Raw genomic sequence first — 60,743 nt, 5'->3', positions numbered from 1 at the left:
ACTTTGATTTATTTGTCTTGGTTGTTTTGCTGTGTGTCTGCTGCGCAGGCAAACGTTGACGTTTTCTGTTTTCCCCCGACAGCTATTGAAATGATGAAAGAAGAATTCAATCTTAAATCTTGTAATTTGCTTGGTTCAGCTTCATGCAAAATGCTAAATTCATCTCTAAAATTGCTTCCGGAGGGAGTTGATTGTTTTAGAGCAGTGGTTCTCAGAGTTCTACTTCCGTCCGGGGACCCCCAGGGGACCTTGAGATGGGTTCCATGGGGACCCCCAGGGGACCTTGAGGTGGGTTCCATGGGGACCCCCAGGGGACCTTGAGGTGGGTTCCAGGGGGACCCCCAGGGGACCTTGAGGTGGGTTCCATGGGGACCCCCAGGGGACCTTGAGGTGGGTTCCATGGGGACCCCCAGGGGACCTTGAGGTGGGTTCCAGGGGGACCCCCAGGGGACCTTGAGGTGGGTTCCATGGGGACCCCCAGGGGACCTTGAGGTGGGTTCCAGGGGGTCCCCAACAAAAAATGTACAACACAATTCTTGTCCTTATCCCTGGGCACAACATTCTCTCAAAGCCTAATAAATACATTTTGGTTTGGATGAAAATGTTAAGAGAACCACTGATTTACTGGAAGCTTCTTATCCTCGCCCTCCATCATGTAGGCCTGTCTGTCTGTCTGTCTGTCTGTCTGTCTGTCTGTCTGTCATGTGGTCTGGAAGCCTTTCCCGTTGCGGCCGCATGCGTCTCACCTCGCACGCGGCACGCATCGGCGAACCGTTTTTTTATTATCAACCTCCTGAAAGAGACTCCTCAATTTCTGCAGCCTCTCGTTCACGTCTGAATCATATCAAATCAAAAACGTAACAATGTGTTTATGTGTTTGTGATGAGCATTGTGTGCAACGTCATCATCATAACCCATTCTGGACGGGAACCCCTTTTGGTGTTTTAACTAAGCATTATGTTATACTTTAGCTATTGAAAAATAGCAGATCTACAAGCTCATAGCGCGCCACCGAGTGGCGCGCTACGAGCTTGTAGGTCTGCTATTTTTTTTTATCGTAAAAATGCGGCACAAATCTTTGAATATATATTCTTTCAGAGCGAACGTTTTTTTTTTTTGACGTCGGGCCTAAATGGGATAAATAAGCGGTGCTCCATGAAACGCCATGAAGAGTTGGATGTTCTGCATAATAATAATAATACATTTTATTTATAAGGCGCCTTTCAGGGCACTCAAGGTCGCCGTACAACAGGTTAAAACAGTTTATACAAACATATTTAAAAGCAAAACTAAGGTTATAATAAATAACTAAGGTTCAGCCTGCAGCAGAGGTCAGCCATATGCCTGCCTCAACAGGTGAACATGAGTCCTCCCTCGCTGTGTCTGCCCTGACACATTGACTGCTAATTGGATTATTATTATATTGCAACTATTGATTCTATTGTATTATTTGATTGTTCTTTTTTTGAATAGGCAAGTAATTGAGTAGCACTTTTTGCTGTTTTGTTTAAAGGACCACTTCACCACTTTTCAACTTCTCTTCCTATAATTGGTCCTAACTAATGTTCATGATAAAATACCACAATTTTTTCCTGTGTCTCATAGGAAGGCTGTGGGCAGTTCAGAAACCCGTCCACCAGTGACATCATCGATGGTGAATCCAAGCTAATAGAAACGGCAGGCTTTCTTTTCCTGAAAAGTTGCAATGCAAAAGTTGAAGCCATCGTTCTCACGATAATGAAAATCTAAATATATTTTAAAACAAATCTTGTTGCCTAATGATGATGTCACTGGTGGACGGGTTTCTGAACTGCCCACAGCCTTCCTATGAGACACAGGAAAAAATTGTGGTGTCACTGGTGTCACTGGTGGACGGGTGTCCGAACTGCCCAAAGCCCTCCTATGAGACACAGACTGAGTAGGAAAAAATGGTGGTGTTTTATCATGAACATTAGTGAGGACCAATTATATGAAGAGATGTTGAAAAGTGGTGAAGTGGTCCTTTAATTTGATTAAATCTTCAATCAACAAATCTGCGTGACAAATTCTATATAGACTTTTTAATCAACTACTTAAGCCATATTTTATAAGTTGAATAAAAACAATTAAAAAAAGAGAAAATTGTGTGTTGTCAGATTGTATAGAATATTTTTATTTTTGGGGAATATTTGAAAATGTTCCAAATTGATTATTCTTTCGTAATTGATTGAATCGGTTAGTTCAGTGGAGTCTCAACCTGTTCTGGATCAGGGCCCACTTCGTGGAAGCCTTTGTGGCCGGGCCCACCCATCACGCCACTTAACAGGTCAGATGGGTGGGTTAACAGGTCAGATGGGTGGGCCCACCCACCCATCACGCCACTTAACAGGTCAGATGGGTGGGCCCACCACCCCACCCCCACCCATCACGCCACTTAACAGGTCAGATGGGTGGGCCGCATGCAATTTTCAGAGCTAATAATCAGTCCGATAGATGGTGTTCCTCCTTGGATCAATGGAACTAACATAGTTTGCATTTATCAGTATCACTTTTTAACCCATTTAGGCCTGACCTCGAAATTTAACAAATGTCTTCTAAATCCTGATAGTTTTCTGAAATTCCTATGTTTCTATATCAGTGGTGCTCAATATTTCATGTCAAGGACCCCAACAATTTTATGTAATATGCCCGCCGACCCCCCCCCCCCCCCCCCCCCCCGAAGCAAAGCTTTGAGTTAAAAACGTTTGCTGTGACAGAATATATAAGATTTGCGCCACATTTTCTCGATTTTTCAAAAATAGCAGAGTGCCGCGCTATTAGCTTGTAGATCTGCTATTTGTCAATAGCTAAAGTATAACATAATGCTTAAAACACCAAACAGGGTTCCCGCCCAGAATGGATTAATTCAAATCTTTGTCTTCTGGCAACTATTTGGGAGGCCCACTTGCAATACCCTCGCCGTCCACCAGTGGGGCCCCTGGTACCACAGGTTGAGAACCACTATTTAGTATAGTTCACTGTACCTCTCGCCCCGCACCGTTATAATCTTGACCTTGTGTGTGTTTTTCCGCAGCCCGGCCCGTGAGCTCACCTCCACCCCACCTCCCCAGAGGAACGGGTCGGTCTACCTGACAGCGGGGACCCCCCACTCTCAGGGGGGCTCCCGGGGGCCCAGTCCACACCTGATGCGCAGAGGTGAGTGAGTGAGGGGTTCCCTCTGATCTTTATATCGACGATCGGAGGAGTCCATGGCTGAACTTCAACGTCATGGAAATTAGGGCCAGGATACGTTTGGTAGAGGTTTGGGTTGTGTAGTTACCTTTCCATGATGTAATTGCTCCATTGATTAGAAATTGATACTTTGAAATATGTCATTACCATATATATATATATATATATATATATATATATTAGGGGTGTAACGATGTAGTAACTGCATAAAAAAATCGATTTTAATTTCAATAATCAAAGTATATTGAAATGAAAACGGCAACATTGACTATGTATCGAATCGTTTTGCAATACAAATAATCGGTATCGAATCGTTTTTCTATGCAAATAATCGATTGTATCAATACTATTATACTTTTGTGTGTGGTATTTAGCAATTTTGTGAAGAAAAAATAAAAAGGGGTTTAATCACTTCGTTTAAAATAATGTCAATGTATTTTAAATAGCTACTATCGATTTCAAATCCTTGAATCGTAACGGATCGTATCGCCATAATGAACCAATATCGTCCATGTATCGTATCGTCAACCATGTATCGTGATACGTATCGTATCGCTGTTACAATCGTTCTACACACACATATACAATTTTTCCAGCCCGGGTTTTCTTGCTAATATTTCCCATTTTGGGCGGGAACCCCTTTTGGTGTTTTAAACATTATTATGTTATAATTTAGCTATTGAAAAATAGCAGATCTACAAGCTCGTAGCGCGCCACCGAGTGGCGCGCTACGAGCTTGTAGGTCTGCTATTTTTTGAAAATCGTGAAAATATTTATTTCAGAAATCTGGAGGCTTTAGAAGGATTTTTTTAAATTGAGGTCAGGCCTAAATGGGTGAAATGATAAGGGACAATATCGGTGGCACCCAACTGTAGGTCTAAGGCCTGAGAACTTGTCCTTTTTTTTTTTTTTTTGTATTCGACCACATTCCTTTGTGCGCGTGGAGATGTTTGGATAGAGAGTGGAGATCGCGGCTGTATTTATCTTTGATCCCAACGTTTAGTCCGTTTTTTTAACGTGGCCTTAATTATGTGTCGTCGCTCAGCCCCAAGAAGTGCTTTTTTATATAATTGCTATAATAATGCTGATCTTTATACTCATTGTGTATCTCTATTATGATCAAAAGGACCAAAGAAAAAAAAAAAAAACGAGTTAAATTGAAACGAGTTCAGCCATGAGCTGAGTTACTGTAATGACCAAATATTTTGGCAACGGGTGCAATACAACAAAATGCATTAATTTTTACTAAAGTTCCTTCTACACACTCCCAGCGCATGATGCGATGTGTTCTTTCAACAAGCCTTACCTCGCGTCGCACTGTTAAGCCCCATTTATACCGTAGCGTTATGGCGCGTGCCGAAAATAGCCGATCGACAAGCTCACATAGCATCACATCCGCACCTCGTTGTGAGCTTGTAGATCGGCTGTTTTTGGTGTGCGTGACATCATCATTTGACATCATCACATGACATCGTCACATGACGGAACATGTATCAGGAATTGTGTTTTTGAGTGGTGTAAACCACTCCAACAACTGGCTTTGTTAGTTTACGTGGTCACGTGTCCACGTGTTTGTTCGTACCAAAAAAATGAGCATGGTTGCTATGGTCACTCAGTTCACACGGGTGTGATTTCATTACGTCAGACCACAGCTGATCAGGCTATATAATACCTTACACCACTCAGTTCACACGGGTGTGATTTTGTTTTACCTGCATTTAATTCATTATTACAATCGACGTGATTTGTCGACTAATAATCGCTCTGGTGCTGAGAGAAACGGCCGCTATTTACACCTTAACCCATTCTGGGCGGGAACCCCTTTTGGTGTTTTAAGCATTATGTTATAATTTAGCTATTGAAAAATAGAAGATCTACGTAGCGCGCCACTCGGTGGCGCGCTACGTAGATCTTCTTCGTAGATCTTCTTCGAGCTTGTAGGTCTGCTATTTTTGAAAAATCTTGAAAATGTGGCACAAATCTTTGAATATAATTCTTTCAGAGCGAACGTTTTTAACTCAAATCTTTGCTTCTGGGGGAGTCCCTGGAACAACATATTTTCAGATAGGGGTCGGCGGCCAAATACAGGAAAAAGGTTGAGCACCACTGACATGGAAACACAGGTTTTTTCAGAAAACTGTCATGATTTACATTTTTTAAATGTCGAGGTCGGGCCTAAATGGGTTAAGGGCCCGGGGCGGAGATCTGCGTCCGGGTACTTAGTACGGTCTGATGCCCCTGACGGAGATTGATTAACAAGGCGGAGATTAATGATATCAAAAACGGATCGCTCCACAGCCTATAGGATCGCTTGTTGCGCAATCCTCGATGTTGCGCAACAGTGAGACGTCATCGGAAATGTTCCCCCCCTGTTTAGCCGACGACAACGGAAATCTTAAAACTTGCGATCTAAATCATCCCGTCTAAAGATTATGTGTTAGACGCTGTCCAGTCGCTAGCCACGTTAGATTTAATCTCGCCTCCCGTTGTTGTCGATCGCATCGAGAGTGTTTTGGCTACACTTAGCTGCTACAGCCACATCCGGGACAACATCCGGTCCGTCGGTAAAAGTGCTCCGGGGGGCGCTATAAACGCTGGGCACATTTTATTAATGGATGAAATAACCCCGGGCCCTTAAGGTGTGTTTAACAGAAGGGATTTATTTTGTTTTGTTTTTAAACAAATCATTTTGTGATGGAAGACAAAAAGAATAATGTAATACAGTGCTTTTTTGCAGACGGCTCATGCTCAGGCTCGATTCTAACATGTTTTATTATTGTTTTCGTTCAGCAGATGACAATCTTTACTTATCACTTTGATTGACGGGCACAGACCCAGTTCAAACCTCTCCGAGGACAGAGACTCTCTATGATCACATTCGTACCTTGTTTGCTCATAATTATAAAGATAAGAACGTGGGTTTGGTTTTTGCTGGGTATTATTGTTTCTTGATTATAATTAAACAGAAATTATTATAACTTGTTTATTGAAGGTGATGTTTTGTTATGTCGGTGTCTTTGTGGCCTTTGCTCACATTCATGGTGTTTCGGGCATCTAGTAAGCATGCCTCCCGAGCGTCTCCCTAGCTCATTTTGGGCGGGAACCCCTTTTGGTGTTAGCATTATGTTATGATTTAGCTATTAAAAAATAGCAGATCTACAAGCTCATAGCGCGCCACCGAGTGCCGCGCTACGAGCTTGTTAAATTAAATGAAATTAAATGAAATGATTACTATATTTACCCAGGGTATCTGGGCTAAGCTCAAGAACTTGTTTCCAGCCAGGCCCTGCTCATAGAACATTTCATCGTAGTGGTTCAATGCCTTGTTCAAGGGCACTTCAGCGGTGGTCATTTTAACGTGTCGGACCGCTGATTCGAACTGGCGACCTTCCGGTATCAAGACCGCTCCGCAATCCATTCGGCCACTGCTGCCACTAAGTAAGTCTGCTATTTTTTTTAAATCGAAGAACGACTGACATAGAAACATAGCTTTTTCAGAAAACTGTCAGGATGTAGAAGACATTTTTAGAATCTGATCTCAGGTCAAAATGGGTTTAAGGATGTCTCCCGAGCGTCTCCCTAGGGAGGTCCTCGTTGCATGTCCCACTGAAAGGAGACCCCCGGGGCAGACCAAGGATCAGATGGGAGGATGATATTTCCAAACTGGCCTTGGGACGCCTCGGGATCCCCCAGGATGAAGTTAGCTCTCTTCTGGAGCTGTTTCCCTCGCGACCCGACTCCTGATAATCGGTTGAAGATGGATGGGTGGTTCATCGTCATAGCCGTGCCGTCACTGCCGAAGCTACATGTTGCACATCCATCTAGCCAGCAGGTATACTTTCAGCTCAGCGACTGTGGCTCAAGAGGTAGAGCAGGTCGTCCAATGATCCATGGGTTGGCGGTTCGAATCCCGGCTCCTCCTGTCTACATGTCGATTAAGTGTCCTTGGGCAAGACACTGAACCCCAAATTGCTCCTGATGTGCTGGTTGGTGCCTTGCATGGCTTCCGCCGCAATCGGTGTATGAATGTGTGTGTGTGAAAACTGTGAATGGGTGAATGTAATGCACAATCTATGTAAAGCGCCTTGGATAAAGGCGCTATATAAATGCACCATTTACCATTTGTGTCCCAAACCATATTGGTCGGGACCCATTTTTGGGTCGACGACAGTCTCTCATAGCCACACAACTATTTCACAATATATCTGGATGCTAGAGTCTGGAACTACTCCTCCTGAATGCTATATAGAGTCTGGAACTACACCTGAATGTTATATAGAGTCTGGAACTACATCTCCTGAATGTTATATAGAGTCTGGAACTACTCCTCCTGAATGTTATATAGAGTCTGGAACTACACCTCCTGAATGTTATATAGAGTCTGGAACTACACCTCCTGAATGTTATATAGAGTCTGGAACTCCTCCTCCTGAATGTTATATAGAGTCTGGAACTACACCTCCTGAATGTTATATAGAGTCTGGAACTACACCTCCTGAATGTTATATAGAGTCTGGAACTACTCCTCCTGAATGTTATATAGAGTCTGGAACTACTCCTCCTGAATGTTATATAGAGTCTGGAACTACACCTCCTGAATGTTATATAGAGTCTGGAACTACTCCTCCTGAATGTTATATAGAGTCTGGAACTACACCTCCTGAATGTTATATATAGTCTGGAACTATACACCTCCTGAAAGTCGAGAAAGGAAGCCGTCATCTGTTCCTCATTCGATCAGCTATTTTACCGTGAAGTACGTCCATTATAAAATGGAGATTAATCTTGATTCTGTAGCTGCGGTGCTCTCCCTCCATCCTTGTGCATTTACCACAGGGTGTTCTCAAAGCGGGGTCCAGGGACCCCTCGAGTCCTGAGTCCAGCACGTCTTACCCTCTCGTGTAATATCGCTTAATTGTATTTGTCACAGATAGTTGTAAACTCTGCCTCTGCCATGCACTAGACTTTATATTTGACAGGCTTTTTCTTAGAGGAAGAGGCGATGCCTCTGTTTGTTGTTCAACAGCACACTCTGCAGGTCAGAGGTGTAACAACATGGCTCTGGGTTTATTGTCAGACATGGCTGTCTAATTATGAAGTCAGAATTCACCTTTGTGGCCTGGGCCATGGCTTAATGGTCCAGGCACCTTGGCTGGTAATCCAGTCTGGCAGTGTGCCGCGCGTTCGACTCCCGATCCCGACAGCCTTTACTGCATGTCACTCCCCCATCTCTCTCCCCATTTCCTGTCAGCCTACTGTCTGTCCCTCCATAAAAAATATAAAATAAAGGTGAAAGCCACAAAAAAAAAAACATACAAAAAAAAAAAGAATTCACCTTTGTTCTTGCCCTGTTGGTCAGCATTAGCTTGTATTGTCTATGATCTGACCCTAAATGTCAGAAGATATGGAGTTATGGACCCTGTCTTTGACGAGCAGTAGGCCTACATGGTCAACCCTGTTGTTATTGTTAAAAGGATCCCTGGCTAATAAGCCAAACGTGCCTTCATATGTAATAGTTGCCCTCTATAAAAAATGTTTTTGTTTAAAACACCTTAAATATTTTATTTATTTTAAGAAAAAAATGATGGTGTCATTTGTCCATGTATGGTCTAGCCCTATATGGAATGCATGTGCATAAAAAACACATTTAAAATGTTGATTTGATGCCATTAGAAGTATTAGAACACTATTCCCGGTCGGTGGACTTCAAAATAAGATATTTGTTATTTTTGTATTATTATAAATATTATTCTCTGGTATCGGTATTCAGTATCGATATCGGCTAACACAGAAATGGTGGTATCGGGATTGGATCGGAAACGAAAAAAGTGTATCGGGACATCCCTAGTTAGTTTCCACCAATAGATGAAGACATGATGAGGTCAGGGGTTCAGAGTGGACCCTGTGTGCGCAGGCAGGACGTCATTTCAGGCACGCTTCTTTAAGACCTCGTAAAGATAAAATGGTGTCACACATGTACATGAGGTCAACAACCTACTGTACCATATAACTGTATGAGTCAAAGTATGTTTCTGCTCCATCTCCACACACAGATCATTTTCTACACACACAGCTGGACCATACATGTTCCATCTCCGCACACTCACAGATAGATCAATGATCGTACATGTAGGCCTACTATAGTCCACTGCTTCCCAAACACAGGACCCAGTTTCTCTCTCCTGATTGTAGAACATTGGTGACTCGCCTGGATGCGTTTTCTGTTTCCTAAAGCAGTGGTTCTCAATGTGAGGTCTGAGCATCCCCAGGGGCCCTTGAGGGGGCTCCAGGGGCCCTTGAGGGGGCTCCAGGAGCCCTTGAGGGGGCTCCAGGGGCCCTTGAGGGAGCTCCAGGGGCCCTTGAGGGAGCTCCAGGGGCCCTTGAGGGGGCTCCAGGGGCCCTTGAGGGAGCTCCAGGGGCCCTTGAGGGGGCTCCAGGGGCCCTTGAGGGGGCTCCAGGGGCCCTTGAGGGGGTCCCCAGTAGAATTACAAAAAAAAATCACACGATTGTGAAGTGAGGGGCGCTCTTATCATCATACGTCATCATACATCATCTCATTCTGGCCAATCACAATTTGCGTCCTCACTTTTGTCTTCAATGTTTGTGTTTACACACTGTCGTCTTACACAGACCCTCAAAGCTGCAGGAGGGGCAAATATAGCATCAAATCACTTTAACCCATTTTGGGCAGGAACCCCTTTTGGTGTTAGCATTATGTTATGCTTTAGCTATTGAAAAATAGCAGATCTACAAGCTCATAGCGCGCCACCGAGTGGCGCGCTACGAGCTTGTAGGTCTGCTATTTTTGAAAAATCGAAGAACGACTGACATAGAAACATAGCAGGGCGTTGCTGAAAATGAGCACTTGTGCTCAGCTACTACCCTGGGTAAATAAAGGATTAAAAAAAAAATGTAGGCCTAAATGGGTTAACTACTTTAACCCTGTATATACTATCAGCTATTTGAAAATAGCGTATGTCACAATGTGACATGAGCTTGTAGATATTTTCAAACAAATCTTGAAAAAAAACATTTTAACAACACGACTCATGAATAGGGGTCCCTGGCTCAAAACATTTTCACACTGTACATTAATGTGGGTGTAGTTGACATGGAAAAAGTTTGAGAATCCCTGATCTATATTATCTCAGATTGTCAGGATCGTTACTGTGTAAACTGAATGGCAATAGAGGGTATGCGTGTGACATCATCATCAAACCAGGAACGCCTACTGAGTGGCAAACTACTACTTTCTGGCCTTGACAGCCCATACATCCACACAGAAAAGTCTTATCTGATTGCATTAAACAACGTTAAACAATGTTAAACTCACTTTGCCTGTTGCTTTGCCACTCGATTTGCCACTCGATGTGCCATTCACTTGCGCATGCGCATACTCTCTATTAAGAACTGCCATGTTTTCTGTATATTAGCAGAAACTTGGAGTTAATTGAGGACACGTTTGTTTGACGGTTCAAGATAACTCTGTCTACGAAAACATGGTTTAATGAATATCCAGCTAATAACTCTTTGTTTAATGTGTAATCAAAATCAGCAAATGATTGCAACTGCATAGGTAACAGATTTATAGCTGTGTCATGGAATTCAATGCAGTCTAGTTGTTTTCTTTACTACAAAAAGCATGCAGACTTTGTCACTTTGCATATAAGAAATAAGAAATGTTGGCCATCTGTACCATCTGGGTGATTTTTGGGAAGGTATACACCCCCCAGTACTAGAAAATATGTGATAGTGTAGGGCAGGGGTGGGCAACTGGCGGCCCGGGGGCCACATGTGGCCCCCACCTTCACTTAATGTGGCCCTCAGGTGAATGTCAGAATACTGATATAATATTGGTTTCAGCTGTTACAACATGCAAACATGACCCGCTTTAATTACTTCAGTCTAAATTAGTAGCTCATTGCTCAACACAAGTACAATTAAAGGCATTACATATTCCAATTCATACATTATACATTACATATTCCAATTCAAAAATAGCAAAAGAAATATTCAAGATTTCAATTTGAATATAGCAAAAATAGCCGATCTACAAGCTCAAAACGCTTGTAGATCGGCTATTTTTGCTAAATATAGTTTTTGTGGAAATATAGTGGCCCTCTCCGTCGTCAAAGTTGCCCACCCCTGGTGTAGGCTATAGCAGGGGTTCTCAACGTTTTTGGCCGGGGACCCCCGGAAATGCTTTGGCAATGTCTCGGGACCCCCGCAGCGCCCGACCCCCAATATAAATGGACTGCTACAATAACCTTAATAATAGAGACAATACACCATAAATAAATACTGAAACCAGATATAATCATTATGGAAGGTGTATGCATGTACTATGTGTACTATGTAAACTCTTCATTTCCATTTTCCAGCCATTCAGTTGCAAAAAAAAATAAAAATAAACTTTTTTTTTTGAAAATAATTTGGGGACCCCCCAAAATAATTTGGCGACCCCCCGAGGGGTCGCGACCCACGGGTTGAGAACCCCTGGGCTATAGTACCATCTGGGTGATTTTGGGGAAGGTCTCCTAGTACTAGAAAATATGTGATAGCACTGCAGCGGTGCTAGCTTTCTGTGCAGCGGTTTTGCATCGTCGTCACGATGCAAAAACATATTTTTATTATCCCAGCTTTCTGTGTGTTAATCACTCCATTCAGAACCCCGTGCCAATTATTGCTCCTCTCTCGTTGGAAAATGGTGGGCATACCTCAGAGAAAATTATGTTTTTCGGAAAAGTTGTAAAAAAATCACACCCGTGTGAAGTGAGTGGTGCAACTCCGTGTGGGGGTGGGGCCACCCACAGGAACGCACCCAGGGTGCCGGCCCGATTCCGGCGAGCTGCCCCGCATCAGAAACGGTTGAGAAATGACAGAGTTACCGCGTGGGGGACTGTACTGTACTGTACTGTACTGTACTGTACTGTACTGTACTGTACAGTACTGACCCACAGGAACGCACCCAGGGTGCCGGCCCGATTCCGGCGAGCCGCCCCCACGTCCGGAAAGGGTTGAGAAATGACAGAGTTACCGTGTGGGGGTCCCTCTACTGTACCCTCTACTGTACTGTACTGTCACTGCTGTACTGGCACACCCGGAATCACCATACAGTTAATATGTGTGTGTGTGTGTGTGTGTTAGGTTGCACACAGGTGGTGAAAAACAACCATGCTGTTTTCGTGCTCAGACACACCCAGCCAGCCAGCCACCCACACACATATCTCCTCAAAAAATGTGCAACTACTGGCAGTGGCAACATGTCTTCTATACATTTCACATGGTGAAGATGTTGAGGTCAGGTCCACACGGTTGGAAGAACTTGCAGCTTTTTGGACCGCACTGTTGCAGACTTTGGGCATAATGTTGCTGCAAGTAGATGCAAGTTGTTGCAACTAAGTATTGTGAATCATTGGTGCAGAGTCTGCAGACTGGCCTTGACATTGTATCCGTTGTAAGTAACCTAAAGATTTAATACCGTTATACATAGGAGATTATAAAATTCAATAAACAAAACTGTGTTTGTAAGTAATGCTATGATATGATATGATAACGTAAAAAAAATGGGCATAGCTCAGACTATATGTTCTCTGGCAACAACATAGTGACTACATTACAAAAGATGTACTTCTGTTTTCAAGATGTTACACAGAGGTTTCCTCTGTAAATAACCTTGAAACAAGGAGATTGCCTTCTATATGCCAGGCTCTGGAAACAAGATGTGTTGTCTTAAAATACTTAATAATGTGCTTATTATTTAGACCTACAGTATAGTTTAGTTTGACCCATTTCCCCAAAAAAGAACATTTAGTAAACAACTGCCTGCCATGCATTTAGTTTTATTACGAGACCCTTGCACTGATAAAAAAAAAACCCTTGTCATGGAAAAGTGCCTTCTTTTTCAATAACGGTTATCTAAACTTCTAAGTAAATGATTAAGTTTCATTTAGTGCCAACGACAAGCTAGCAGATTCCCCCCCCCCCCCCTGTTTTATCTCAACCTGTCAGCAGAATATGTTCATTTACCAGATTTCCATGTGATGATGGTCAAACTATCTTAGATTAATAAGAGAGAGAGAGAGGCTAGAAGGTTCATTTCGCAGCAGGTCAGTCATTGGAGTGCTTCTCAATTCGGGGTCCGGTGACCCCCCAGGGGCCCTTGGGGGTTGTCCAGGGGGTCCCCAGTAAACGTAGGCAATGCAACATCACAATGGTTTGAACACGACTAGACAGCAGCGCAGTCTGTTTTCACGTTTAAAATGACATTTATAAAAGCTAACTGAGCATAAATGCTTAGAATGTATGCCAGTGCTTCTCAATTCAGGGTCCGTGGACCACCAGGGGCCCTTGTGGGATTTCCAGGGGGTCCCCAGTAAACGTTTAAAACATCAAAAGGGGACCTTGCAACAGGTGTGTGTAGTTGCTAATAAAATGTCTTGACACACATACGTGCGGCGGAGGTGACATCATACAGTGTTGTGTTTTTGGCAGCAAACTCATTTCAGTCCCTTGAATAGTTTTAATGTAGTCACATTTTAGTCACCTGGAATGTTTGAGTGTTTTAGGCAATGCCTCTGTGTGTGTGTGTGTGTGGTGCTGTCATATTATATGTGTAACTCCCTCTGAGCACAGACAGACACAAGTGGTTTCCTTGAAAGTGATTTATTTGAAGACTTGTGGATCCTCCAAATTCACCGTGAAAACTATAAACAATACAATAAAACAAGCACGTTACAATTAACATAAATACGACATGACATGCACAGCATGTAGATGCAAACATTTTACCAAAGTAAAATAAAGTAAAACAAATACCTCGTTGGCTGCGTGCAAATAACAAAGAAGGGAATCTCTTCAGTCTTAGGTCCTTATAACCTTTCTTATGACAGTCTCTTGTAACTTAGTCTCTTTGTGTGACCAGTGCAAATGGAGCTGCTGCACCCTGCTGCTGCTTGTGGCTTGATTGCTTACACAAAAAACCTGTGTACCCAATTTACATGAGCAGACCAAACGAGACACGGAACATGACTTTGACTCTTCAAAATAAAAGCATACAACAACTTGACACAAATACATGAAAGAATGTTTTAAACGTAAATGTGACTTAACTATGAACTTCTTCATTATGAACTTGGAGCTTTTAGGAATAAAGCAAACTATATCACCTATAGTGGCAACAGTTACAATATGAATGTGTTTAAATGCCAGTGTAGCTGGTTGTAGCTGCACACAATGCAGCAGGCATTAGACAACCTGACAGCCACCAACCTGGCAACCCTGAATGAGCCAATCAGCTGCCAGTCTCTGGTGTGTGTGTGTGTGAGTGTCACAAGTACTGTGTGGTATCAAATCCCTTTGATGTGTGTGTGTCGTCTCGGACGAGGAGCAGGAGAAAAGAACAAACTCTACCCTAACGTCACTAAAAAGTACATTAAAACCCTTTTTCCTTTCCAAAACAAACACAACGTACATTATGACAATATTTCACCCTTTGCATTGGTAAAATAGACTTTATTTTTTTTTGTCTTCCCTTCCAAAAAAACAAAAAGATAAAATTACCCAAAATCCATGGTTAAGAGTATTCCACGATGGCTCAGTGGTTTGGACAGCTTCCTACGGTGCCTGCCAGAGGACGCTGGTTCGAGTCAAGATTCGTGACCTCGGACCAAGGACTAAGGATCCAGAATGAATAAATCAAAATAAATCACTCTTTACCTTTTGGTCAAGTAAATGTACTATTGGAATGTATTTTGGCGGACATAATCCAAGATAATCCACTGTCAATTTGTAACAGTCAGCAGTGCCAGTTGGTGCCACAGGGTGGTGCACTGCTCCCTTTTGTTTTGCTTTGTGTAGAAGATCTGACGTCAATTCCACCTCTTGCTATAGATAGACATGACATGACATGATGTGTGTCAAACAATTGTCACACATGGATGGATGATTAGCCGTGTTTATTTATTTATTTCCGGGGGGAATGAATGAATGAATGACTAACCCTGTAAAACCCGGATTAAAATTTCTACTTGCAAAAAAACGATTTCAACCTTACTACTACTTTTTACTACTAGGACTTATCAGAGGAAATCATGTAAAATAAATTATATATATATTTTTGGCACATTTATAATAATTATTAAAATAATAATAATAAATTAATAATTTACATTTGGGGGACATCTTTCACAATAATAAGGATAAATCCAAATAAATCACACCTTTTAGTCAACAAGTCAAAAGTCAAGACAAGGACTAAGGACTAAGGATAAATCAATCCCGGCCCCTCCATAGGGCCGGGGGTCCGCCGGGGGTCCGCGGAGGGGGTCCGCGGGGGTCCCCGGCCCTATCTCGGCCGTCCCTTGTCCGTTTCGGACGGGGGGAATCTCGTTCGAACCGGGCCGCCGTCCCGGACGCGCTCCCGGGGCTCTCGCGGTGGCAATAGTTGGAAATGACACGTCCACCAAGGGGAAACCTTGACCAGGCTATGGTGAGTATGCCAGTATGGCCACTATATGCGTGTACTATGTTGGCAGCAGTGCTCCGTTCACGTTTGTTTATTATATTAGTGCTGTCTGCCGTGATACCTGGCTTAATATGGTCAATACTGAATCAGTCTAAAATATGCTTTGGCGGACCCCCCCCCCCCCCCCCCCCCACCTCTTGCTATAGACAGACATGACTTGACATGACATGACATGATGTGTGTCAAACAATTGTCACACATGGATGGATGATTAGCCTTGTTTATTTATTTATTTCCGGGGGGAATGAATGAATGAATGAATGAATGAATGAATGAATGAATGAATGAATGAATGAATGAATGAATAAATAAATAAATAAATAAATAAATAAATGGATGGATGGATGGATGAATCATATATTCCCGGGGGCATTTCTCTCCAGGTGAGGACAATGCCATCCAGTCAACCAAATATGGATGTCAGACGATCAGGCATCATCTCGTATGTATTACTTCTAATAATACTACACACACACACCCAAACACGCAAATGAAGGGGCATGGTTCCGGCTACTTTGTGGGATTGCTTTATGCAAATGAAGGGGCGTGGCATGCAAATTAAGGGGAGTGGTATGCAAATGAAGGGGAGTGGTATGCAAATGAAGGGCATGTTTCGGCTACTTTGTGGGATTAGTTTATGCAAATGAAGGGGTGTGGTATGCAAATTAAGGGGCGTGGTATGCAAATGAAGGTGCGTGGTATGCAAATGAAGGGGCATGGTATGCAAATTAAGGGGCAGGGTATGCAAATGAAGGGGAGTGGTATGCAAATGAAGGGAATGTTTCGGCTACTTTGTGGGATTAGTTTATGCAAATGAAGGGGCGTGGCATGCAAATTAAGGGGAGTGGTATGCAAATGAAGGTGCGTGGTATGCAAATGAAGGGGCATGGTATGCAAATTAAGGGGAGTGGTATGCAAATGAAGGGCATGTTTCGGCTACTTTGTGGGATTAGTTTATGCAAATGAAGGTGCGTGGTATGCAAATGAAGGGGAGTGGTATGCAAATGAAGGGGCATGGTATGCAAATGAAGGGGAGTGGTATGCAAATGAAGGGCATGTTTCGGCTACTTTGTGGGATTAGTTTATGCAAATGAAGGGGCGTGGCATGCAAATTAAGGGGAGTGGTATGCAAATGAAGGGCATGTTTCGGCTACTTTGTGGGATTAGTTTATGAAAATGAAGGGGCGTGGCATGCAAATTAAGGGGAGTGGTATGCAAATTAAGGTGCGTGGTATGCAAATGAAGGGGCATGGTATGCAAATTAAGGGGCATGGTATGCAAATGAAGGTGCGTGGTATGCAAATTAAGGGGAGTGGTATGCAAATGAAGGGCATGTTTCGGCTACTTTGTGGGATTCGTTTATGCAAATGAAGGGGCGTGGCATGCAAATTAAGGGGAGTGGTATGCAAATGAAGGTGCGTGGTATGCAAATGAAGGGGCATGGTATGCAAATTAAGGGGCATGGTATGCAAATGAAGGTGCGTGGTATGCAAATGAAGGGGCATGGTATGCAAATTAAGGGGCATGGTATGCAAATGAAGGTGCGTGGTATGCAAATGAAGGTGTGTGGTATGCAAATGAAGGGGAGTGGTATGCAAATGAAGGGGAGTGGTATGCAAATGAAGGGGCATGGTTCCGGCTACTTTGTGGGATTAGTTTATGCAAATGAAGGTGCGTGGTATGCAAATGAAGGGGCATGGTATGCAAATGAAGGTGCGTGGTATGCAAATGAAGGGGAGTGGTATGCAAATGAAGGGGAGTGGTATGCAAATGAAGGGGCATGGTTCCGGCTACTTTGTGGGATTAGTTTATGCAAATGAAGGTGCGTGGCATGCAAATGAAGGTACGTGGTATGCAAATGAAGGGGAGTGGTATGCAAATGAAGGGGCATGGTATGCAAATGAAGGAGCATGGTATGCAAATGAAGGGGAGTGGTATGCAAATGAAGGTGCGTGGTATGCAAATGAAGGGGCATGGTATGCAAATGAAGGGGAGTGGTATGCAAATGAAGGTGCGTGGTATGCAAATGAAGGGGCATGGTATGCAAATGAAGGGGAGTGGTATGCAAATGAAGGGCATGTTTCTGCTACTTTGTGGGATTGGCTTATGCAAATGAAGGTGCGTGGCATGCAAATGAAGGTACGTGGTATGCAAATGAAGGTGCGTGATATGCAAATGAAGGGGCATGGTATGCAAATGAAGGGGAGTGGTATGCAAATGAAGGGGCATGGTATGCAAATGAAGGAGCATGGTGTGCAAATTAAGGTGCGTGGTATGCAAATGAAGGTGCGTGGTATGCAAATGAAGGGGCATGGTATGCAAATTAAGGGGCATGGTATGCAAATGAAGGTGCGTGGTATGCAAATGAAGGTGTGTGGTATGCAAATGAAGGGGAGTGGTATGCAAATGAAGGGGAGTGGTATGCAAATGAAGGGCATGTTTCGGCTACTTTGTGGGATTAGTTTATGCAAATGAAGGGGTGTGGTATGCAAATTAAGGGGCGTGGTATGCAAATGAAGGTGCGTGGTATGCAAATGAAGGGGCATGGTATGCAAATTAAGGGGCAGGGTATGCAAATGAAGGGGAGTGGTATGCAAATGAAGGGAATGTTTCGGCTACTTTGTGGGATTAGTTTATGCAAATGAAGGGGCGTGGCATGCAAATTAAGGGGAGTGGTATGCAAATGAAGGTGCGTGGTATGCAAATGAAGGGGCATGGTATGCAAATTAAGGGGAGTGGTATGCAAATGAAGGGCATGTTTCGGCTACTTTGTGGGATTAGTTTATGCAAATGAAGGTGCGTGGTATGCAAATGAAGGGGAGTGGTATGCAAATGAAGGGGCATGGTATGCAAATGAAGGGGAGTGGTATGCAAATGAAGGGCATGTTTCGGCTACTTTGTGGGATTAGTTTATGCAAATGAAGGGGCGTGGCATGCAAATTAAGGGGAGTGGTATGCAAATGAAGGGCATGTTTCGGCTACTTTGTGGGATTAGTTTATGAAAATGAAGGGGCGTGGCATGCAAATTAAGGGGAGTGGTATGCAAATTAAGGTGCGTGGTATGCAAATGAAGGGGCATGGTATGCAAATTAAGGGGCATGGTATGCAAATGAAGGTGCGTGGTATGCAAATTAAGGGGAGTGGTATGCAAATGAAGGGCATGTTTCGGCTACTTTGTGGGATTCGTTTATGCAAATGAAGGGGCGTGGCATGCAAATTAAGGGGAGTGGTATGCAAATGAAGGTGCGTGGTATGCAAATGAAGGGGCATGGTATGCAAATTAAGGGGCATGGTATGCAAATGAAGGTGCGTGGTATGCAAATGAAGGGGCATGGTATGCAAATTAAGGGGCATGGTATGCAAATGAAGGTGCGTGGTATGCAAATGAAGGTGTGTGGTATGCAAATGAAGGGGAGTGGTATGCAAATGAAGGGGAGTGGTATGCAAATGAAGGGGCATGGTTCCGGCTACTTTGTGGGATTAGTTTATGCAAATGAAGGTGCGTGGTATGCAAATGAAGGTACGTGGTATGCAAATGAAGGTGCGTGGCATGCAAATGAAGGTACGTGGTATGCAAATGAAGGTGCGTGATATGCAAATGAAGGGGCATGGTATGCAAATGAAGGTGCGTGGTATGCAAATGAAGGGACATGGTATGCAAATGAAGGGGAGTGGTATGCAAATGAAGGGGCATGGTTCCGGCTACTTTGTGGGATTAGTTTATGCAAATTAAGGTGCGTGGTATGCAAATGAAGGGGAGTGGTATGCAAATGAAGGGGCATAATATGCAAATGAAGGGGCGTGGTATGCAAATGAAGGGGAGTGGTATGCAAATGAAGGTGCGTGGTATGCAAATGAAGGGGAGTGGTATGCAAATGAAGGGGCATGGTATGCAAATGAAGGGGAGTGGTATGCAAATGAAGGGGCATGGTTCCGGCTACTTTGTGGGATTAGTTTATGCAAATGAAGGTGCGTGGTATGCAAATGAAGGGGCATGGTATGCAAATGAAGGTGCGTGGTATGCAAATGAAGGGGAGTGGTATGCAAATGAAGGGGAGTGGTATGCAAATGAAGGGGCATGGTTCCGGCTACTTTGTGGGATTAGTTTATGCAAATGAAGGTGCGTGGCATGCAAATGAAGGTACGTGGTATGCAAATGAAGGGGAGTGGTATGCAAATGAAGGGGCATGGTATGCAAATGAAGGAGCATGGTATGCAAATGAAGGGGAGTGGTATGCAAATGAAGGTGCGTGGTATGCAAATGAAGGGGCATGGTATGCAAATGAAGGGAAGTGGTATGCAAATGAAGGTGCGTGGTATGCAAATGAAGGGGCATGGTATGCAAATGAAGGGGAGTGGTATGCAAATGAAGGGCATGTTTCTGCTACTTTGTGGGATTGGCTTATGCAAATGAAGGTGCGTGGCATGCAAATGAAGGTACGTGGTATGCAAATGAAGGTGCGTGATATGCAAATGAAGGGGCATGGTATGCAAATGAAGGGGAGTAGTATGCAAATGAAGGGGCATGGTATGCAAATGAAGGAGCATGGTGTGCAAATGAAGGTGCGTGGTATGCAAATGAAGGTGCGTGGTATGCAAATGAAGGGGCGTGGTATGCAAATGAAGGGGAGTGGTATGCAAATGAAGGGGCATGGTATGCAAATGAAGGAGCATGGTATGCAAATGAAGGGGAGTGGTATGCAAATAAAGGTGCGTTGTATGCAAATGAAGGGGCATGGTATGCAAATGAAGGGGAGTGGTATGCAAATGAAGGGCATGTTTCTGCTACTTTGTGGGATTGGCTTATGCAAATGAAGGTGCGTGGCATGCAAATGAAGGTACGTGGTATGCAAATGAAGGTGCGTGATATGCAAATGAAGGGGCATAATATGCAAATGAAGGTGCGTGGTATGCAAATGAAGGGGAGTGGTATGCAAATGAAGGGGCATAATATGCAAATGAAGGGGCGTGGTATGCAAATGAAGGGGCGTGATATGCAAATGAAGGGGAGTGGTATGCACATGAAGGGGCATGGTATGCAAATGAAGGTGCGTGGTATGCAAATGAAGGGGAGTGGTATGCAAACGAAGGGCGTGGCGACACCCACTAATTTGCATAAGCGACACCCACTAATTTGCATAGCCCTCACCCACAAAGTAGCCGAAACAACGCCCTTCACATTTTCATAACCCACTCCCACAAAGTAGCGGGAACATACGTACATGTCCCCCACATGATGACGTACATGTTCCATTCGCGACGACGTACATGGTCCCTCCACGATGACGTACATGTTCCCTCCACGATGACGTACATGTTCCCGCCACGATGGCGTACATGTCCCCTTCACGATGACGTACATGTCCCCTTCACGATGACATACATGTTCCCGTCACGATGACGTACATGTTCCCTACATGATGACGTAAATGTTCCATCTACGACGACGTGCATGTTCCCTCCACGATGACGTACATGCTTCCTCCACGATGACGTACATGTTCCCTCCACGATGACGTACATGTTTCCTCCACGGTGACGTACATGTTCCCTTCACGATGACGTACATGTTCCCGCCACGATGGCGTACATGTTTCCTCCACGATGGCGTACATGTTCCCTCCATGATGACGTACATGTCCCCTCCACGATGACGTACATGTCCCCTTCACGATGACGTACATGTTCCCTACATGATGACGTACATGTCCCCTTCACGATGACGTACATGTTCCCGCCACGATGGCGTACATGTCCCCTTCACGATAACGTACATGTACCCTTCACGATGACGTACATGTTCCCTACATGATGATGTACATGTTCCATCCACGATGACGTACATGTTTCCTCCACGATGACGTACATGTTCCCTACACGATGGCGTACATGTTCAATTCAAGACGACGCGCATGTTCCCTCCACGATGACGTACATGTTTCCTCCACGATGACGTACATGTTCCCTCCACGATGACGTACATGTTCCCTCCACGATGACGTACATGTCCCCTCCACGATGACGTACATGTTCCCTACATGATGACGTAAATGCTCCATCTACGACGACGTGCATGTTCCCTACACGATGACGTTCATGTTTCCTCCACGATGACGTACATGTTTCCGCCACGATGACGTACATGTTCCCTCCACGATGACGTACATGTTCCCGCCACGATGGCGTACATGTCCCCTTCACGATAACGTACATGTCCCCTTCACGATGACGTACATGTTCCCTACATGATGATGTACATGTTCCATTCACGATGACGTACATGTTTCCTCCACGATGACGTACATGCTCCCTCCACGATGACGTACATGTTTCCTCCACGATGACGTACATGTTTCCTCCACGATGACGTACATGTTCCCTACACGATGGCGTACATGTTCAATTCACGACGACGCGCATGTTCCCTCCACGATGACGTACATGTTTCCTCCACGATGACGTACATGTTCCCTCCACGATGACGTACATGTCCCCTCCACGATGACGTGCATGTTCCCTTCACGACGACGTACATGTTCCCTACATGATGACGTAAATGCTCCATCTACGACGACGTGCATGTTCCCTACACGATGACGTTCATGTTTCCTCCACGATGACGTACATGTTTCCGCCACGATGACGTACATGTTCCCTCCACGATGACGTACATGTTCCCGCCACGATGGCGTACATGTCCCCTTCACGATAACGTACATGTCCCCTTCACGATGACGTACATGTTCCCTACATGATGATGTACATGTTCCATTCACGATGACGTACATGTTTCCTCCACGATGACGTACATGCTCCCTCCACGATGACGTACATGTTTCCTCCACGATGACGTACATGTTCCCTACACGATGGCGTACATGTTCAATTCACGACGACGCGCATGTTCCCTCCACGATGACGTACATGTTTCCTCCACGATGACGTACATGTTCCCTCCACGATGACGTACATGTCCCCTCCACGATGACGTGCATGTTCCCTTCACGATGACGTACATGTTCCCTACACGATGGCGTACATGTTCCCTACACGATGACGTACATGTTCCCTCCACGATGACATACATGTTCCCTCCACAATGACGTACATGTTCCCTACACGATGGCGTACATGTTCCCTCCACGATGACGTGCATGTTCCCTACACGACGACGTACATGTTCCCTCCACGACGACGTACATGTTCCCTCCACGGCGACGTACATGTTCCCTACACGACGACGTACATGTTCCCTACACGACGACGTACATGTTCCCTACACGACGACGTACATACCACTCCCCTTCATTTGCATACCACGCCCTTCATTTGCATACCACGCACCTCATTTGCATACCACTCCCCTTAATTTGCATGCCACGCCCCTTCATTTGCATAAACCAATCCCGCAAAGTAGCGGAAACATGCCCTTCATTTGCATACCACTCCCCTTCATTTGCATACCACTCCCCTTCATTTGCATACCACGCACCTTCATTTGCATGCCACGTCCCTTCATTTGCATAAACCAATCCCCTTCATTTGCATGCCACGCCCCTTCATTTGCATACCACGCACCTCATTTGCATACCACTCCCCTTAATTTGCATGCCACGCCCCTTCATTTGCATAAACCAATCCCGCAAAGTAGCGGAAACATGCCCTTCATTTGCATACCACTCCCCTTCATTTGCATACCACTCCCCTTCATTTGCATACCACGCACCTTCATTTGCATGCCACGTCCCTTCATTTCCATAAACCAATCCCCTTCATTTGCATGTCACGCCCCTTCATTTGCATAAACCAATCCCGCAAAGTAGCCGAAACATGCCCTTCATTTGCATACCACTCCCCTTCATTTGCATACCACGCACCTTAATTAGCATACCACTCCCCCTCATTTGCATGCCACGCCCCTTCATTTGCATAAACCAATCCCACAATGTAGCCGAAACATGCCCTTCATTTGCATACCACGCACCTTCATTTGCATGCCACGCCCCTTCATTTGCATAAACCACTCCCACAAAGTAGCTGGAACCATGCCCCTTCATTTGCATACCACTCCCCTTCATTTGCATACCACGCACCTTCATTTGCATACCACTCCCATTCATTTGCATGCCACGCCCCTTCATTTGCATAAACCAATCCCCTTTATTTGCATGCCACGCCCCTTCATTTGCATACCACGCACCTCATTTGCATACCACTCCCCTTCATTTGCATGCCACGCCCCTTCATTTGCATACCACTCCCCTTCATTTGCATACCACTCCCCTTCATTTGCATGCCACGCCCCTTCATTTGCATAAACCAATCCCGCAAAGTAGCGGAAACATGCCCTTCATTTGCATACCACTCCCCTTCATTTGCATACCACTCCCCTTCATTTGCATACCACGCACCTTCATTTGCATGCCACGTCCCTTCATTTGCATACCACGCACCTCATTTGCATACCACTCCCCTTAATTTGCATGCCACGCCCCTTCATTTGCATAAACCAATCCCGCAAAGTAGCGGAAACATGCCCTTCATTTGCATACCACTCCCCTTCATTTGCATACCACGCACCTTAATTTGCATACCACTCCCCCTCATTTGCATGCCACGCCCCTTCATTTGCATAAACCAATCCCACAAAGTAGCCGAAACATGCCCTTCATGTGCGTGGTATGCAAATGAAGGGGAGTGGCCCCTTCATTTGCATACCACGCACCTTCATTTGCATGCCACGCCCCTTCATTTGCATAAACCAATCCCCTTCATTTGCATGCCACGCCCCTTCATTTGCATACCACGCACCCCATTTGCATACCACTCCCCTTCATTTGCATGCCACGCCCCCTTCATTTGCATAAACCAATCCCGCAAAGTAGCGGAAACATGCCCTTCATTTGCATACCACGCACCTTCATTTGCATGCCACGCCCCTTCATTTGCATAAACCAATCCCCTTCATTTGCATGCCACGACCCTTCATTTGCATACCACGCACCTCATTTGCATACCACTCCCCTTAATTTGCATGCCACGCCCCTTCATTTGCATAAACCAATCCCGCAAAGTAGCGGAAACATGCCCTTCATTTGCATACCACTCCCCTTCATTTGCATACCACTCCCCTTCATTTGCATACCACGCACCTTCATTTGCATGCCACGTCCCTTCATTTGCATAAACCAATCCCCTTCATTTGCATGTCACGCCCCTTCATTTGCATAAACCAATCCCGCAAAGTAGCCGAAACATGCCCTTCATTTGCATACCACTCCCCTTCATTTGCATACCACTCCCCTTCATTTGCATACCACGCACCTTCATTTGCATGCCACGTCCCTTCATTTGCATAAACCAATCCCCTTCATTTGCATGCCACGCCCCTTCATTTGCATACCACGCACCTCATTTGCATACCACTCCCCTTAATTTGCATACCACGCACCTTCATTTGCATGCCACGTCCCTTCATTTGCATAAACCAATCCCCTTCATTTGCATGCCACGCCCCTTCATTTGCATACCACGCACCTCATTTGCATACCACTCCCCTTAATTTGCATGCCACGCACCTTCATTTGCATAAACCAATCCCCTTCATTTGCATGTCACGCCCCTTCATTTGCATAAACCAATCCCGCAAAGTAGCCGAAACATGCCCTTCATTTGCATACCACTCCCCTTCATTTGCATACCACTCCCCTTCATTTGCATACCACGCACCTTCATTTGCATGCCACGTCCCTTCATTTGCATAAACCAATCCCCTTCATTTGCATGTCACGCCCCTTCATTTGCATAAACCAATCCCGCAAAGTAGCCGAAACATGCCCTTCATTTGCATACCACTCCCCTTCATTTGCATACCACGCACCTTAATTTGCATACCACTCCCCCTCATTTGCATGCCACGCCCCTTCATTTGCATAAACCAATCCCACAAAGTAGCCGAAACATGCCCTTCATGTGCGTGGTATGCAAATGAAGGGGAGTGGCCCCTTCATTTGCATACCACGCACCTTCATTTGCATGCCACGCCCCTTCATTTGCATAAACCAATCCCCTTCATTTGCATGCCACGCCCCTTCATTTGCATACCACGCACCCCATTTGCATACCACTCCCCTTCATTTGCATGCCACGCCCCCTTCATTTGCATAAACCAATCCCGCAAAGTAGCGGAAACATGCCCTTCATTTGCATACCACTCCCCTTCATTTGCATACCACTCCCCTTCATTTGCATGCCACGCCCCTTCATTTGCATAAACCAATCCCGCAAAGTAGCAGAAACATGCCCTTCATTTGCATACCACTCCCCTTCATTTGCATACCACGCACCTTCATTTGCATGCCACGTCCCTTCATTTGCATAAACCAATCCCCTTCATTTGCATGTCACGCCCCTTAATTTGCATAAACCAATCCCGCAAAGTAGCCGAAACATGCCCTTCATTTGCATACCACTCCCCTTCATTTGCATACCACGCACCTTAATTTGCATAAGCAAATCCCACAAAGTAGCCGAAACATGCCCTTCATTTGCATACCACGCACCTTCATTTGCATGCCACGCCCCTTCATTTGCATAAACCACTCCCACAAAGTAGGCGGGGTGACACCCACAAATTTACATAAGCGACACCCACTAATTTGCATATACCACACCCACAAAGTAGCCGGAACCACGCCCTTCATTAGCATAAACTGCTCCCACAAAGTAAGTTAGCGAGAAAAGTCGCGAAATTCGACAGAACAAATCCGAGACCATTACCGCAACCGGGTCGCGGCCCCGATCGCAGCCGTATAGGGTTTGGGCCAAACGGACATACGGTCGTGACAGTAGCCCTGCACGAAAGCCTCGAAATTTGCGACTTTGACGCGAAAGTCGCAGAACAAATCCGAGACCATCACCGCGGCCGGGTCGCGGCCCCGATCGCAGCCGTATAGGTTTCGGGCCAAACGGACATACGGCCGCGGCGGTAGCCTTGAACGAACGCCTACAAATTGCCGACTTTGACGCGCGACAACGCGCCAACGATAAAACATCACGGTCCGACGTTCGGATATGTCGGAGAGCCAGCCGAGACGAACGGTTAGGTGTCTCGGACGTACGCCTCCGACAGTCGTACAAAACGTCCTTCACTTTGGCTCTGTGCATGCAGACACGTCATAGACCCATAGACTCTAACAGCGTCCTGGCTGAAAAAGTGAAACGAGACCGTGCCTCTTAGAAAGGTCACCCGAGGACGTTCTATAGATCCATGCGTGCGTCTCCGGGAGCTCTATAACATATCCGAAAATCATCCCGGAAGGCCTCACCGTCGTGACGTTCCAGTGAAGCAAAGTTTGACGTTCACGCGCGCCTACGACGACGATCGTAAGTCTGTTCGGGATGGGCCGAACACCTCTGCGATCGCGGCGACGAGCCGATCTTCGTGATGGTCTGAGTTTTTTTTCTGCGACCTCGGGAACCTCAAATCTGACCCGAGGCCTAGCATTGCAGTGTAGTTCCCTTTATCGGACGCTTGTAAGAGTCCCACAAAATCGAGACCAACGCCATTTTATTCGCCATGGCCTGAATATGGATATTCGGGGGTGTTACATATTTAAAAAAATATCTATCACTTATTTGTTAAGGCATTTGGCCCAAAGGTCACCGTGGCAGTCTTTCGGCTGACCTTTGACCTTTGCAAACGTCGTGGAAATTCGAGACCGGTTCCATTGGATTCGACATGTCCTGAATATGGATATTGGAGGTTCTTACATATTTTTAAAAATATATATCACCCCGTTTTTTTAAGAATTTGGCCCAAAGGGTCACCGTTGCAGTCTTTTTGCTGACCATTGACCTTTGCAAACGTCCTGGAAAGTCGAGACCGGCCCCATTGAATTTGGGACGCTCTAAATATGAATAAAATGTCTCGTTTGCGAAGAATAGGGTTAGGGAACATATTTTAAAGGTGTGTTTTGTCTGTTTTCACTTCTGTGGAGAGAGGGGAGAGAGGAGGCAGTCTTTTTGCTGACCATTGACCTTTGCAAACGGCGTGGAGAGCCCAGACCGACGCCATTGGATTCTGCATTTTCTAAATATGAATAAAATGTCTAGTTTGTGAAGAATAACATTAATGAACATGTTGTGTTTTGTGTTTTGTCTGTTCATTCAAAAAGAGAGGAGAGGAGAGGAGGGGAGAGGCATATGGCTTCATGAAATGAAATGAAATGAAATCTATATTTACCCAGGGTATCTGGGCTAAGCTCAAGAACTTGTTTCCAGCCAGGATAGAACACATTTCATCGTAGTGGTTGATGCCTTGTTCAAGGGCATTTCAGCGGTGGTAATTTTAACGTGTCGGACGGCTGATTCGAACTGGGAACCTTCCGGTATCTAGACCGCGCCGCTATCCGTTCGGCCACCGCTGCCACATACATGTGGATGGGCTGTGGCGCTGTTCTGAATTCCACTGGCAGATAACGGTCTTTTCTTTGATTCGTTTCTCTGACTTCCTATGTAAGTGCTGCTATTAAAATGCCTACTTTAAAAAGACTAAAATAGCTAAAATACAACAATTCATGGTCATAAGTTCATAAAGCATAATTCATAATAATGTCATGATACAATAATAAATATGTGGTTCATAATTGATTTCATATGAGGTTAAAAATGTAAACATGATGTGATGATAACTTTCTGAGGCAGAACCAAGTTCCCTGTCTGTCAGTAGCAACACTGGACCATGATTGATTGACTGATTGATGCATGATTGCCTGGCATTGCACACAGGTGGTACAAACATTTCTCTCACTCATTCAGACTCTGGTCTGCACAAGGAAGCACACTCGCAGCAGAGTAGTGTGTTTGAACTGTTTAAAGTTATTAAACACGGTCAAAAGGACATTCAAAGGACTGTATGAAACTCAAGAAGCATCAAGAACCTCTTTACACAACAAGCGGCCAACGAGGTATTATTATTTGAGAGTTATCTTTGTTGTGTTGTATTGTGGTGTTTTGACGGACACGTTCACCTGCGCATCGCGCAAATCTACATGTTTTGTATTTCTTTGTTTGATCAATATTATGTATTGCGACGTAATTTGTTGATTGTTTATGTGTTTATTATTTTGTGTGAACATAGTTCTCACGGCATGGAACAGCAGAGGGATGAGAAGAATGCCCAATAAATGCCCGTTTATAAAGAACCGACCTGTGTCGTCAATGTTGTGAGAAGAGCTACATCCTACGTGTGTGTTTCGTGTCGTGTCATTCATCATCACTTTGTTTACTTTACTTTATCACAGCTAACAGTCACATCAAGGTCTGTGAAATAGTTAGTAATGAATCAATAGCTGACTGTCGCGATTTTGGCTTTTATGGTGAATGTTTTACAACTATATGAACTTCAACTTTGGCCAGTAGTTGTACAAAGCCATGGGTCTGAATGTAAACAAAGTATATGCTGCTTTATAAGACAACGTTTTATTTTTATATTGAGTGGTGGTGTGATTTGCATGTTATGTAATGAGTCCGAGTTTGTATTGTGCTAAACCAGTCACCAGTAGCATGGATAAGAAGCTAACTATGCTAATCAGAATTAGCATTAAGCTAACTGCATCCACTATAATGTTACACATTATATTAATGTGCTCTGTGTGTTCAGCCATGGCCAGGACGTCGAGGCACGACCGAGAGATGGCGCTGGACGCCAAGAGACGTCTGTGTGTGAGTTCAGATCCCGTGGAGAGGCTGAGGCTGCAGTGCCTGGCCCGAGGGTCGTCTGGCATCAATGGCCTGGGCAGGTGAGTGTGTGCGCGTGCGTGTGTGTGCGCGCGTGCCTCCCTCAGGCACAGCAGAGGCGTACATACAGACAGTTGGACTGTGAGGTGACGTGGCAGCCCTCCTCCTCGCCATCACCCAGGAAGCCTTGGAGGTGTCGGCCGGTGTTGCTGGGCTCTATAACATATGAAAATCAGACCGGAAGGCCTTACCGTTGTGGCGTTCTACAGAAGCAAAGGTTTTAAATAGCAGACCTACAAGCTCGTAGCGCGCCACTCTGTGTAGTGGAACGTTCGCGCGCGCCATGTCGACTAGAAAGGTCGCCCGAGGACGTACTACAGTTCAACGCGTGCGTCTCTGGGAGCTCTATAACATATCCGATAATCAGACCGGAAGGCCTTACCGTTGTGGCGTTCTACAGAAGCAAAGGTTTTAAATAGCAGATCTACAAGCTCGTAGCGCGCCACTCTGTGTAGTGGAACGTTCGTGCGCGCCATGTCGACTAGAAAGGTCGCCCGAGGACGTACTACAGTTCCACGCGTGCGTCTCTGGGAGCTCTATAACATATCCGATAATCAGACCGGAAGGCCTTACCGTTGTGGCGTTCTACAGAAGCAAAGGTTATAAATAGCAGATCTACAAGCTCGTAGCGCGCCACTCGGTGTAGTGGAACGTTCGTGCGCGCCATGTCGACTAGAAAGGTCGCCCGAGGACGTACTACAGTTCCACGCGTGCGTCTCTGGGAGCTCTATAACATATCCGATAATCAGACCGGAAGGCCTTACCGTTGTGGCGTTCTACAGAAGCAAAGGTTTTAAATAGCAGATCTACAAGCTCGTAGCGCGCCACTCGGTGTAGTGGAACGTTCGCGCGCGCCATGTCGACTAGAAAGGTCGCCCGAGGACGTACTACAGTTCCACGCGTGCGTCTCGTGGAGCTCTATAACATATCCGATAATCAGACCGGAAGGCCTTACCGTTGTGGCGTTCTACAGAAGCAAAGGTTTTAAGTAGCAGATCTACAAGCTCGTAGCGCGCCACTCGGTGTAGTGGAACGTTCGTGCGCCATGTCGACTAGAAAGGTCGCCCGAGGACGTACTACAGTTCCACGCGTGCGTCTCGTGGAGCTCTATAACATATCCGATAATCAGACCGGAAGGCCTTACCGTTGTGGCGTTCTACAGAAGCAAAGGTTTTAAGTAGCAGATCTACAAGCTCGTAGCGCGCCACTCGGTGTAGTGGAACGTTCGTGCGCCATGTCGACTAGAAAGGTCGCCCGAGGACGTACTACAGTTCCACGCGTGCGTCTCGTGGAGCTCTATAACATATCCGATAATCAGACCGGAAGGCCTTACCGTTGTGGCGTTCTACAGAAGCAAAGGTTTTAAGTAGCAGATCTACAAGCTCGTAGCGCGCCACTCGGTGTAGTGGAACGTTCGTGCGCCATGTCGACTAGAAAGGTCGCCCGAGGACGTACTACAGTTCCACGCGTGCGTCTCGTGGAGCTCTATAACATATCCGATAATCAGACCGGAAGGCCTTACCGTTGTGGCGTTCTACAGAAGCAAAGGTTTTAAGTAGCAGATCTACAAGCTCGTAGCGCGCCACTCGGTGTAGTGGAACGTTCGTGCGCCATGTCGACTAGAAAGGTCGCCCGAGGACGTACTACAGTTCCACGCGTGCGTCTCGTGGAGCTCTATAACATATCCGATAATCAGACCGGAAGGCCTTACCGTTGTGGCGTTCTACAGAAGCAAAGGTTTTAAGTAGCAGATCTACAAGCTCGTAGCGCGCCACTCGGTGTAGTGGAACGTTCGTGCGCCATGTCGACTAGAAAGGTCGCCCGAGGACGTACTACAGTTCCACGCGTGCGTCTCGTGGAGCTCTATAACATATCCGAAAAGCAGACCGGAGGGCCTTACCGTTGTGGCGTTCTAAAGAAGCAAAGGTTTTTACGTTCGCGTGCGCCTTGTCTGTGTATAGAATTGACGCCGTGTGCGTTTGTAGTCCACAGCTCAGTACGGCAGTAAGGACGAGATCCTCCTCACGCTGGAAAAACACGGCGGAATATGTGACTGCCAAACATCCAGGTATGTTACCCTACCCCTACCGCGTCTTTCAGGGGCGGCTGTGGCTCAGGAGGTAGAGCAGGTCGTCCAATGATCCCTGGGTCGGCGCTTCGAATCCCGGCTCCTCCTGTCCACATGTCGAAGTGTCCTTGGGCAAGACACTGAACCCTACATTGCCTCCAATGAGTCGGTCGGTGTAAGCTTGCCACCATTGGTGTGTGAATGTGGGAAGTGAGGACGCTGGCGTCGACTGTTCGCCGCTTCACCTCCCAATGTATGCATGAATGAACCATTGTAAAGCGCTTTGAGCACTTGGAAAAGCGCTATAAAATGCAATTCATTATAAATTCATTATTATATTATTTAGACCCGAGGACGATTCTACAAATGCCTTCTAAAACCTGAAGGTTTTCTGAAAAACCCCATGTTTCTATTTCAGTCGTTCTCAAACATTTTCATCAAGGACCCCCAGAATTATATGTATTTGGCCACGGACCCCAATCTGAAAATATGTTGTTCCAGGGACCCTCCCCCCCAGAAGCAAATATTTGAGTTAAAAACGTTCGCCCCCCGCCCCCGGCCTGGAGCGCAGACGGCCCGGCAGCCAGGACAGCTTTGGGGACGCTCACCCCACCACCCCCCGTAAAGACAGGTACCTGTCCCCCCGCCAAACCCCGCGCCTCAGCCTCAGCCTGCCCGCCCCGCTCCACCACCAGCCACCGCGCCCCCCCAATAGGACCACGCCCCCCTCCGGCGCCAGTGGGGGCGGGGCCTCGGCCTTCTACTTGGCGGCGGACGAGTCAGTCACGGTCAGCGGGGACGAAGAGCGCCCGCCCGTGTGCAAACTTTATCAGGCAGACAGAGCACCCGGTGTAGCCCCCGGTGGTGGTGACGACCCTCCGGTGTGCCACGATGAGTGAAAGGGGAGGCCCGTTGTCGCTTGTCACTGTCTGGAGGAAACCGTGTATTAGGGATGGGGGCCATAATCGTTTACAGTACGTCAAATGGCGAGCTATCACCCACTATCGCCAAAAGATGAATTATTTTTCGACCATCGCCTGTTCGCCTGCTATCGCCAGTAGTTGCCTGTAGGGTCCCGTTGACAAATAATGCACTTCCGGAAAATGCGTCTGGCTGTCGCCCGCTGTTAAAACGTACTGCAGTGGCGTGCACAGATAGACACTAGGGGGTGCTAGAGCACCCCCTGCCCTTTTGGCAATGTGCCCTTTTGAAAAAAAAGATTTTGTTTTTTTCCCCCCGATTTTTCAAAAATAGCAGACCTACAAGCTCATAGTGCGCCACTCGGTGGCGCGCTATGAGCTTGTAGATATGCTATTTTTCAATAGCTAAAGCATAACATAATGCTAACACCAAAAGGGGTTCCCGCCCAAAATAAATTAAGGCAACCGGCCGGTTCCACGCGCTGCACAAGGTGCCCTTTTTTAACTTGAGCACCTGCCCCTCTAAATGTCTGTGCACGCCACTGACGTACTGTTAGCGTGAAAAACGCAATAATCGCATTGCGGAGATTCTTCATTTATCGTGACATTGTCCTACAGTTTGATCAGTTCACATTCGCCAAAATGCATATCTGGTACCACTTAAAAACCTCCATAGCATCTAGTCTAAATGCATATCTGGTACCACTTAAAACCCTCCATAGCATCTAGTCTAAATGCATATCTGGTACCACTTAAAACCCTCCATAGCATCTAGTCTAAATGCATATCTGGTACCACTTAAAACCCTCCATAGCGCACTTGATACGCTAGCAAACAAAAGTGCCATTTAAAGAGTTTTAACCATACTTTGATTATCGCGATTACATTTTCATATCATTCCATAGAACCTTTAGGTTTCATCGGTTTCATTAGTTCAATAACACAATTTCACTTAATTTATTATTTGTTTTACAACGTCAAAAGAAAATAGCAGATCTACAATGCCGCCACGTGTCACATCACGGTGTGTTGTGAGCTTGTAGATCGGCTATTTCATAGGACATTAATTTACAGGGAGAAAAATAAAACATAAAAAAGTTGAAATGTGGAGATATGAGATTTCTGCCCGACAGTGACGACCGACAGGGTGTGTGTGTGTGTTCGGTATTTTATGTTCTGTTTTACACTACAGCCGTCAGTGGTTCTCAACCTTTTGGGTGGCGTGCGACCCCCCAAAAATGGACTTGACCAAGTCTTGCAACCCCCCTTCATAACATACACACTAAATCATAGGCTAAATTAATTAGCAGAAACCAAACTATATTTACCCAGCAAGCCAAATTACGTTATGATGACGTCCTCTGGTGACGTTCAGGACTAGGCCAGATCACAGCCGTCTTCAGCAGTTTAAATAATATAGCTTATTCTGGGCTAGATCTAACTAGTTATGATATGACTTAAGTTGATCTGGCCAATATCGGACTCTCTTCTGATTCATCCAGGGACGTCTGTCTTAGTGGGCAGAATTTATGTACATTGAAATCGGGGTGATATTCTGGGCCAGATCTGACTAGTCTCGGACGGTTTGACACAGTGGTGTGCACAGACATTTAGAGGGGCAGGTGCTCAAGTGGAAAAAAAAGGGCACTTTGTGCAGCGCGTGGAACCGGCCGGTTGCCTTAATAGTGTGAGATTTATAGATTGTGGGGCCTAAATAATATATTAGAAGCTTTTTATCAAGAATTGATCAATGTTACCATGGTCCACATACTGTACAGTGTAACTGTACAACATTTAAAAATAAAAATAAAAGGGTTTTTTTGTTGTTTTTTTTCCGAAAGGGCACATTGCCAAAAGGGCAGGGGGTGCTCTAGCACCCCCTAGTGTCTATCTGTGCACGCCACTGGTTTGACTTGATTTGGCCCCAATAGAGACGTCACTAATTGGTCCAGGTCCTGACCGTGCTTTCTGGGTACAGTTGTGGCTTTAATATAGGTACTACATCTGAGATGAAAATAGAATACACATCTCTTCTGTGCATAGAAGAGCGCAGAGGGGCTGATCAATTTGACAACGGGAACGTGAATATTGCAAGAAACTGCCGCAGGTATTTGTGCCTTATTATTACTATTCTCCTCACTCACGGCGGAGGTGGAAGATACTGGTGGGGTGGCAGCCGCAACCAACTGGTCGAGAACCACTGTACACTGTTATCCTTGGTTAACGATGATCATAAGCTAATGTCGTTTTATCCCAATGAATGGTTGGCGATGAACCTGAACAGTGCATGTTCACTAATCTCTTCCATGCATTTCAGTTAAAGGGAAACCATTTTGAACCTCTTAGTAGGGCATTAAGCAACTAGTCGACTAGTAAATCCACTAGTTGACGACTAGTTGATAAGAAAAAAAAAGTTTTTTTTGTTTTTTTTCCCCGATTTTGTAGGCCTCAAGATTATAGTTATAGTCACCAATATACACCGTTTTTAAATGTACAAATATTTATTTCCAAAAGAAAACATAATATGTAGTTAAACAACTAGTCGACAAGCTAGTCAACTAGTAAAAAGGACTAGAAGTGAATGCCCTACCTCTTAGTAGTGTTATTGGGATGATGGGATCGATCACTGTGTTTGATGTAGAGGGCTGTCCCAAATACCAATGTATTCACTACAACTAACAACACTAACCGTTTTTGCACATACAGTATGCAGGTTTCCACCCGGCAGAGACTCATGTCCTGTGCGGTCGTGTACAGTACAGGTAGCCTGGCTAAAAAGCCAGACTCAAATCACACTGTCATGTGGTATTTGAGTCTGGAGATGCTGTGTATGGATCTTGTTTCCCGGGGGGGCGGGTTCAAACATTTTCGCAATTGACGCAATTGGTCAGAGCTGCTGTCAGTCAAAGGTCTCAAGCATTGAACGTCACTGTACCAAGCCCGCCTATATTGCATACCGTTTTTGCCAATGGTCTGGCTTATTAGCCAGGCTACAAAATTAGGGCTGTGAATCTTTGGGTGTCCCACGATTCGATTCGATTCCGATTCTTGGGGTCACGATTCGATTCAACTCGATTCTCAATCCAGATTCAAAACGATTTTCTATTCAAAATGATTCTTGATTCAATACATAGGATTTCATCGCAATCTACTCCAGTCTTGAAGTGACTACAGTAACCAGAAAAAGAAAAAAAAAAAAAAAAAAAGGAAAGGAAAGGAAATTATGAATCGATTTTGAATCGTTCATAACGGAATCGCGATTCTAATTCGAATCGATTTTTTTTGACACCCCTACTCAAAATGCAAAAAAACTGCGACATACTAGCGTCATGTCCAGGGGGTGTACTTGTACATCAAGCTGCCTCACGCTACAGAAACGGGAGATAGGTTCCTGCCCCTATGGGCCTCATGGCTCGGCAAGGCTACTTACTTACTTACTCAAAATGCAATATCCTCTGCCCCCAAACAGGCTTTCTGTATTGGCTCAGCAGAGTACATTTCGGTCGCGCGTGTATCGTAAAGGGATCCGGGTTCGAATGCCGTGTTGACATAACAGTTACGGATTGTAACAGAATGCATACATTTAGACAAAAAATCACACCCGTGTGAAGTGAGGGCCGCTCTTGTCGTCATACCGTCATTCATGATCACATTCCAGCCAATTTGCGTCTTCACATATGATACTTATTATTATTTAATGGCCAATTCGACCAAAGAAAGAAAGAAAACAAAGAATAATATACAGCAATAAAACACTACAGCAGTGAATGGATCATTGCATCATAGATCTCTTAATTTAATTTAATAACTTTGGGAAAACATCAAGGTTGAGAGGACAGCGCAGTTTTAAACAATTGACCGTTGTTTTGGGGCAACTTTTGGAACATCCTAGAAAACCAATGTGCACAGCAATGTCTCGGCTGATGTTTCTGACTGTGGATGACTTGTACCTTCTGTGTAACAATGATGGCCTTTTTCCTCACTGATGTGTTCCATTAAAGCATAGGTTTGTGTCTGTAGGCTGCTTCCTGTATGGTTTCTGTGGGTTTTCCTCCGTTTCACTTTTAGTTGGTGTCGTGGTGGCGTGCGTCTGTGTCGTGCTCTTCAAAACGACGTAGAGTCTCAACACGATGACTGTGAAGCCCCAATTCAGACTTCGTCGCACGACGGGGTCTCACGTCGAAAATAAGCCGACCTTACAAGCTCACGACTATCAGACCTAGACTTTTTGTGAGCGTCTAGGTCTGATATGTTTGGCACGCGACACTTCCGTGCGACAGAGCATAAAGTATAGGGCTTCCCAGTCATGGATTTACATCCTGCTTTTGTGCACTCATCTCCAGAGTTTGATGTAAAATAAGGTGCATGATTTTGCAGTTTGTTTTTCCACCTCAGGTTAAAAACGGGGTAAAAACACGACAGGCCGCATCACATTGACCATATTAGAACACAGTGATGTAAGCAAACAAATTGATAATGGGTGTGTTCGATTTTAGGTGTGTTAATACCAGTCGACCCCCATGTAATGGCATTTATATCTCTGTGACCCCAATTTATATTGTCAATTCAATGTCAATTCAACTCATATACTCTCTGAGGTATGGACCTGTATGGGTCATTTGGGTCCTAGCTATCATTTAGCTGGGGACCCCCATGAACTCCCTCAAGGACCCCTGGGGGTCCCCGGACCCCACTTTGAGAACCACTGGTCTATAATGTCTATCATGCACAGTGGCGTGCACAGATAGACACTAGGGGGTGCTAGAGCACCCCCTGCCCTTTTGGCAATGTGCCCTTTTGAAAAAAAGAAAAAAAAAAGAAACTTTTTTTCTTTTCTTTTTTGATTTTTAAAAAATAGCAGACCTACAAGTTCATAGCGCGCCACTCGGTGGCGCGCTATGAGCTTGTAGATCTGCTATTTTTCAATAGCTAAAGCATAACATAATGCTAACACCAAAAGGGGTTCCCGCCCAAAATAGATTAAGGCAACCGGCCGGTTCCACGCGCTGCACAAGGTGCCCTTTTTTAACTTGAGCACCTGCCCCTCTAAATGTCTGTGCACGCCACTGATCATGCATGCCCTTGGCTCTGGACATGCATTATGACAATCTAACGCACCAATTATTAAATTGTTTGGTGCAGCTGTGTTGCTTGTACCAGTCTGCCATGTTTTTAATCAGTTGTAGTTTTTAACACTGCGCAAAAAACAAGGATTACGGGCAGATATACTACATGTAGAGGCCATGTAAATCCAGTAAATTTACGGGTGATTACGGTTGTTTACCAGCCTGTAATCAGCATTAATGCCCGTTTTTGCCTACTTTCACCCTGTGTAACACGCTACAGAATCAGCCTGGGGTTTCATCATGCTCTTGGGAACATGTCCAGTCTGTCAGTGTGTGTCTGTCCGTCTCGCACTTGCTTTATACGGAGTTGTGCATCGTGTCACACGAGCGACTACGTGTGAATCGGACCTTAAGGTCTAAGTATTTATGCTTTGAGCGTCAAGTGTCGAGCGACGTCGCACTTTACCCGTTTCTCTGCAGTTTTGAGCACTCATAGTGTCTGCCACTCGCCGACGGCGTCTCAAATGTACAATTTTATTTTATTCTTTATATTGTGTTGTTTAGACTGATGCTATAGGTTCTTGGTTTACCTATGATCCTAGCAGTGGTGGAAAGTAACTAAGTACTTTTACTTAAGTACTGTACTTAAGTACAATGTTGAGGTATTTACTTGAGTATTTCCAATTTCCAGTACTTCTACTCCACTACATCTCAGAGCCAAAATTTGTACTTTTACTTCACTACAATTATTTGAAAACTTTAGTTACTAGTTACTTTGGTGATTTTAAGTTTGATTAGAAAACGTACTCTTCAACCCTATACATTTCGGCCATTTGAAAATAGCCGATCTACAAGCTCACAATGCGTCACAACGAAGTAGTTCTAAATTGCAGTATTGGTACTTTTACTTAAAGGGATAGTTCAGATTTTTTGAACTTAAGTTGTATGATATACTTGCCATTAATATAGTGGTTGCAACTGTATTAATTGATTGCCCGAGTCCTGTGGTGGGAGTTCTGCTCTGGTTTTGGTGAAATATCAAGTAGTTCCGGTCATTTTGTGGGGGGCACTGGGGGCCACACAGTAAAAGTAAATTAATCCACAAAACTAACGTAATTTGTATTGTTGACCTATTTCTAAAATATTAGTGCAACTTCCGTTCTTTTTTTACCCCTCTATCACACAGAACTATGTTTTTTGTGTCCATATCACTACGCCCAAAAAATAGTTCCATGTGATAGAGGGGTCAAAGTTGAACGAAAGTCGCACTAATATTTTAGAAATAGGTCAACAATACAAATTACGTTAGTTTTGTGGATTCATTTACTTTTACTGCGTGGCCCCCAGTGTCCCCCACAAAATGACCGGAACTACTTAATATTGACCAAAACCAGAGCAGAACTCCCACCATGGGACTCGGGCAATCAATGAATACAGTTGCAACCACTATATTAATGGCAAATATTTCATACAACTTAAGTTAAAAAAAATCTGAACTATCCCTTTAAGTAAAACAATTGAGTACTTTTTCCACCACTGGATCCTAGAGGCACTACACCATCTCTCTGCATTAGATATACGTATTTACCTTGTTTACGTTGCTCTGGATATAGAGCGTCTACTAAATGCCTCAATCGTTCGATTTGATTGATTATGTAAACAAAGAAGTACGCTAAATGTAGTCTTGTACATCGTGGTAATGGAGCTTATGGAAGTATCAGGGTACGCTACACGTTACGAAGAAGACGCCGGGCCTGCGACCATAAATATTTTCCAGAGGTAACGCGAACACACTTTTGTCACTTTGACGGCACTATTGTCGCTGTGACGCGTCGTTCGCTCAAAGCATAAAGTTGACCTCACACATCGTTCCCTCCCCTCTCCCCCCCCCCCCCTCTCACTCTCTCTCTTGGTGTGTGTCTCTTAACTCTCTTCCACCTCCACCTCCCCTCCCCTCCCCTCCCCAGCATCGTTAACAAACCTCCAGATCCCGCCCCGCGTAGAACCGGCGGCACTGTTATTAGAAAGCAGCCTCAGCAGCTTCACTCGCCCACCTTCCAGTCTGTGGAAGCCGCCCCCCCGGGCGACCCTCAGCCTCCTCAGCCCCATGAGCCTCTGTCCCTGCAGGCCAGGGAGGTTGAGCAGCCTGGCCTGGGTGGTGGTGGTGGAGGTGGAGGTGGTGGGCAGGGTGGTGGTGGTGGTGATGGTGCGGTCCAAGTAGCAACAGTGCCGCTTCCTCAGCCTCTAAACCATCTCATCTCAGACGAGGCCAGGTAAGACAGGAAGTGGAGGTGGTGTGGGTGTTGGTGTGACACCCTATCTCCCTCCTGCCCGCCCGTCCGTCCGTCCGTCCGTCCAACCATCCGCCCGCCCGCCGGCCGCAGCTCACCCGCAGACAAACCCTTTGCGCAGTGTTCATTTTGATTTAACTTGATTTAACTTTGATTTATTTGTCTTGGTTGTTTTGCTGTGTGTCTGCTGCGCAGGCAAACGTTGACGTTTTCTGTTTTCCCCCGACAGCTATTGAAATGATGAAAGAAGAATTCAATCTTAAATCTTGTAATTTGCTTGGTTCAGCTTCATGCAAAATGCTAAATTCATCTCTAAAATTGCTTCCGGAGGGAGTTGATTGTTTTAGAGCAGTGGTTCTCAGAGTTCTACTTCCGTCCGGGGACCCCCAGGGGACCTTGAGATGGGTTCCATGGGGACCCCCAGGGGACCTTGAGGTGGGTTCCATGGGGACCCCCAGGGGACCTTGAGGTGGGTTCCAGGGGGACCCCCAGGGGACCTTGAGGTGGGTTCCATGGGGACCCCCAGGGGACCTTGAGGTGGGTTCCATGGGGACCCCCAGGGGACCTTGAGGTGGGTTCCAGGGGGACCCCCAGGGGACCTTGAGGTGGGTTCCATGGGGACCCCCAGGGGACCTTGAGGTGGGTTCCAGGGGGTCCCCAACAAAAAATGTACAACACAATTCTTGTCCTTATCCCTGGGCACAACATTCTCTCAAAGCCTAATAAATACATTTTGGTTTGGATGAAAATGTTAAGAGAACCACTGATTTACTGGAAGCTTCTTATCCTCGCCCTCCATCATGTAGGCCTGTCTGTCTGTCTGTCTGTCTGTCTGTCTGTCTGTCTGTCATGTGGTCTGGAAGCCTTTCCCGTTGCGGCCGCATGCGTCTCACCTCGCACGCGGCACGCATCGGCGAACCGTTTTTTTATTATCAACCTCCTGAAAGAGACTCCTCAATTTCTGCAGCCTCTCGTTCACGTCTGAATCATATCAAATCAAAAACGTAACAATGTGTTTATGTGTTTGTGATGAGCATTGTGTGCAACGTCATCATCATAACCCATTCTGGACGGGAACCCCTTTTGGTGTTTTAACTAAGCATTATGTTATACTTTAGCTATTGAAAAATAGCAGATCTACAAGCTCATAGCGCGCCACCGAGTGGCGCGCTACGAGCTTGTAGGTCTGCTATTTTTTTTTATCGTAAAAATGCGGCACAAATCTTTGAATATATATTCTTTCAGAGCGAACGTTTTTTTTTTTTGACGTCGGGCCTAAATGGGATAAATAAGCGGTGCTCCATGAAACGCCATGAAGAGTTGGATGTTCTGCATAATAATAATAATACATTTTATTTATAAGGCGCCTTTCAGGGCACTCAAGGTCGCCGTACAACAGGTTAAAACAGTTTATACAAACATATTTAAAAGCAAAACTAAGGTTATAATAAATAACTAAGGTTCAGCCTGCAGCAGAGGTCAGCCATATGCCTGCCTCAACAGGTGAACATGAGTCCTCCCTCGCTGTGTCTGCCCTGACACATTGACTGCTAATTGGATTATTATTATATTGCAACTATTGATTCTATTGTATTATTTGATTGTTCTTTTTTTGAATAGGCAAGTAATTGAGTAGCACTTTTTGCTGTTTTGTTTAAAGGACCACTTCACCACTTTTCAACTTCTCTTCCTATAATTGGTCCTAACTAATGTTCATGATAAAATACCACAATTTTTTCCTGTGTCTCATAGGAAGGCTGTGGGCAGTTCAGAAACCCGTCCACCAGTGACATCATCGATGGTGAATCCAAGCTAATAGAAACGGCAGGCTTTCTTTTCCTGAAAAGTTGCAATGCAAAAGTTGAAGCCATCGTTCTCACGATAATGAAAATCTAAATATATTTTAAAACAAATCTTGTTGCCTAATGATGATGTCACTGGTGGACGGGTTTCTGAACTGCCCACAGCCTTCCTATGAGACACAGGAAAAAATTGTGGTGTCACTGGTGTCACTGGTGGACGGGTGTCCGAACTGCCCAAAGCCCTCCTATGAGACACAGACTGAGTAGGAAAAAATGGTGGTGTTTTATCATGAACATTAGTGAGGACCAATTATATGAAGAGATGTTGAAAAGTGGTGAAGTGGTCCTTTAATTTGATTAAATCTTCAATCAACAAATCTGCGTGACAAATTCTATATAGACTTTTTAATCAACTACTTAAGCCATATTTTATAAGTTGAATAAAAACAATTAAAAAAAGAGAAAATTGTGTGTTGTCAGATTGTATAGAATATTTTTATTTTTGGGGAATATTTGAAAATGTTCCAAATTGATTATTCTTTCGTAATTGATTGAATCGGTTAGTTCAGTGGAGTCTCAACCTGTTCTGGATCAGGGCCCACTTCGTGGAAGCCTTTGTGGCCGGGCCCACCCATCACGCCACTTAACAGGTCAGATGGGTGGGTTAACAGGTCAGATGGGTGGGCCCACCCACCCATCACGCCACTTAACAGGTCAGATGGGTGGGCCCACCACCCCACCCCCACCCATCACGCCACTTAACAGGTCAGATGGGTGGGCCGCATGCAATTTTCAGAGCTAATAATCAGTCCGATAGATGGTGTTCCTCCTTGGATCAATGGAACTAACATAGTTTGCATTTATCAGTATCACTTTTTAACCCATTTAGGCCTGACCTCGAAATTTAACAAATGTCTTCTAAATCCTGATAGTTTTCTGAAATTCCTATGTTTCTATATCAGTGGTGCTCAATATTTCATGTCAAGGACCCCAACAATTTTATGTAATATGCCCGCCGACCCCCCCCCCCCCCCCCCCCCCCGAAGCAAAGCTTTGAGTTAAAAACGTTTGCTGTGACAGAATATATAAGATTTGCGCCACATTTTCTCGATTTTTCAAAAATAGCAGAGTGCCGCGCTATTAGCTTGTAGATCTGCTATTTGTCAATAGCTAAAGTATAACATAATGCTTAAAACACCAAACAGGGTTCCCGCCCAGAATGGATTAATTCAAATCTTTGTCTTCTGGCAACTATTTGGGAGGCCCACTTGCAATACCCTCGCCGTCCACCAGTGGGGCCCCTGGTACCACAGGTTGAGAACCACTATTTAGTATAGTTCACTGTACCTCTCGCCCCGCACCGTTATAATCTTGACCTTGTGTGTGTTTTTCCGCAGCCCGGCCCGTGAGCTCACCTCCACCCCACCTCCCCAGAGGAACGGGTCGGTCTACCTGACAGCGGGGACCCCCCACTCTCAGGGGGGCTCCCGGGGGCCCAGTCCACACCTGATGCGCAGAGGTGAGTGAGTGAGGGGTTCCCTCTGATCTTTATATCGACGATCGGAGGAGTCCATGGCTGAACTTCAACGTCATGGAAATTAGGGCCAGGATACGTTTGGTAGAGGTTTGGGTTGTGTAGTTACCTTTCCATGATGTAATTGCTCCATTGATTAGAAATTGATACTTTGAAATATGTCATTACCATATATATATATATATATATATATATATATATTAGGGGTGTAACGATGTAGTAACTGCATAAAAAAATCGATTTTAATTTCAATAATCAAAGTATATTGAAATGAAAACGGCAACATTGACTATGTATCGAATCGTTTTGCAATACAAATAATCGGTATCGAATCGTTTTTCTATGCAAATAATCGATTGTATCAATACTATTATACTTTTGTGTGTGGTATTTAGCAATTTTGTGAAGAAAAAATAAAAAGGGGTTTAATCACTTCGTTTAAAATAATGTCAATGTATTTTAAATAGCTACTATCGATTTCAAATCCTTGAATCGTAACGGATCGTATCGCCATAATGAACCAATATCGTCCATGTATCGTATCGTCAACCATGTATCGTGATACGTATCGTATCGCTGTTACAATCGTTCTACACACACATATACAATTTTTCCAGCCCGGGTTTTCTTGCTAATATTTCCCATTTTGGGCGGGAACCCCTTTTGGTGTTTTAAACATTATTATGTTATAATTTAGCTATTGAAAAATAGCAGATCTACAAGCTCGTAGCGCGCCACCGAGTGGCGCGCTACGAGCTTGTAGGTCTGCTATTTTTGAAAAATCGTGAAAATATTTATTTCAGAAAACTGGAGGATTTAGAAGATTTTTTTTTAAAATTTTGAGGTCAGGCCTGAATGGGATAAATAGCTTTGAATATAATTCGACGGTTCCTCTCCTCTCTCTCTCTCTCTCTCTCTCTCTCTCTCTCCAGGCACTAAGAAACAGGCCCCGGCTCCTCCCAAACTGGCCAGTCCTTTCAGCAACAACCAGCAGCAGACCCCTACGGGCTCGCCCCACCCCGCCGCCGCGCCTCGGCGCCACCACGCCGGCAAAGACAGTCCGAGCCACGCCCCGTTCCACCCGCCCCCGCAGCCCCCGCCTCCAGCCCACCACCACCACCAGGGCGGCGAGCCTGAGTCGTCTCCGCGCAGCACCCCGAGCCCCACCCCTCCGGGCACGCCCCCTCCTCCGCAGCATCATCACGACGCGCCCCTTCTCCTCCCGCAGAACCCTTACCCCACCGGCGGGTCGCAGAGCCCTTACCCCACCGGCTCGCTGCCCCGCCCCGCTAGGCCCGCCCCCAAGCCCCGCCCCCGGCCCAACATGCCGCCGCCCCCTCAGCCACCGCCGGCCAATGACGACGACGACGACGGCGGTTTCCTGGGCTCCGCCTCCAAGATCATAACAGGTAACGGCGACGTAACGTCGATAGGTTTTTTTTATCCTCTCGTGTCGAGTTCTCGGTGAAATGAATCCTCGGTGTCGGTTAGTCCGTTTTGTAATCTCTCATCGGCACAGATTCAGAGCTCCGCAGCAGAATCTGTCAGCGGATCCTGTTACAACGTGTAGAGTTTAGGAATGTTAGGAATGTGAACAGAGACGCGTGCGGCCGGAAGTGGAGCGCTAAAGGAGAGCGTGAGCGGCCCGAGATCCGCTCTCTAGAAGTGGAAGCGGGCGGTACAGTACGTACCACCAAAGGCTTTTTTTGGGGGGTACGTACTGTTTTTTCCCAAGAAACTGTGTACAAAACGTACGTTTGTTACACTCTGAGTTCAGGATTGAGTCTTCAAACGGAATTGTGTTAGTGTACATTGTCAGTGCTGTCAAAATGAGCTCAGAAATTACATGTACGTTAGACTTTTTTGGTCTTGAAAATAGGCCTGTTATTACTACTGCTCTATTTTGCATAGACATCATGCACATATAATGCAGTACAGTATATATACATCAGTACCGTTGCGGCCATGAGATTTAGACAAAAGCATGAACCGGTGCCCGGTGGAGTTCACTTGCGCTAATTAGTCTGGTTGCCCTAACAGGGCAACCAGACTATTGCAATTGTAACACTTTATTATTCCACTGGAGTAGTCTTTTTTTTAATTCGCTACTCCTCCCACAGTTTTGGCAGCACGCACTTGAGTCATATCTCAAATTGACCGGCTTCATCGGGAATGGTGTGCTTGTATTTTATTAAGAGAAATGTTGTATAGTTTAATTGATATTAATTTATTAGTGAATTAAATTTACCCATTGACATGAATGGGAAAATGCGAAAAATCACATTCAAGTATTTTTCCCTCAGAGACTGTAAGGGCTATAGTTACAAAACTTGGAGGGGAGGTTCATAATAATTACTAAAATGAATTAACTTATAATGTTATCGTTCGGCCTCATGGTGGCGCTATAACAGCCCACTTTACGTTTTGGCTTATAACTCTTGAACCGTAGGTCGTAAAATCAAAATTATATTTCCCTGGATTCCTTGGGTCATCTCCCCATATAGGCCACACCCATTTGCATCATGATAGATTTTCCGCCATTTTGAATTTTATCCAAAACACACTTTTTGCTGCTCCTTCTACAGAGTTTGTCCAAATCTCACAAAAATTGGCACACATGATCTCTGGACCTATCCGATTGAAACAACATCGGCAGAATTTTGGTAGTGCGTATCGTTCGGCCGTAATCGTTGTCCGAAGTTAGTAGGAGGGGCCTATATCACAAAAAATGCCATAAATCACGAACGGAATGTCCAATCCATCCCAAATTTGAATGACATGTCCGGGGTGGTTTAATCAACCAAAAGCCAAAAGCAATTACATTTTCATCTATAGGGGGCGCCGCAAATGCGAATACTTTAACCATTTCTCGCAAAATCATGATTTTTGGGGTCCACGTTAGTGTAATTGGCTAGCAACGTTAGTGGGAGGGGCCTATGTAAGCGACTGTGGCAACCACACTTTGCAATTTTTTTAAATTGCGACCTTTCTAGTTCTCTGTGTTTGAATGGTTGAATAAAAACCCATTTTGGGCGGGAACCCCTGTTGGTGTTTTAAGCATTATGTTATGCTTTAGCTGTTGAAAAATAGCAGATCTACAAGCTCATAGCGCGCCACCGAGTGGCGCGCTACGAGCTTGTAGGTCTGCTATTTTCGAAAAATCGTAATAATGCGGCACAAATCTTTGAATATATATTCTTTCAGAGTGAACTTTTTTTTTATTTCGACGTCAGGCCTATGATTAGAAAACACAGAGTAGCAGCCAGTGAGCCACACCTACTACTAATTTATGTCTTTACAATCAATTACCTGACAGCCCTAGTGAACGTGTGTGTGTTTATGTGCATGCATGCGTGCCGACGTATGACCGTGTGTGCATAAAATTGTTTTTTTTTCCTTGAGGAAACTCGTCTTTGGCCCAACTCTTTGGTCGATTGACGTTTTTACTGACAGAAATGAACATGTTTTTTGTACATAATCTGTCAAAAAGGATAACCAGCTGGAGAGCTTCTTTCCGTTGTGGTCACAACGTACGCTGGAGCGTTTGTACAGTCACAATGAATGGAACGTTCGTTCATCACATCCAGATGGAGTGGAAATATTCTACAAGAAGACCATTAGAATTACAACTGGTGCAGTTTAGGCTTTTAGCAGACACACACTGTGTATCCAGAGACACTTAACACATGTGAGCTCAGAGTGGGCATGAGCTCTGTTCGGCCAACAAGGTCAAACAGTCACAGGGTGAGGTAGTGCTAGGGGGTGAGTGTGAAGAGGTGAGTGCTAGGGGGTGAGTGTGAAGAGGTGAGTGCTAGGGGGTGAGTGTGAAGGGGTGAGTGCTAGGGGGTGAGTCTGAAGAGGTGAGTGCTAGGGGGTGAGTGTGAAGAGGTGAGTGCTAGGGGGTGAGTGTGAAGAGGTGAGTGCTAGGGGGTGAGTCTGAAGAGGTGAATGCTAGGGGGTGAGTCTGAAGAGGTGAATGCTAGGGGGTGAGTCTGAAGAGGTGAGTGCAAGGGGGTGAGTGTGAAGAGGTGAGTGCTAGGGGGTGAGTGTGAAGAGGTGAGTGCTAGGGGGTGAGTCTGAAGAGGTGAATGCTAGGGGGTGAGTCTGAAGAGGTGAATGCTAGGGGGTGAGTCTGAAGAGGTGAATGCTAGGGGGTGAGTTTGAAGAGGTGAATGCTAGGGGGTGAGTGCTAGGGGGTGAGTCTGAAGAGCTGAGTGCTAAGGGGTGAGTCTGAAGAGGTGAATGCTAGGGGGTGAGTGTGAAGAGGTGAGTGCTAGGGGGTGAGTCTGAAGAGGTGAATGCTAGGGGGTGAGTCTGAAGAGGTGAATGCTAGGGGGTGAGTGCTAGGGGGTGAGTCTGAAGAGCTGAGTGCTAAGGGGTGAGTCTGAAGAGGTGAGTGCTAGGGGGTGGGTTCTAGGGGTGAGTCTGAAGAGCTGAGTGCTAAGGGGTGAGTGTGAAGAGGTGAGTGCTAAGGGGTGAGTCTGAAGAGGTGAGTGCTAGGAGGGTGAGGTGCAGTCTGAAACATGTAGTCTTCAGACTACGGTGGATAAGCCATGGGCGTGAGCCTGCAGTCCCCTAATAATAATAATAATAATAATATTAATGGTCACTAACTTCTGCTTAACGTTGTTAGTCTGAACTGCGTAACGACTGAAAGCACTGCCTGTTGAATGATACCGTGAGCATCCGGTATCATGTGATTTCACCTCATCGTTCGTGAGTAATTCTCGGCTGTTCGTGGGTTTCACCGCCTCCCGTCCAGCTTGCCCTTGAATGTACAGTTGGGTGCCACCGATATTGTCCCTTATCATTTGACCCATTTAGGCCTGACCTCAACATTTAAAAAAATCCTTCTAAATCCTCCAGTTTTCTGAAATACAAATTTTCACGATTTTTCAAAAATAGCAGACCTACAAGCTCGTAGCGCGCCACTCGGTGGCGCGCTATGAGCTTGTAGATCTGCTATTTTTCAATAGCTAAATTATAACATAATGTTTAAAACACCAAAAGGGGTTCCCGCCCAAAATGGGTTAGCTGTCCTTTTGCGCAGATCACGCAAACCTCAGCAAAAAGAAAAGGACAATATCGATGGCCTCCAACTGTAAATTGTGTGGTGTTGTTCTGAAAGCAATGCATGATGGGAACATTCTGTAAACGTTGCAGATGTGTGAGCTGCTCGGGCCTGCCTTTAAGATGAGCTTTTGAAAGGCAGGTGATGGTAAGAGGACCCTGGTTGGTTGGCTGAACGCGTTTAAACACCTCCGATTGGCCTGCATGTCTTGTTGTTGTTGTTGTTGTCGTCGTGCAGCAGTCTGTGTGTGTCTTTGCTGTCGAGCGGAAACCTCTTATCTCCTTATATGTTAAAGGAGGATTCAGTGATTTTACTTCATTCAAATATCACTTATTTTTTCTTTTTTTCTGGATAATCCTCCCTACTATAGAGTGTGCTGACCATATAAGGAGTTCCTCCCTGTCCCCAGTGAGCCCCTGGGGTCAAAAAACCCTAGTTTCAGTTGTGGTGGCGGGTGGCAAAGCCTTCATCCAATCAGGATGAGAGGGGCCTTCCTCCAATCATGATCGACTGGGGTGCACATGCTGTTGGCCTGTTGCACTTCCCCCCACTGTAGAGCGTGCATGTGCACATTTTGTTACCGGGCGGACTGGGTGGTTTTCCAAATCACCCAAATCACTGAATGCTCCTTTAACTTTTGCTTGTTTCCCCCCGTGAATTAACCAACGCCCTCCTTGATCATACTACAGCAGCACACAAAAGCAGTGTTGTTTTCGTCTGAAAACTGAGACGAAGAATGTCCGTCGACTACCTTTTTTCACTGGCGAAAACTAAATGGAAACTAAAGGAAAACTAAGCTACGATGACTACAACTATGACTAAATATACTGTCGATTTTGTCGACAAATAAAAACTAGACTAAATTGTTGGGAAGGGACTAGTGGACAAGAGATCCAGGATAAGTCATTGCTTGTAGATCGGCTATTTTCAGCAAGTATAAAATCAGCAAGTATAAAATCAGCCATTACGACGGCATCAAGGCCCAACAAAACACATTTTTGTCGACTAAAGGTGGCCTTACACTAGCCGATTTTCTGATAGCACCACACACTACAGGATAATCGGAGCGGGGCAGAGCAAATATCCAACATTCTTGATGTTGATCGGGCCGATCCCGATCGCGCTTTGAGCGGTCGGGCACCCCCCGAGCGTCAAAAATGCCCGATTACCGGCTAGTGTAAGGCCACCTTAAATCACCTGTAGATTTAGTTGACTAAAATCTTATGATATTTAGTCGACTAAAACTAGACTAACGCTAAAACATTCCGGGTGACTAAAATGTGACTCAAACTAAATGAAAGCCATTCAAGAGACCACGACTAAAACTAAAATAGAAATTTGCTGCCAAAAACAACTGCACAAAAGCATCAAAAGTAGCAGATCCACAAGCTCAGTTCCAGCTTGTCGATTTGGTCGACTTTTGAATTTGAATCCTGGGAAGTAACAGTTTTAGGAGATATGGTTTCCACCTGACAGAGGGAGGGTGTGTGTGCGTGTGCGTGCGTGCGCGTGCGTGTGCGTGCGCGCGTGTGCGTGCGTGCGCGCGTGTGTGTGTGTGTGTGTGTGTGTGTGTGTGTGCACGGGATCGTGGAGGATGAAAGACAAATAACAGAAGAGAATGCGGCATGCTGTTATGTGTTGCTGTATGTCCATCCATGTACAATATACCAATACTGTACTCTATGTACGGTACTGCAGTATATTGCATTAGTAAACCCACTAATCCTTCTTGCTCTCCCAGCAGTTGCTAACATGTATGGCTGTCGTTATCGTAAAACCTACGCAGGCCATGTATTGTCCTACCAATATTTGTGGTTAATGATAATTAAAAAAAGAAAAATTAGTGTGAATGAAAATTACATTTATTTTTGACAAAAAAACAGAAATGTTCAAAGAAATCATGATGCGATGCTCCGCGAGCTTGTAGAACTGCTATTTGTGCTTCTAAATTGTCCGATTTTGTATTTACCCGAAATGCCCAAAATAGGGACACCAAGATGAAAATGGTTAAAGGATCACGAGCAACGACATGAAAATAATGATAAATGTAATCTGTAGACGTCATCCAGCTGTTTTTTATGATTCTGATTGTGCAAAATAAGTGCAATTAGCTCAAACTGATTGCCATCAGGCCATTGATCGATTTATTTTTTCTCAAACATTTAGGGCTCCATTTTCGTCACCGCTAAACCCCTTATCCCTAAACTTCTTTGCCTTTTTTACCATTTTGAAAAACATTTATGAATAGTTCAACTAGCCAATCTACATTGACACATCGTGAGCTTGTAGACTGGCCATTTTAACTATTCAAAAATGTTTTGCAAAATAAAATACAAAGAAGTTTAGGGATAAGGGGTTTAACGGTGACGAAAATGGAGCCCTTAGGCTAAAAGGATAGCACAAAAAAGTCCTGAGGACTTGTTTCCCTTGTGGTCCGATGCATTAAATTCATCAACAATTCAACCCCTGTGTAATAACTGTGACAGGCCTGCTGACATGCATGTGGTTGCTGAGGTCTGGGCTGGCTTTTGGCTGTTAACAGTAACGCGGCCTGCCTTTTTTTTGCTTTACTAACTTGCCTAACCCAACTAACTAACAGACATTACATCTCCAACTGGACGCTGCAGTGCACATTTTCTAGTGCTCCTGGCGTGGGGGTACATCTAGAAAAACCGATGAGTTGTGGCACCAAGGATTACGCTCTTAACACAGAAAGCGACTTTGCGCACTTAGAACATCGCTATACAAATTGTATGCGTGTATTATTATTATTGAACCAACATATCTGAATTAGAATCCAAATGTGTTGTTCATTGTGACACTGTAAATTCAATGACCTACGACATGTATAGGAACTTGGAAGCAATCCTTAGTGTCTTACACACAGTGAGAAGACGTGTGTGTGTGTGTGTGTGTGTGTGTGTGTGTGTGTGTGTGTGTGTGTGTGTGTGTGTGTGTGTGTGTGTGTGTGTGTGTGTGTGTGTGTGTGTGTGTGTGTGTGTGTGTGTGTGTGTGTGTGTGTGTGTGTGTGTGTGTGTGTGTGTGTGTGTGTGTGTGTGTGTGTGTGTGTGTGTGTGTGTGTGTGTGTGTGTGTGTGTGTGTGTGTGTGTGTGTCTTAACCCATTTTGGCCTGAGATCAGATTCTAAAAATGTCTTCTACATCCCGATTTTTCAAAAAATAGCAGACCTACAAGCTCATAGCGCGCCACTCGGTGGCGCGCTATGAGCTTGTAGATCTGCTATTTTTCAATAGCTAAAGCATAACATAATGCTAACACCAAAAGGGGTTCCCGCCCAAAATGGGTTAAATCGAAAGGACTACTATATGGTCGATGTTTGGGCTTGCCATTATGTAACTTCAAATATTTGCCGTCAACAGTTGGTGGACTGATTAGAAGTTGATATTCCATAAGCAAATGCAAACAAAAGTTAAATCATTTTCATTGTTTTATGAGGAGAATATTTTGGAATGTAAGTTTCTAATCAAAGGACTGACTGGAGGTATTAACTCAATGGTCGCCAAGGACTTATTTAACTTCTTTTTCATGATGTCCTGGAGCGCCAAGGACGTGTTTTTCGTGTTTTATAATTTAATATATAAATATATATATATATAAAATAAAATAATATATATATGGTGGCGGTCTGGGACTTTTGGCGCCCCCTGGTGGCGGTGAATGAGTTGAGTTACATCATGACAAGGGACCGCAGTACACATGAGGGCCAATAGAGCGTCGCAGTCCCGCCCCCTACCAGGGCCCAGGAAATGATTCTCCGTTAATTTTCCTCATAGACAAGTATTTATTTAAAGACGTTTACGCCGCGGACAAAGCCAACTCGAGTCGTGACAAATCATGACAACAAACACAATCTTTTGGGCCGAACAAATAATTAGAAAGAAGAAAAAAACGGCAGGTTACAACACTTTTTGTCTTCTTTGTAATTATTTGTTTGGTCCAAAATATTGTTTGTGTTGTCATGAGTTGTCACGACTCGAGTTGGCTTTGTCCGCGGCGTAACCGTCTTTAAATAACTATTTTTGTCTATGTCTATGAGGAAAAATGCATTGGGATTCATTTCCTGGGCCACGGTAGGGGGCGGGACTGCGACGCTCAATTGACAACCACAAAATTGGGCAGAAAACGGTTCGGAAAAGCAAAACCAAAGAGTCTGTGGTGGTGTTTGTGTTTTGGCCCGGTTCGTCTTTCTGGTGGCGTGTTGAGGACGCCGATTGCGCCGTTGACCTCTCTCTCTCTCTCTTTCTCTCCGATTGGCCTTTTTTTTTTACAGACGGAGGGCTGTTCTTCACCAAGGGGATTGGACGAGCCTTCGTACCTGTGATTGCCGCGGACCAACAGGGGGAGAGCTCTGCTGGTCATGAGCACTCCTCCCCAAACCCACCCGCGGAGGAGGCAGAGATCCAATCGGAGAACACTGTGCTGTGATGCTATAGACTGTCATCACATCCAACCCAATAACTGTTTCCCCCCCCCCCCCCCTCTTATTCACGTGGTCCACGGCACAACTTGGTTTAACCCATTTTGGGCGGGAACCCCTTTTGGTGTTAGCATTATGCTATGCTTTAGCTATTGAAAAATAGCAGATCTACAAGCTCATAGCGCGCCACCGAGTGGCGCGCTACGAGCTTGTAGGTCTGCTATTTTTTTGAAAAATCGAAGAACCACTGACATAGAAACATAGTTTTTTCAGAAAACTGTCAGGATGTAGAAGACATTTTTAGAATCTTAGAGTCGCAGGTCAAAATGGGTTAATGTTCAAAAAAACTCCAAAGAATATCAAGCTGGATTCCCAAAGAGACTCATGGAACACTCCACCTGGTCCTGGTCCACCTGGTCCTGGTCCTGGTCCACCTGGAACACTCCACCTGGTCCTGTTTGCTCTCCCAACACTGTGGCCGAGGCCTCGACATGAGCGGGACTTGGACCCCATGCCTTCCTTTTCTGTCCGTGTTTTATTATTTTTGTGCTTTCGGTTATCTCCAGAGCGCTTCTTATACTAAGAGCACAGCGAGTTGTTTATTGACGCCCGCAGCGTTAAAACCATATGAACCGTTGCTGGAACGATGCTGTCATTTGCATTTACTATTAGCACAAACGGCGTATAGCTGACATTACGGTAAACAAGGAACTTCTTCTCATGGCCGTGGTATCGATTTCCAAGTCGGAGTCTTTTAAGAAATGACCGGGTTTTTCACCAAACGGCTAGGAGGGGTCAAACCAAAAAATGACGAGCGGCGCCTCGATTCTCTCCGAAACTATTTTCAGCTTGAAGCTCCCTATTATAGGGTGCTCTGCCAAAAGAAATAACAAAAAAAAATAACGCCGGACATCGAGAGCCCTGGAACACGACGACGATGATGCTTGGCAAAAGTCGGCACTGGGGAAAAGCAGCGCTATATCCTCCAATTATTATTCACCATAGAAATGCATGACGGGAATTAAACAGATCAAACGCTTTTCTGCGGTCGACCACCACTTTTTAGACCGCGTAAACCAAGTCACGCTTTTACGTCGTGTGATGTACTTCACGCGCTATACCTGGACAACGTCAGACGGGAACACAGAAATATAACTCAAGTTACACGTTTTTGCAGTGGTTTACCAGCTCTCTCTCTCTCTCTCTCTCTCTCTCTCTCTCTCTCTCTCTCTCTCTCTCTCTCTATCTGTCTGTCCCTCTCTCTCTCTCGCTCTCTCTCTCTCGCTCTCTCTGTCCCTCTCTCTCTCTCTCTCTGTCCCTCTCTCTCTCTGTCCCTCTCTCTCTCTGTCCCTCTCTCTCTCTCGCTCTCTCTGTCCCTCTCTCTCTCTGTCCCTCTCTCTCTCTCTCTCTCTCTCTCTCTCTCTCTCTGTCCCTCTCTCTCTCTGTCTCTCTTCTCTCTCTCTCTCTCTCTCTCTCTCTATCTGTCTGTCCCTCTCTCTCTCTCTCTCTGTCCCTCTCTCTATCTGTCCCTCTCTCTCTCTCTCTCTCTCTCTCTCTCTCTCTCGCTCTCTCTGTCCCTCTCTCTCTCTGTCCCTCTCTCTCTCTCTCTCTCTCTCTCTCTCTCTCTCTCTCTCTCTCTCTCTCTCTCTCTGAAACACACACACACACACGCACACACACACACACACAGCGAATTAAACTACATCGTACAGTATCAAAATTAATCATGTTCGCTACACTACTTCACTCAAGAGAGAGAGAGAGAGAGAGAGAAAGAGAGAGAGGGAGCACCGGTGAAACTCCCCAAGATGCTGTCATGATCTCCGGTTCGTTTCCGTCTCGCTCGAATATAGCCTATACGCTATGAATGCTTCGTGGAAACGGGATATCGTAGCAGAATTCATCGTGCACGTGCTCTGGAACTTGTCTTGTCTGTATTTCAGTGGCGTGCACAGATAGACACTAGGGGGTGCTAGAGCACCCCCTGCCCTTTTGGCAATGTGCCCTTTTGAAAAAAAAATAGCAGACCTACCTAATAGCAGACCTACAAGCTCGTAGCGCGCCACTCGGTGGCGCGCTATGAGCTTGTAGATCTGCTATTTTTCAATAGCTAAAGCATAACATAATGCTAACACCAAAAGGGGTTCCCGCCCCAAAATGGATTAAGGCAACCGGCCGGTTCCACGCGCTGCACAAGGTGCCCTTTTTTAACTTGAGCACCTGCCCCTCTAAATGTCTGTGCACGCCACTGCTGTATTTATCTTTGATCCGAACGCTTAGTCCGTTTTTTTAACGTGGCCTTAATTATGTGTCGTCGCTCAGCCCCAAGAAGTGCTTTTTTTATAATTGCTATAATAATGCTGATCTTTATACTCATTGTGTATATCTATTATGATCAAAAGGACCAAAGAAAAAAACAAATACGAGTTAAATTGAAACGAGTTCAGCCATGAGCTGAGTTACTGTAATGACCAAATATTTTGGCAACAGGTGCAATACAACAAAATGCATTAATTTTTACTAAAGTTCCTTCTACACACTCCCAGCGCATGATGCGATGTGTTCTTTCAACAAGCCTTACCTCGCGTCGCACCCCATTTATACCTTAACGTTATGGCGCGTGCCGAAAATAGCCGATCGACAAGCTCACATAGCGTCACATCCGCACCTCGTTGTGAGCTTGTAGATCGGCTGTTTTTGGTGTGCGTGACATCATCATTTGACATCATCACATGACATCGTCACATGACGGAACATGTATCAGGAATTGTGTTTTTGAGTGGTGTAAACCACTCCAACAACTGGCTTTGTTAGTTTACGTGGTCACGTGTCCACGTGTTTGTTCGTACCAAAAAAATGAGCATGGTTGCTATGGTCACTCAGTTCACACGGGTGTGATTTCATTACGTCAGACCACAGCTGACCAGGCTATATAATACCTTACACCACTCAGTTCACACGGGTGTGATTTTTTTTTACCTGCATTTAATTCATTATTACAATCGACGTGATTTGTCGACTAATAATCGCTCTGGTGCTGAGAGAAACGGCCGCTATTTACACCTTAACCCATTCTGGGCGGGAACCCCTTTTGGTGTTTTAAGCATTATGTTATAATTTAGCTATTGAAAAATAGAAGATCTACGTAGCGCGCCACCGAGTGGCGCGCTACGAGCTTGTAGGTCTGCTATTTTTGAAAAATCTTGAAAATGTGGCACAAATCTTTGAATATATATTCTTTCAGAGCGAACGTTTTTAACTCAAATCTTTGCTTCTGGGGGAGTCCCTGGAACAACATATTTTCAGATAGGGGTCGGCGGCCAAATACAGGAAAAAGGTTGAGCACCACTGACATGGAAACACAGGTTTTTTCAGAAAACTGTCATGATTTACATTTTTTAAATGTCGACGTCGGGCCTAAATGGGTTAAGGGCCCGGGGCGGAGATCTGCGTCCGGGTACTTAGTACGGTCTGATGCCCCTGACGGAGATTGATTAACAAGGCGGAGATTAATGATATCAAAACCGGTCGCATCGCTCCACAGCCTATAGGAGCGCTTGTTGCGCAATCCTCGATGTTGCGCAACCGTGAGACGTCATCGAAAATGTTCCCCCCCTGTTTAGCCGACGACAACGAAAATCTTAAAACTTGCGATCTAAATCATCCCGTCTAAAGATTATCTGTTAGACGCTGTCCAGTCGCTAACCACGTTAGATTTAATCTTGCCTCCCGTTGTTGTCGGTCGCATCGAGAGTGTTTTGGCTACACTTAGCTGCTACAGCCACATCCGGGACAACATCCGGTCCGTCGGTAAAAGTGCTCCGGGGGGCGCTATAAACGCTGGGCACATTTTATTAATGGATGAAATAACCCCGGGCCCTTAAGGTGTGTTTAACAGAAGGGATTTATTTTGTTTTGTTTTTAAACAAATCATTTTGTGATGGAAGACAAAAATAATAATGTAATACAGTGCTTTTTTGCAGACGGCTCATGCTTGGGCTCGATTCTAACATGTTTTATTATTGTTTTCATTCAGCAGATGACAATCTTTACTTATCACTTTGATTGACGGGCACAGACCCAGTTCAAACCTCTCCGAGGACAGAGACTCTCTATGATCACATTCGTACCTTGTTTGCTCATAATTATAAAGATAAGAACGTGGGTTTGGTTTTTGCTGGGTATTATTGTTTCTTGATTATAATTAAACAGAAATTATTATAACTTGTTTATTGAAGGTGATGTTTTATTATGTCAGTATCTTTGTGGCCTTTCTCACATTCATGGTGTTTCGGGCATATTAACCCATTTTGGGCGGGAACCCCTTTTGGTGTTAGCATTATGTTATGATTTAGCTATTGAAAAATAGCAGATCTACAAGCTCATAGCGCGCCACCGAGTGGCGCGCTACGAGCTTGTAGGTCTGCTATTTTTGAAAAATCGAAGAACGACTGACATAGAAACATAGCTTTTTCAGAAAACTGTCAGGATGTAGAAGACATTTTTAGAATCTGATCTCAGGTCAAAATGGGTTTAAGGATGTCTCCCGAGCGTCTCCCTAGGGAGGTCCTCGTTGCATGTCCCACTGAAAGGAGACCCCCGGGGCAGACCAAGGATCAGATGGGAGGATGATATTTCCAAACTGGCCTTGGAACGCCTCGGGATCCCCCAGGATGAAGTTGGCTGTCTGCTGGAGCTGTTGCCCCCGCGACCCGACTCCTGATAATCGGTTGAAGATGGATGGGTGGTTCATCGTCATAGCCGTGCCGTCACTGCCGAAGCTACATGTTGCACATCCATCTAGCCAGCAGGTATACTTTCAGCTCACTTGCGTCCCAAACCATATTGGTCGGGACCCATTTTTGGGTCGACGACAGTCTCTCATAGCCACACAACTATTTCACAATATATCTGGATGCTAGAGTCTGGAACTACTCCTCCTGAATGCTATATAGAGTCTGGAACTACACCTGAATGTTATATAGAGTCTGGAACTACATCTCCTGAATGTTATATAGAGTCTGGAACTACACCTCCTGAATGTTATATAGAGTCTGGAACTACTCCTCCTGAATGTTATATAGAGTCTGGAACTACACCTCCTGAATGTTATATAGAGTCTGGAACTACACCTCCTGAATGTTATATAGAGTCTGGAACTACATCTCCTGAATGTTATATAGAGTCTGGAACTACACCTCCTGAAAGTTATATATAGTCAGGAACTCCTCCTCCTGAATGTTATATAGAGTCTGGAACTACTCCTGGCTCCTGAATGTTATATAGAGTCTGGAACTACTCCTGGCTCCTGAATGTTATATAGAGTCTGGAACTACTCCTGGCTCCTGAATGTTATATAGAGTCTGGAACTACTCCTGGCTCCTGAATGTTATATAGAGTCTGGAACTACTCCTCCTGAAAGTCGAGATAGGAAGCCGTCATCTGTCCGTCATTCGATCAGCTATTTTGCCGTGAAGTACGTCCATTATAAAATGGAGATTAATCTTGATTCTGTAGCTGCGGTGCTCTCCCTCCGTCCTTGTGCATTTACCACAGGGTGACAGGGGGTTCTCAAAGCGGGGTCCAGGGACCCCTCGAGTCCCGAGTCCAGCACTTCTTACCCTCTCGTGTAATATCGCTTAATTGTATTTGTCACAGATAGTTGTAAACTCTGCCTCTGCCATGCACTAGACTTCATATTTGACAGGCTTTTTCTTAGAGGAAGAGGCGATGCCTCTGTTTGTTGTTCAACAGCACACTCTGCAGGTCAGAGGTGTAACAACATGGCTCTGGGTTTATTGTCAGACATGGCTGTCTAATTATGAAGTCAGAATTCACCTTTGTTCTTGCCCTGTTGGTCAGCATTAGCTTAGTATTGTCTATGATCTGACCCCTAAATGTCAGAAGATATGGAGTTATGGACCCTGTCTTTGACGAGCAGTAGGCGTACATGGTCAACCCTGTTGTTATTGTTAAAAGGATCCCTGGCTAATAAGCCAAATGTGCCTTCATATGTAATAGTTGCTCTCTATAGAAAATGTTTTTGTTTAAAAAACACCTTAAATATTTTATTTATTTTAAGAAAAATGATGGTGTCATTTGTCCATGTGTGGTCTAGCCCTATATGGAATGCATGTGCATAAAACACATTTAAAATGTTGATTTGATGCCATTAGAAGTATTAGAACACTATTCCCGGTCGGTGGACTTCAAAATAAGATATTTGTTATTTTTGTATTATAAATATTATTCTCTGGTATCGGTATTCAGTATCGATATCGGCTAACACAGAAATGGTGGTATCGGGATTGGATCGGAAACGAAAAAAGTGTATCGGGACATCCCTAGTTAGTTTCCACCAATAGATGAAGACATGATGAGGTCAGGGGTTCAGAGTGGACCCTGTGTGCGCAGGCAGGACGTCAATTCAGGCACGCTTCTTTAAGACCTCGTAAAGATAAAATGGTGTCACACATGTACATGAGGTCAACAACCTACTGTACCATATAACTGTATGAGTCAAAGTATGTTTCTGCTCCATCTCCACACACAGATCATTTTCTACACACACAGCTGGACCATACATGTTCCATCTCCGCACACTCACAGATAGATCAATGATCGTACATGTAGGCCTACTATAGTCCACTGCTTCCCAAACACAGGACCCAGTTTCTCTCTCCTGATTGTAGAACATTGGTGACTCGCCTGGATGCGTTTTCTGTTTCCTAAAGCAGTGGTTCTCAATGTGAGGTCTGAGCATCCCCAGGGGCCCTTGAGGGGGCTCCAGGAGCCCTTGAGGGGGCTCCAGGGGCCCTTGAGGGAGCTCCAGGGGCCCTTGAGGGGGCTCCAGGGGCCCTTGAGGGGGCTCCAGGGGCCCTTGAGGGAGCTCCAGGGGCCCTTGAGGGGGCTCCAGGGGCCCTTGAGGGGGCTCCAGGGGCCCTTGAGGGGGTCCCCAGTAGAATTACAAAAAAAAATCACACGATTGTGAAGTGAGGGGCGCTCTTATCATCATACGTCATCATACATCATCTCATTCTGGCCAATCACAATTTGCGTCCTCACTTTTGTCTTCAATGTTTGTGTTTACACACTGTCGTCTTACACAGACCCTCAAAGCTGCAGGAGGGGCAAATATAGCATCAAATCACTTTAACCCATTTTGGGCAGGAACCCCTTTTGGTGTTAGCATTATGTTATGCTTTAGCTATTGAAAAATAGCAGATCTACAAGCTCATAGCACGCCACCGAGTGGCGCGCTACGAGCTTGTAGGTCTGCTATTTTTGAAAAATCGAAGTACGACTGACATAGAAACATAGCAGGGCGTTGCTGAAAATGAGCACTTGTGCTCAGCTACTACCCTGGGTAAATAAAGGATTAAAAAAAAAATGTAGGCCTAAATGGGTTAACTACTTTAACCCTGTATATACTATCAGCTATTTGAAAATAGCGTATGTCACAATGTGACATGAGCTTGTAGATATTTTCAAACAAATCTTGAAAAAAAACATTTTAACAACACGACTCATGAATAGGGGTCCCTGGCTCAAAACATTTTCACACTGTACATTAATGTGGGTGTAGTTGACATGGAAAAAGTTTGAGAATCCCTGATCTATATTATCTCAGATTGTCAGGATCGTTACTGTGTAAACTGAATGGCAATAGAGGGTATGCGTGTGACATCATCATCAAACCAGGAACGCCTACTGAGTGGCAAACTACTACTTTCTGGCCTTGACAGCCCATACATCCACACAGAAAAGTCTTATCTGATTGCATTAAACAACGTTAAACAATGTTAAACTCACTTTGCCTGTTGCTTTGCCACTCGATTTGCCACTCGATGTGCCATTCACTTGCGCATGCGCATACTCTCTATTAAGAACTGCCATGTTTTCTGTATATTAGCAGAAACTTGGAGTTAATTGAGGACACGTTTGTTTGACGGTTCAAGATAACTCTGTCTACGAAAACATGGTTTAATGAATATCCAGCTAATAACTCTTTGTTTAAT

General features: G+C 45.1%; 2 protein-coding genes across 3 annotated transcripts in view; both read left to right on the top strand.

Moving 5' to 3' along the window:
* LOC306937258 (rho GTPase-activating protein 44-like) overlaps nucleotides 1-6,954 on the top strand; it is a gene marked incomplete at its 3' end in the record, with an annotated part of 76,413 nt that extends 69,459 nt beyond the window's left edge. The window contains exons 10-12 of the mRNA XM_079520925.1: nucleotides 2,369-2,420; nucleotides 3,053-3,174; nucleotides 6,794-6,954. Of these exons, the coding sequence (XP_079377051.1) occupies nucleotides 2,369-2,420; nucleotides 3,053-3,174; nucleotides 6,794-6,954 (335 nt within the window). The remainder of the gene's footprint in view (nucleotides 1-2,368; nucleotides 2,421-3,052; nucleotides 3,175-6,793) is intronic.
* Nucleotides 6,955-28,558: 21,604 nt separating this feature from the next.
* On the top strand, nucleotides 28,559-56,953 carry LOC306936084 (uncharacterized protein). 2 transcript variants are annotated; one of them, XM_079519520.1, is made up of 6 exons: nucleotides 28,559-28,704; nucleotides 29,400-29,538; nucleotides 43,081-43,202; nucleotides 44,150-44,626; nucleotides 48,381-48,435; nucleotides 52,579-52,718. In XM_079519520.1, the coding sequence occupies exons 1-5, from the start codon at nucleotides 28,653-28,655 to the stop codon at nucleotides 48,386-48,388; spliced, it is 798 nt and encodes a 265-aa protein (XP_079375646.1). In that variant the 5' UTR covers nucleotides 28,559-28,652; the 3' UTR covers nucleotides 48,389-48,435; nucleotides 52,579-52,718. The 2 variants fall into 2 exon arrangements, with proteins under 2 accessions (XP_079375646.1, XP_079375645.1); XM_079519519.1 differs by lacking the exon at nucleotides 48,381-48,435 and having other exon boundaries at nucleotides 52,579-56,953.
* The last annotated feature ends 3,790 nt before the right edge of the window (nucleotides 56,954-60,743 follow it).

This window comes from Electrona antarctica (assembly GCF_951216825.1).
Source record: "Electrona antarctica genome assembly, chromosome: 14".
Lineage (NCBI taxonomy): Eukaryota > Metazoa > Chordata > Actinopteri > Myctophiformes > Myctophidae > Electrona > Electrona antarctica.
This window is presented reverse-complemented; position numbering and strand designations above follow the sequence as displayed.

Bases quoted from the DNA above. Each gene is read 5' to 3' on its own strand.
- LOC306936084 (XM_079519519.1), top strand. From the start codon at position 28,653: ATGAAACTCAAGAAGCATCAAGAACCTCTTTACACAACAAGCGGCCAA. The intron at 43,203-44,149 runs GTGAGTGAGTGA...CTCTCTCTCCAG, and splicing joins TCCACACCTGATGCGCAGAG to GCACTAAGAAACAGGCCCCG. The intron at 44,627-52,578 runs GTAACGGCGACG...TTTTTTTTACAG, and splicing joins CGCCTCCAAGATCATAACAG to ACGGAGGGCTGTTCTTCACC.